The sequence below is a fragment of the Erpetoichthys calabaricus genome, chromosome 8, assembly GCF_900747795.2.
Source record: "Erpetoichthys calabaricus chromosome 8, fErpCal1.3, whole genome shotgun sequence".
Taxonomy (NCBI): Eukaryota; Metazoa; Chordata; class Cladistia; order Polypteriformes; family Polypteridae; genus Erpetoichthys; species Erpetoichthys calabaricus.
Window position 1 is genome coordinate 175,935,625 of NC_041401.2, and position 72,089 is coordinate 176,007,713.

Below are 72,089 nucleotides of genomic sequence, written 5' to 3' on the forward strand. Positions count from 1 at the left end.
ATAAACGTTACTCACACACGTCAATCGATGCCCTTTTCACAATACTTGATATGAAAGCTATTCAGCCACAGCAAGCCTATTTGTGCTCCGTTTTTTAACTCCTTTGTAAGGTACTGTTAAAAAGCACATATTTAATGTAGTCTACTAACACATGTCATTGCATTCTATTTTCACTGTTATTTTTTAATTCATTGTTATAAAAATATTTAATAGGCAAAAATGAAATAAATGACTCTTGGATGAAGAAAAAAAATGAAATGCTCCAACTTTCATACCAGTTAAGTTTGTCCCTGAATGCACCTGAATGTTATGTCATGGGTACATTTGTTGAATGTGTGTTGTGCATGCCTTGTGTCCTCACATTGGTCAGCTTTAAAAGACAGAGATGTAGATCATTTACTGTCACCCTTTTTGTTATTTCAAAGAAAAAGACTCATAAGCACAAGAAGGTTAGCTTCTTGAATAGCTTTGCTTAATTAGTTTTAAGGTTTTCTTTTGATCTCTTGCCTGCCGGCTTAAAGACTTAAGATTCTAACTTACCCCAATGGTTCAGTTCGCTTTAGTTAATCTAACGTTTGCTGACCCAGCCTGCCTGACTTCTCTCATAGATTCTTGTTTTAAAGTCTCTCACAACCCATAAATATTAAAAAATTGCTCTATATATTTGTGCAGCACAACACAGAAGAGCATAAAATCACTTTGCCCCATTAAAGCTCACATTAAGAAAGCTGCCTTCAAGTCTTGGTTCTTTAAGGAAAATACAGGGTCCAATAGGAACCTCTAGCTAAACTTCATATTCATTCTAGGCCTTGGATTGGCTTTTGCTGGAGAAAGGATATTTAAAACTACTTTAAGTCAAAGCTGAGTGAGATGCACCCAGCACAGGCAGAAGAGTTGAGGTGATGGCTCACTTGAGGAAGATAAAAGGAGAGAGGATAGAGCATTTCATTTTGGTATTTGGGATGTACGGAATTTAATAAGCCACCCCACCCAACAGTAAAGTGTGGTGAAGCTTTGCAGACTAAGTGAGGCAGCCAAGGTTTTCTTTCTGTTTTTTTATTTTTGTTACTTTGATCTTTCCCATTTGTGTGAGTCTCTCCTCTAAGCAAGTGAAAGAAAAGGTCATATATGTTATAAATGTGTGTTTGTGAATATTTTAGAGCAATACAGCTAGATTGAATACCTGTGAATTCTGAAAACAGCCATCTCATTGTGAGGTATGACCTCAGTCTGAGGTCAGGGGCCAGCCAAGGTCAATGAGCCTGTGAGGAAAGGAGCAGATCTGGGCCACTAGAGACTCAGGCCACATTGAAGTGACCGGGTTAAGCCAGTGCCTGTGATGGACAGGCTGTCACCTCCGCTCTCAAGTCAAACAAAACCTAGCATTCGATTAGTGGTTGCGGGTCCTCTCTTCATTGCTTCAAGTGGAAAGCCCAGATGGAAAAAGCAGCAGCGTGGCTAATCACACTAATTGCAGGCAACACAGATGCTTGGATTGTTGAGAGCACTGGAAGTATTTAAAATAAAGACTGACTGTGGGAGTGCAGTGGTAAACACAAGATCTTACCATAGTATGCTTGGTGAGTTGCTTGGCACTATATGAGGGTGTGACATCCTCATACAGACATTAGGTGCTTCTTGGACCTCTTTTTTGATTTCAGTTGTTAGAGGTTGCTGTGAGGACAGTTCTATGGGGTGTCTGGTACAGGGTAGTATCTTAGAGTGTGTTTTCTGGTCTATCTATACAGTACATTTAAATTTTTAACTGTCTTACACAAAATTACCCCCGGATTTGGGGGTAATGCATTACAAAGTAACACATTACTTTAATCTAATTACATTTCCTAGTAATAAACTAATGCATTGTGTTACAGTTTAAATTCAGTTACTGACTTAATTATTTTCATTACTTTCATTACATATGTGTTTTAAGTAAGTAAGCAGTATTTAAACACCCCTCCTTTAACCGCCACCTTATCGTGGTGGAGGGGTTTGCGTGTCCCAATGATCCTAGGAGCTCTGTTGTCCGGGGCTTTATGCCCCTGGTAGGGCCACCCAAGGCAAACTGGTCCTAGGTGAGGGATGAGACAAAGAGCGGTTCAAACCTTCTATGATGAATGAAAACTTTGGACGCCGTTTTCCCTTGCCCGGACGCGGGTCACCGGGGCCCCACTCTGGAGCCAGGCCTGGAGGTGGGGCTCGATGGCGAGCGCCTGGTGGCCGGGCCTGCACCCATGGGGCTCGGCCGGGCACAGCCCGAAGAGGCAACGTGGGTCCCCCTTCCCATTGGCTCACCACCTATGGGAGGGGCCAAGGAGGTCGGGTGCAGTGTGAGTTGGGTGGTGGCCGAAGGCGGGGACCTTGGCGGTCCGATCCTCGGCTACAGAAGCTGGCTCTTGGGACGTGGAATGTCACCTCTCTGAAGGGGAAGGAGCCTGAGCTAGTGCGCGAAGTTGAGAGGTTCCGGCTAGATATAGTCGGACTCACCTCGACGCACAGCTTGGACTCTGGAACCAATCTACTTGAGAGGGGCTGGACTCTGTACCACTCTGGAGTTGCCCCCGGTGAGAGGCGCCGAGCGGGTGTGGGTATACTTATTGCCCCCCGACTTGGAGCCGTACATTGGGGTTTACCCCGGTGGACGAGAGGGTAGCCTCCCTTCGCCTTCGGGTGGGGGGACGGGTCCTAACTGTTGTTTGTGCGTATGCACCGAACAGCAGTTCGGAGTACCCACCCTTTTTGGAGTCCCTGGAGGGGGTGCTAGAGGGCATACCTTCTGGGGACTCCCTCGTTCTGCTGGGAGACTTCAATGCTCACGTGGGCAATGACAGTGAGACCTGGAAGGACGTGATTGGGAGGAATGGCCCCCCCGATCTGAACCCGAGCGGTGTTTTGTTATTGGACTTCTGTGCTCGTCACGGATTGTCCATAACGAACACCATGTTCAAGCATAGGGGTGTTCATATGTGCACTTGGCACCAGGACACCCTAGGCCTCAGTTCGATGATCGACTTTGTGGTCGTGTCGTCGGACTTGTGGCCACATGTCTTGGACACTCGGGTGAAGAGAGGGGCGGAGCTGTCAACTGATCACCACCTGGTGGTGAGTTGGCTTCGATGGTGAGGGAGGATGCCGGTCAGGCGTGGTAGGCCCAAACGTGTTGTGAGGGTCTGCTGGGAACGTCTGGCAGAGCCCCCTGTCAGAAGTAGCTTCAACTACCACCTCCGGCAGAACTTCGACCATGTCCCGAGGGAGGTGGGGGACATTGAGTCCGAATGGGCCATGTTCCGTGCCTCTATTGTTGAGGCGGCTGACCGGAGCTGTGGCCGTAAGGTGGTCGGTGCCTGTCGTGGCGGCAATCCCCGAACCCGTTGGTGGACACCGGTGGTGAAGGATGCCGTCAAGCTGAAGAAGGAGTCCTACAGGACCCTTTTGTCCTGTGGGACCCTGGAGGCAGCTGATAGGTACCGGCAGGCCAAGCGGAATGCGGCTTTGGTGGTTGCTGAGGCAAAAACTCGGGCGTGGGAGGAGTTTGGGGAGGCCATGGAGAACGACTTTCGGACGGCTTCGAGGAGATTCTGGTCCACCATCCGGCGTCTCAGGAAGGGGAAGCAGTGCAGTGTCAACACTGTATATGGTGGGGATGGTGCGCTGCTGACCTCGACTCGGGACGTTGTGGGTCGGTGGGGGGAGTACTTCGAAGACCTCCTCAATCCCATTAACATGCCTTCCAATGAGGAAGCAGAGCCTGGGGACTCAGAGGTGGGCTCCCCCATCTCTGGGACTGAGGTCACCGAGGTGGTCAAAAAACTCCTTGGTGGCAGGGCCCCGGGGGTGGATGAGATACGCCCGGAGTTCCTCAAGGCTCTGGATGTTGTAGGACTGTCTTGGTTGACACGCCTCTGCAACATCGCATGGACATCAGGGACAGTGCCTCTGGATTGGCAGACCGGGGTGGTGATCCCCCTCTTTAAGAAGGGGGATCGGAGGGTGTGTTCCAACTACAGAGGGATCACACTCCTCAGCCTCCCTGGAAAAGTCTATTCAGGGGTCCTGGAGAGGAGGGTCCGTCGGATAGTCGAGCCTCGGATTCAGGAGGAACAGTGTGGTTTTCGTCCTGGTCGCGGAACAGTGGACCAGCTCTATACCCTTAGCAGGGTCCTGGAGGGTGCATGGGAGTTTGCCCAACCAGTCTACATGTGTTTTGTGGACTTGGAAAAGGCATTCGACCGTGTCCCTCGGGGAATCCTGTGGGGGGTACTCCGAGAGTATGGGGTACCGGCCCCCCTGATAAGGGCTGTTTGGTCCCTGTACGATCGGTGCCAGAGCTTGGTCCGCATTGCCGGCAGTAAGTCAACCCGTTTCCAGTGAGAGTTGGACTCCGCCAGGGCTGCCCTTTGTCACCGATTCTGTTCATAACTTTTATGGACAGAATTTCTAGGCGCAGCCAGGGCGTTGAGGGGGTCTGGTTTGGTGGGCTCAGGATTGGGTCACTGCTTTTTGCAGATGATGTTGTCCTGTTTGCTTCATCAGGCCGTGATCTTCAGCTCTCTCTGGATCGGTTCGCAGCTGAGTGTGAAGCGGCTGGGATGAGAATCAGCACCTCCAAATCCGAGACCATGGTCCTCAGCCGGAAAAGGGTGGAGTGCCCTCTCAGGGTTGGTAGCGAGATCCTGCCTCAAGTGGAGGAGTTCAAGTATCTCGGGATCTTGTTCACGAGTGAGGGAAGAATGGAGCGTGAGATCGACAGGCGGATCGGTGCGGCATCCGCAGTAATGCGGGCGCTGCATCGGTCTGTCATGGTGAAAAAGGAGCTGAGCCGCAAGGCGAAGCTCTCAATTTACCAGTCAATCTATGTTCCTACCCTCACCTATGGTCATGAACTATGGGTAGTGACCGAAAGAACGAGATCGCGAATACAAGCGGCTGAAATGAGTTTCCTCCGCAGGGTGTCTGGGCTTTCCCTTAAAGATAGGGTGAGAAGCTCAGTCATCCGGGAGGGGCTCAGAGTAGAGCCGCTGCTCCTCCGCATCGAGAGGAGTCAGATGAGGTGGCTTGGGCATCTGATCAGGATGCCTCCTGGACGCCTCCCTGGTGAGGTGTTCCGGGCACGTCCAACCGGGAGGAGGCCCCAGGGAAGACCCAGGACACGTTGGAGGGACTATGTCTCTCGACTGGCCTGGGAACGCCTTGGGATTCTCCCGGAAGAGCTAGAAGAAGTGGCCGGGGAGAGGGAAGTCTGGGCATCTCTGCTCAAGCTGCTGCCCCCGCGACCCGACCTCGGATAAGCGGGAGACAATGGATGGATGGATGGATGGATGGATGGATGGAGTATTTAAACATTGTAAATGTCTTAAAGGGCAGGCATTTCATTTCACAAAATGTTTGAGAAGGCGATTGTGGTTATCCAATCTGTGTCTTTTGCCTGATGTGCACTGCACATGCACACTATTTTCATGCAAGTATAGACTACAAAGATCTTTACACCACTGTCAGACATGTGTTATATTTTTAATGTATTTTATTTCTGAGGCAATGATAGACTAGCCATCTAGCTCTGTGAAGAGGATTACTTATGTTCTGCCTTGTGTATCATATTTACCTCACTTTTTGATACCCATTGCATGCACAACCTACCTGGAAGGTGGTCTCTCTCTAAATTGCTCTTCCCGAGATTTCTTCCATTATTTTTTTCCTACATGGTTTTTCTGGGAGGTTTTTCTTGTCTTTTTAGATAGTCAAGGCTGAGGGAATGGTCAAAAGAGGGGCTTGTTAAAGTCCATTGAGGCACCATTGATTTTCGTTTACACAGGAAATAAATTGTTTCTGTTTTATGTCTAGACTGTACAGAAAATGACTTTGTCTTTATTAAGAAATGGAATTTTTGAGCTTTACTTTGAAACACAAAAAATGTTCAGTTTTACAACCAATCATTAACAGTGAACTTGTTCTAGGTTAACAAAGACGAAGTGAAGTGAATCGCCTTTAGGCAACTCTTTTGTGCCTCTTTTTGCTCTAATTTTTTATAAAAAGTTATGTTGCTTTGCTTTAAACTAGAGGACTGATGGCTTTCCCCTTCCTTCTGGAGCATTTTGTGAGTATTTTGGGACATTTCAAAGTATATTTTTGAAGTTTAACAACAAAGAGCATCTTAGTCTGGTGTAGGCCCAAGCCAGCCTCTCAAGTGGAAGCTAGGTTGCCTTTTGGTGCACCTACTTTAGGCAGGCAGTTGGGATTCAAGTGTGCTTCCCTGCCTATTTCTGAAGGCCTCACATCTCTTAAGCTATTTTGGGCAAGTGAACCATAGCATACTTAACCTGCCCATGCTCCATCTTGAGAAATGCGAAGTATATTGTAGAAAAAATTGAACTCTATTCATAAAGCACCTTCTTCACCATAGAAAAAAATATTTAAATAGTTTAAAAAATATTTAACTGTTTGTGGTCTTCCAAAGATCACACAGGTTTTCTCCAGGTACTATGGTTTCCTGTCAGATTCAAAATACATGCTAATTATGATGATTAAACTGGCTTATTGTAATTAAGGTTGCACTGTGATTGACTCACTAACCATCTAGTGTTGATTCCTGCATTATGTCATGCTATCAGTATACTGTATGTTACTGCTCCTCACCAATATGTAGGGGATGAAGCAGGTTTAAAAAATCACAATTAATGAATATGGTGATATAGTATGTGAGACTACTATCTCACAGTTCTTCTGACCTGGATTCAACTTCATTCTTGTCAATAATTTTGTACAATTTACCTGTTAGTCTCAAGCTTTAATGAATTTTCTACAGGTACTCTGATTTTTACTCACATCCCAAAAACATGAATGTTTGGTTAGCTAGAGACTCTAAATTGACCCTGTGTTAAGGAATGCACACTGTGATAAACTGTAGTTCTGTTTGGGGTTGGCTCACATCTTTCATCCAGTGTTGCTAGGATATCTATAGCTAATACTATGGAATCTGGATGTATGGATGTTTTAATGTGTTTTTAGTTCATACGAAAAATCACGCAAAAATTTCAAAAGTGCTAATATGTCTCCCTCCATGTAGTGATTGAGCAAATACTCCTTTAGGAGTTGTATTTTGATTGATGTTTCAAAAAAACAATGTATTTGCTTTGAACCTTACCCTCCTACCCCACAGACTATCAATAATAAATAGTATACATTTTGCCTTAAATTTCAGTGATTAACTAAAAAGCAAACAATGCAAATGAAACAAGAAGAACAAAGTTATGAAGATATACATCATGATCAGGGTGTTTAAAAAGATAATAGATTATCAAGTAGTGACCAAATTTTAAGACAAGATGGGAATCTGAAAATCAAATGAGGTGAGATGACTAATTATATAACCAAACACAAGACATTTTGTGGTGACATGACATTCTCAATGAAGTGTACTGTTTATAACGGCTATTACTTGAAATACTGTTCTGTGTGAGCCATGACATGTTCCATTACGCTGTCAGTTAACCAAGTACTGTATTTCTATTGACTGAGCAATGCTATAAACAATAATTTCTTTGCATCGTTTTCAACTGTGTTATTAAATGTTGATACTGGAATGGTATAATTCTCTTGTTAAATGTTATGATACTGAAGACATACCACTTCTTCTTCTTCTTTTGGCTACTCCCGTTAGGGGTTGCCACAGTGGATTATCTTCTTCCATATCTTTCTGTCCTCTGCATCTTGCTATGTTGCACCCATCACCTGCATGTCCTCTCTCACCACATCCATAAACCTTCTCTTAGGCCTTCCTCTTCTCCTCTTGCCTGGCAGCTCTATCCTTAGCATCCTCCTCCCAACATACTCAGCAACTCTCCTCTGCACTTGTCCAAACCAACGCAATCTCGCCTCTCTGACTTTGTCTCCCAACTGTCCAACCTGAGCTGACCCTCTAATGTTCTCATTTCTAATCTTATCCATCCTTGTCACACCCAATGCAAATTTTAGCATCTTTAACTCTGCTACCTCCAGCTCTGTCTCCTGCTTTCTGGTCAGTGCCACCGTCTCCAACCCATATAGTATTTAAACCTGGTTAATCCAATTCAGGCTTACTGGAGGATGGAGCCTATACATGTGTAAAGGCAATACTGGGTGCAATTCAGACCCATATGCACACACACTTCCATACTAACACAAGACCAATCTGAAATAGCCAATCAACCTAACATTTTTTATATGGTGATTAGATTCCATACAGATAATAAGATGGCTAGAAATTGACCCCAGGTCACAGAACTTGCACAAATGCTCTAACCAATAGGATGTAATTAGTGAATCAATTCCCCATGTATATATTTCCAACCCTGCTCAATTCAATTTAGGGTTGTTTGAGTTCTTTCTCTGAAGATTTCCTACATAGCAGAGTGGGCTATGTGAAGGCTACCATCAACCACTCCATGGATGCTAACACAATGGCTGAGCACTTCCATTGCTGGAGGTTCAAAGCAAACCTTTCACAAAATAACTGTCACCTCATTACATCTTGATAACAGGAGTATTAAATGTACAGATAACAGCAGTCCTAAATGCAAATCTGACCATATGAGTCAACACTGTGTGACATGACCCCACACTGACTAGCTCTACACGATATACCACATGCTAACCTTCAATGACCATTTCTGAAAGTTAGCTTCTATGGAAAATACAAGAGTCAACCTGATCCACAGACTGGAAAGCATAATCTGAGGAGCTCCAGTATCTGTGCTATGAACCTCCTCCAAGGCTCTTATGTATTCTGTAGCTGAGTACTGTGCACTGATGTGGGACAAAAGTAGTCCCAATTAACTTGAAGATGCCCAACTCAACACAACAATTTAGTAACATTATTGCAAATCTCAAGTTAACCCCCAACATCCTTGCTGCCCATGCTGTTGTACATTGCCTTTCCAACCATCATTTGTGATGTCGCAGCCCTTCTTGAAAGCCAAAGAATTAAAGAAAACAAAAATCCACCCCATCTACCAGAACGTCAGCAGTGTTCTTCATAAATGTTTGAAGTCAAAAATGCCCTTTTGTTTCCAGGTGGACATCCTCAGGTAATGCAATATTCACCTTGAAGAACCTTGGAAAATCAATTGGACTTCAAAAAAAGTCATGAAAAAACACCTTGTGAAGAACCAAAGCAGCAGGATCCTGAGAAGTTCAGGAACATCCCTTAACAGCATCTGTAAAAACCATGAATGATATGTATACCTGACGCACAAACATAAAATGTAAAATTCTCCAGCCTGTGACTGTGGCTCTCCAAAACAAACCACAGAACACTTAACAACTCAATAGCCTATTTACAAATATAAAGGACATATAACAGAGATACACACTGCTACCCCAGTCATGATTTGTGAAGCTACAGTTGCTGCTCTTTTCCTTGCCATATGAAAGAATTAATGTAGTTTGGGGTTGGGAATATCACTGTAACAGTGTACACATGGCAGGAACAAATTGTAGACTTCTCTTTGTACTCTATATACCATCTTCATGAGCATCTCCTAAAGGAAAATGCCCTACTATAAATGAATTAAATGAAGTGTATCTGGGGACTGTAGATCAAAAGGTGGTTCAATTTTTTTCCATTTTGTTTTTGTGTTACATTAATGTTACTGTGGGACAATTCACATTCACATTCCCATTTCCATTCCATTTCCCAATGTCCCATTCTCCTTCTCTGTTTACCTGGAAAATGTGGAGTCCGATGAAGACTACAACATGGAGTGTGACATCTAACCCAAGTTCTGTATGCAGGATGACTGAAAAATGATTCAGTATAATGTCACCCAAAAGAGTCCCCACTAGATCACATATTTTACACCTGTACCAATGCACACACACATCAAATTATCTGCTTTTTAAGAGATACTGGATCTTCTGGTATTTTTTGCAGAAGGCATGAATAAAGACTCTGTATGAATCGCCACAGAGAAGGTCCAGAAGACCATAAATAATAACAAAAATCTATACTTTTTAAAGAATGAAATACTTATGGTATCACTCTTTGATTAGCATTGCTTCATCACAACTCAGTAACCCTAGGCTGAAACCCAGTTCTCACACATAGGTACATTTTAATCATGGGTTTTGCATCAGGTGCTCTAGTTTTGTCCCACATCCCAAATATGCATACTTAAAATTGACTAAGAGCTAGAAGTTTCACAGAGATGTATGAATGTGGATGGGTGTACAGTATGTATGTATGTGAATGTACCTTGGTGCCAGTGTTACCAGGACAGGCTCCAACCCCTACAGCGATGAATAAGAAAACAAATGACAACACATGGGGAGCAACTTGACCTGGTCACTGTCTGTGTTTCATCTGCATGTTCTCCTTGTCTTTACTGGTTTGTATTTCAGATTCCTTCCACAATCTGATTATTTGGCTAACTGGCAACTCTAAACTGGCCTGGTGTGAGTTATTATGTATGTGCGTGTGAATCTTTCCTGTGGAAGACTGGCACACCATCCAGAGCTGGATCCTTTCTTGCCTCCAAACCTGATGGGGAAAGCTACAACTCACACAGCCAATAATTGGACAATGCATGCACAGACAATGAATGGATAGGAAATGAATGAATGGCTTCTAATTTATATCTCCCACAACTTGGAGTAAAATGGTTAGAAAATATGAAGATCTGTATTTATCTTATTTATATACAGTATATTTCCCTGCATTTCTTATTAATTGATTTATCGATTGGTACAATTTCTTATGGATGTATTATCATTGAATTTCTTATTGATTAGCAGAGTAAGTATAAATGCAGGATATTTACAAAGAATATATTCTAAAAAAGCCTCTTTAAAAATTCCCTATATATATTCTTAGGAAAACATACTTGGTCTCAGCACAGACTAGTTTTAAAGAAGCCTTGATCTATCCATTTATCCATTGATTTCCTTAACCCAGTCCAATGCAGGTCACTCTCATGGTCACACCCACCCTTATTCAGGCCAGTTTATAGTGGCCAATTAACCTAACATGTATATCCCTGGGATGTTGGAGAGAAACCAGAGTACAACCGATGGAGACATGAAGAGGACATACACATACTCCACAATGACTAGGATTTTAACCTAGAATTCTAGATCTGTAAAGCAGAAATGCTTATTACTACAACACCTTGATGCCCAATCTTATCAGTGTGGTCAAATTTAAGAAGAGCACATCATACTGTATGTACACTTTTGATTGAGCCAACTGCAGTTGTTGCACACATTTTCCAGAAATAGTTCCTGCTTTGTATCTTAAAGTGTTGGATTTTCCAATTCTGAACACTACATTGGATTCCCAGTGTTCCCCTAGGAGTCATTCTTGCCTTAATACATACAGCAGCATGTGAAGCTGGTGGTATGTTCTGGCAGCTGAGGCAAGGGGGGGCCCTGCAGAAATCCCTTAGACTTCCTTTGCAGCGCTCGCGTGGGAAACCAGCAGCCCTACAAGCAGACTGCCAGTTAGCATGCTGTCTTTACTAATCCCGTTTTATTTCAAGGAATGCCGCCTTGGAGTCTTCTGCTCCCTTTCTCACATACGACCATACAACTGGAGAACAGTGTCTGGCAATGCGCACCTTTGCCAGTAGTCACGCATTAACCCCCCACCCCCTCCACCCCCCACACGTTAGCAAGCTCTATCTTAACACAGAGTCTGAAATCAAAGGAAATAGTGCTGGTTAACCGAGCGTCTAAAACAAGAATTGAAGTGTGTGTGTGGGATTTCAAAAAAAAAAAGAGCCAGGGACAGGAGGAGGGAGGCCTGTTTCTCTCTAATCTATTCTCCTCCTGTCAGCTTGAGTATCGTAAGCTAAGGCATGAAAGATGACCTTGACAAGTCATCACAGCTCACTTCCACTTGCCAGGAATTAAAAAAGCACCTTCTTTCAGTGTGTACACAAGAAACAGGGGCTGACACACCGACCTCCGCCTTGGCTGGCGACCAGCAGCAGGATGGCTTTGGCAGCCTGGACCGTGAGAAACAAGGGGGCGACACCCAAATGTCATCACAGCTGCAAAAGTGCTGAGCATAAAGGCCTAATTACAGAAATATGTACCCTGAGGCCTTTCCACAATGAAAACAGAGCAGCATTTACAGGACCATACCAAACTTGCGCCGTAAGTCGCCTGGCGTTATGTTGTGTGGGATTTACTACAGGACAGAAACCCGGAATTCCTCAGCTGTCTAAAGACATCACTGACAAAAAATATGTGCATAGGGCACTGTCTCTGAGAATGGAACACCAGGCCTTCTGCTGAAAGCTGGAGCTCCTTTAATAGTACATTACAAGGCAACTACGAATACTTTATATAGTCCCATTCACATTCACAATTATTTTTTAAAACTGATTTGAAAACCCTTTTTCAGATTAATTGTTCTATATACTGCATATAGGTTAATTACTTTGGAATTCAGTTGAATGGATTTGCCCATTTTATGTACCTTTTCGTACATTAAATGGCTTGTGCTTTTAATTATCTTTTAAAGCTGCTTTTAAAATGTATTTCCACACAAGCATTGCAATATACTGTGTATGGGCTGACTTATTTATAATTAATTAGAATTTAATTACACTGATATTATATAGTACCTTTCATATAGTCTGGTCATAAAAGCTACATTTAAAGCTACTTTGAAAAGAGCTTTTTGATACGGCTAACCATAAAAGATGCCACATACAACATACTATATACAGGCCTTTATCATCCTCAACTTGATAAGCAGGTCAGAAAATAGATGAAGTGATGTGTAAATATCAGTTCATTTGGAATTCACTTCCAGGGAGTTTTTCATACCTTTATGCGGTGCCTTTCTCATATACATTTTGAAGGACTTGTTTTTCTAAAAATATTTTAAATCTGTGTTGAAAACTGACATAGTTCATCATGAAAGCTTCTATATAAAATGTAAACTAAATATAGGCTATTAGATTCATTCTTGCTTTTTACTGTTTACTGCTATTCAAGGTGTTATACAAAACAAAAATCGATTGACATATTTATAAATATCATTACATCAATTACAAAGTACTATATAAAATGTAAAGAAGTTGGCTGATTTAATATTTGTTATTGTTTTTATATCACTATATATTATACCAGTGCTAGGGCACCTTGTTTTATATTATTGCTACTATAACTATTTTGTGATATGGCTTATTATATAATAACATAAACTTAGCTATTAGCTATTCTTTATTACTGATTTTCAAAGTTGTAAAATATATGACCAACTATAATGGGATCTATTCAAAGTAAGACTGCTTTTTAAAGTGCTTTTTGATAAGGTTGCCTTTTTAAGGCATTATGCGTAAAACACTTTTCTGATTCATCTATGAACTTAATTAAAATTTGACGCACAATGCAAAGTGCTCTGTACATTGTAGTACACAGACACTGTACGTTGACTAGTTATTGCTCATTACATTATAGTTGCTTCTTAAAACTGCTGTCTGTTTTGGTTTGCTAGACAATGTTTTATGTTGTACAAGAGTTGATTTGTCTTTGCTTATTCTCTATGGCTACTTTCAAGAACTCTTCTATATATGGTACATTATGCAAAATGCTATACAGGTAATAAACAGGTAGTAAGACAATATGAGTTATTGTTTTTTTATTCTTTGATGGCTTATTATGAAATGTACAGTATAGAATATAACACAAAGACTATTGCTTATTTCATTGGACATTACATTTAAAGTTGCATAGACTGATTTAAGGTGATTCTCTTAAAAGTTTTATGTGAAATATTAACTGGTTTACTGATATCATCCATCATAATAAGATCACCATTAAGATATAGACAGAAGCCAGAGCATCCAAGGAAAAACCTACATGAATGCAGGACCGAGATGAAAATTCTTTACAGTTAGTGACTGTGCTGTAATTTGGACTCTGATCCCTGGTGATGAGAGGCAAGAGCAGCACTAACCACTGTACCACCAAAACTGATCTTGATAGTTCAGTACTTCAACACAGTTATTGTCATATAAAGCACACTACAGAAAAGGGCAGATTGTATTACTTACCCTAGTAAATTGCAGAAATATGAAAACATTTGTAATGTACAAAAAATGTTACTTAATGGTCTACACACCCAAATGTTAATTGTGCTGCTGTATTTTGACTTTGGTGAACTAAAGTAAATAATGTATCAATTCTTTAATTTCTGAACTAAGAAAACAATTAAACCATCCATGTAATCTGTCTTTGAATTGTTTTCACAACAGTATGAATTAATCTTGACTGTTATTTTGACCATAAGTGAGCTACTAAGCCCAACAGTGCTACAAATGAAGAAATAATGAAAACATGTAGCCTTCCTTCTTAATTTGAAAGTGCAAAAAAAAAAAAAACTTAGCTAAATAAATTCATGTAAAGAATACTGTGTAGTAAGACAGCCCTGAAAAAATTCTGAGCTAGCAGCCCAGCTGTCCTGACCCCTACAGGCCAGAAGTGGACCTGCCATATTAAAGATTGTTTCTGGAGGCCAAAAATAATAATTCTTCAGTCAGATACGTATTTTTCATTAGCTACATATTGTACTATTTTAATTGCTGTGACCAAAACACAAAGCCCCACCTCTGTGAAAACTGATTACACCATATGTATCGAGTAACACTTAAACCTATTGTGTGTGAGAAAAGGGCTGTGCTTGTGTGTATGGGTTACTTCTTAAAGAGTGTTTAATCAATGTTATTTTTAAGTCGGATTTGGAAACTTGTTTTCCATCATCAACAGAGCTCTGGTTAAAATTGAAAAACTGTAAAAAAAAGAAATAAGTATAAACATAAATGGGAAGAAATGCTGTAGAAAAAGTAATTAATTTTCTTATCCCTTATCCAGTTTAGAGTCAATTCAAAGCAGCATAAAGTGCAAGGTTGGAGCCAATCCTGGATGGAAATCCACCCCGTCATCCTTACTCACTCATAACTTGACAATTTTAAGGCAACAATCAATCTAACCTGTACATTTTTAGGAAGTGGAAGCAAACTAAAGTACCCAGTTAAAATCTATTTGGGCACAAGGAGAGCATGCAAACTGCCCTCCCCACACACACTCACGCAGTGCAGGAGCTGGGGATTGAACATGGCTCCCTGGACCTTTGAGGCACCAGTGTCACAACTGTGTCACTGAATAACACAACCATTCATTCATTTACTAATCCCTTTGTCCAATTTAGTATCAAAGGGAAGCGCCAGAAGGCAGAATGCAACCCTGTACAGTGCATCAGTATAAAACAAAGTAATGACAATATTCATCCATCCATCCGTTTAATGTGAATGCTGCGTAACTCTAAATTAGTCATACGGGAATGGAACTTATTTTTACAATACACTATTTCAGATTAACTCTAAATGCTCATTAATAATACATGTAATTGTTATTCTGATTATTACCAGTAGCATCAATTCAGCCATTTTTCTACTTTTTTCTCTTTAAATAGGAATTACATTATTATTCAAAATGTAATAAATTATATTTATCTCTAGAGCCAGTCTGTAAACATGTGAATATTATTTGCTGAAACAATAATAAAAAGTGTATGTTCTTTGATTAAATAATTATTCAACACCAAGTGCAAGCACACACACACACACACACACACACACACATAAACATGGCAATTCACATTCACACAAGGCAGACTGTCCGGAGGGTTGGCCATGTGTTAGTACAGTAGCTGGTGATGCATACTTGCCATATGCAATGCTCCATTACTGATTTCAAGGGTGACTTGCACCCCGTGACACCCTGGCTTGTGCAGCTGACTGGCTTATGCATTATTTAAGATCACAACCGTTAAGTGGTGTGAACAACACAAGACAAAACATGCTCCCTTAAGCACAGAATCATTCAGAGCCTTGTCCTCTCTAACATCGGGTGTAATTAACCTAACACAACATGACAGGAACCATCCTTGATCCAAGGCACTCAGTTTGGGCTTTTCTTTTTTAACCATGGAACAATACCATTGTAAATTTAGGCATTGACTTGCAATGCCCACCTGGAAGAGCAGGAGGGAGGGAGGATGGGGCTCAAAGGATTTTAGAACTTTCCTGATGGTCAGGCACAGGGGACCTCTGTGTCCATCTCATTAGAGACCATCATTTAATAGCTGAGCAGCTGGTAATCAGCTCATTAAAGCTGTGTCTAATACCTATTAGCCTTGAATCCTTCAGGGGAGGTGGGCAAGATTTTCCATTTTTTTACCTTCACAGGCACTCATTTACTTAATTATTCTGGTTAACTGCTTCAGTGCAATAATTGGACAAATGTTACTCTTTTACTTGTCTCAAAATATTAAACATGTGATGTGAACCCAGTCTGATGCTTTTAGAGAATGTTGTTTATCATATATTTTAAAGCACCATTCACTGTGATTATTGCTACAAACATCTCTGATACCAAATATCCATCCATCCATCCATCCATTTTCCAACCCGCTGAATCTGAACACAGGGTCACGGGGGTCTGCTGATACCAAATAGTCAATCTTTAATTTATATACAGTAGCATCACGCAGAGTGGAAAGTGTGGAGATGTTGTGGTTAGCACTCCTGTTACAGAGATTCCTTCCTTCCTGCCTGCTTGCCATCTCTGGGGAGCCTGCACATTCTCTTCATGTCTACATTGTTTTTTTTCTGCAGGTACTTCAGGTTTACTCAGGCATTCCAAAGATGTCCATATTGGTGTAATTGGAAATTCTAAATTGGACCCCGTTGAATGCAGGAATTCACCCTGTGATGAACTGGAGTTCCATCCAGGATTGGTTGTTGCCTGGTTACGGTCCAGTGGTCTCATTCACAAAACTTTGTGTTGACTCTAATGTGAAAATATGTGCACGCCACAGGAAAATGTGTATGGCAAAAAACAATATCACATTAATAAAACCTGGCATACTGATATTTTTATGCAATTTACCTTTTATAAATTACAATCACTTTGTAAAAGTGTTTTACATGAACGTGCCTTGAACACTGCCCTGAAACATCCATATATAGAGCATGCTATTTAACCTTATAAATATGCAATCACGATGCAACAGAACCTCATTTGCTGGTACAGCACTCTCCCACTTGACGCATTGAGACACCGCCACCTACATTCATGTTTATCTGAATAATCTGAGAATGCAAGATAATGCTCAGCATTATAGCATCTCTCCTCTGCATTCTGGGGGTCAGAGAAAGGCATAAGGTGCTGGCGTCTGAGCAGGTAACCACTATTATCTGACACATGCAATGACATGATTGCTGTTACAATGAATAGTAAAGGCCATATAAAAAACTGAGGGTTTAGCCAGTTACCTAACCAATAAACCAAGCACCATATACATCATCACGTCTGTCACGTCACATTATAGTAACAGTTTGATGATACATATTACTATGAATTTAGCTGGTTTTACCCATTTGATGAAGAGTGTTGTTATTTTCCAGTTTCTCCAAAATGTTGCATATGCATAGGTCAGAGCCACTGTAAATATACGCATGTTCCCCGTCACCTTTTCTTTTATAAATCCCAACGTTTGTGTGGGAAGTTGCACATGCATGTTTCAAGCCTCTTTTTCTTGTACGCAAGCTTCACAAATGAAGCCCTAGTCCCATCGGAACACTGAAGTAGAGCAAGCAGATTTAAGATTGTTATGCTAGGTTATGTTTTTACCATTCAGACTGAGATCTATCATAATTTTATATAGGAATCAATCATTATTTTATGAAGTGATATTCAGAGTGGGAATTTTCCCAAAGAATTTTACAGAGCAATCAGTTGTGGTTGAGTAAAGGAACTAATTGCAAGTCATCACTGGAAAATGGTCATCCCCATTTAATTCTAACAAAAGTATTATATTTAAGTCAAACAAAAATGAGGGCTGTTATGTGCACCAACAGGAAGGCATCAAAAGAGGGCTGCTATCAGGCTAGGTGATTGAAAGGTAGTCAGGAAGAAAGTTCTTCTTGTGTTTGGTTCAGTGCAAGACTGAACATCTCCTCCAGGCAGCAGCAGAATTTATAGCTTCTGGACTGGAAGGGGCGGAGTCAGTTGTCCTCACTGGGCGCTTTCTTTGTGCTGCTGTGGGAACAAGATGTTTAGAACGTTAGTGTCAGTGCCCCCTCTCGACCTGGAGTGGTATTACATACCTCTGATGAACCCAGGCAGTGGTCCACATGCATGAAAGTCTGACAGAGTTAATCTTCATTTTATATAACACTTTTTTATGAATTAGAATTCAAATCTTTTTCTGATTGACATCAGCATGTTATCCCCAGTTCTTTAATGATTTTTGCATTCGGTGGGCAGGCATTTCAAATGTGACCTGGTATGAGTAAGTGTGTGTGTTTTGTGTGCGTATGTATATAGTGTACTATGTTGCCAAGATCAAATCCTGCTACCTGCAGATCTGTAGTGAATAAAGAAGGATGAATGGATTGTTCATTACTACTAATATCAATATATGCAAACCAAAAAAACTATACAGTATATTTTCTGTATTAGATTCACCAAATAACCTAAGATTTAGTTTCCTGGGAAACAGGTGTACATGTGGCAAAAACATTCCAACATAAAATTGCTCAAGAGAGACTCAGCAATTCAATACCCTGAAGTCCCTGAAGCTGTAAAGGAGCAGCTCAAACCACTCTGCTATTAAGAAGCACAATTTTGCAGCCTTTATTTTAAACAGCACCATTTATAATGAATACTAATGTAAAGCACTCTTACAATGACGAGATATCCTTTGTATTAAATAGTGACTTTTAGAGTATGAACTTTTGTCACTTCATACCGCACCATTCACAGTGAGCACTATTATAATGAGCTGTAGAAAACAATCTGTGAAGCCTTATCTGATCCTGATTTTTTCAGACTTTAAATTATCAGAAAGCAGTGCATTGAGCAATAATTTAATTGCTACTTTCATTAGCATCTCTTTAAGGGGGAGAGTCATCACAAAGTGCTTTGAGGGCAATCAGTTAGTTCTAATTTAATCTAGTGTCTCGTATCAGCAAGCACTATCCCATAATTCCGTGCAATGAAAACTGTTTTAATTTATTAGTTGACTTGCAGAGGCTGAATTAAAATAAGGTATTTTACTGAACAATACATCATTCTTTATTTCATAAACTTCTATTTATTGCTTATAGACATATCAGTCTATATTTATTTTACAAAATCCCTTTCTGAGTGGCACTGAGTTTCAGTGATTAGTGCTGTAAACTGTTGTACTGTGGAAGGTGCTATATAATTGAATTAGGTTGAAATTTATGATTGTTATATTTTAGTCTATCACAGTGGATTGTGTTGCTGCATCACACATTAAATATCCTGGGTGTGAACCCAGGCCAGGTTACTGTTTGTGTAGACCTTGTACATTTTCCACCATTCTGCTTTTTTATTTTTCTCATAATTTTAAATGGGACTAGTATGAGTGAGTGCAAATGGTGACTGACTGATGTCAAATCAGGTATTGATTCTTGCCCTGCAACTAATATTGTATGAATAGGAGCTCCTTATAGAATATTCAGTCAATTATATTTGATATAGTACCTTTCATAGCAAGCCTTCCTCAGCTCCCCTTACAGAGCAATCACTGCTAATCTTATATTGTATATTTTGTATTATCACAAAGCAAATTCCAAACAGTGAACTCTTATTTTGCATTTAGTGCTTTTAAAAGCAAGTACTATGAGGTTCAACCCTGCCTCATTCTCTGTATGAAGTATAGATAAAAAACAGGACTTTTTTCTCTCGTCAGAGCTGACTGAAAAATGACCTTGATTGAGCCTTGTCTCTTCCTTGGCACACCTTAGCTCTTTAATTGACAGAGGCAGCCCTGCACGGTATGCCAGCAGGGCGCCATTTGGGCCTGAAGGGGCATCCCTCCCACAGTGGCCGCCAGCAAGGCTCGTGTGTCAGCAGCCGTCACAATTTAACTGTAACCCCCCCCCCCCCCCCCCCCACCTTCCCACACCTTAGCCAATGTCAGGCGGATATGATTGTCTGTCTTTAAAAAAAAAAACCTGTTATCCAGGAGGTGAGCTCCACACGTTCGTTCCCACAGCCCTTTTCACAAACAGGCTTGTAGTACACACCTCTAGGGCTCGGTTAACTAGCCTGACCTCTGACTATATGCTTCCTCAAGTGACTACAAAGGGAGCCGGAGGAGTGCCAGGGTGCTGAAATAAGTGTGTGCACTGGATGATTAATTGACTAATTATTTTCTTTTCAAGCCAAAGGCACACACCTTCCATCATGCTGTCTGTCCAAGCTGTGTCACAGTCTGATGATGATAATGATGATGATGATGATAATGAAGGAAGGTTCAGTATGCCTTAAAATACATTAAAATATGCTTCTTTGGTAAAGTTAAGCACAATTCCTTATCTGTGTCCTCTCTGGTCAGCAGAATATATGAAATTGAGTCGTAGAGTGATGCAGTTACATGTTAAATTGTAGCTAATAATGTACATAATGTAGAATTATATATTTATATATCCTTTCTAGACCTTTGTAGTGTCCTTTTATTTACATTTTTCAATTATATAATTGCAAGAATTGTCGCTGTATTTATTTTGGTGTTTATTTTGAAAGGCAGTCTAAAAATATAGCATGATCTGTATCCCCTTGAGACTAAACTTTGGGCCCCCACCTCTGCCTCAGTAAATAAGCCTCAATTGACCTTCCAGTGCTGCCAACGCAGATACAAAGAAACAACTTGCTCTGTGCGCGTCTATTTGGATAAAGGTGGCAGTTAAAAATAAGTGAAAATAAGATCAATTTTTAGGAGTTTTGGTTCAATCCCTGGGTAATTATAATAGTTATCCTAATTATTATAAACTATGTTGCTTTCACCCAGTTTTCATACACTCATCAACACCATCATTTTAGAATCTCATATTTTAACCATCCACTCTAATAAATTCCATTCAGGCTCTTGCAAAAAGCATTATATAAAGCTTAAAGTCATACCTGCTTAATAACAATAATTATACATAGACCACTCAAATTTCAAATTATATTATATTTAGATTTCCCCTCATTGCAAATTGTGATAGGGTATCTACTCCATCTCAGGCATTCACCAAAACATTATAGAAAGAGGGTTTCCTCTTTAAACCATTTAATCCAATTCAGGGTCAATGAGAGCATTGGTTTCCATAGGGAAGCCAGCCATAGACAGGTCACCACTCCAACACAGGGCACAATTACACACATTATGCTTACTCATCCCTGGTCAACTTTAAACTTAATAAGGTCATACCCCTCACTTAATAATAAGACCATAGCTGTCCTTATTATGATAAATTCCCACTCACTTTCACCAATACCATTATGCAACATTTAAAGATATCATAAGTTAACTATCAATCTAAATTATAATATATTAATATTTACCTTCACTAATAACATTATAGTATATGTAGCTTAAAATCACACCCTTTTTAATAAGACCACAGCCATTCCAAATTACAGCATGTTCACAACTCCTTTCAAAAGGTTATGTTTACATTAACCTTCATTCTAAATGCTCTTAGGGTAATCATCCACTCTAGATACCACCCCTCAGGCACCCTCAAATCATTATAGATAAAAGGAAATTGCATTTTCTGAAATTTAAAATCACACATTTTTGTTTTTAATGATAAGCCTATTCCTATCCCAAATTGGAAAATATTCACACCTACCTTAATTTCATACTTTTATTGGGGAATAATACACTCTCGCCACCTCCTCTCAGGCACTCACTGAATCTTTAAGAAATGAAGAGATAGCATAATATAAAGTGGCGACCATTCCTCAATATTGAGACAAGGCACATTTCAAATTCTAATATGCTCACACTCCCAACCCCATTCAACAATTATAATACATTCATAGTGACCTTCATTCTAAACAGCTATTGGGGGATCATCCACCCTGATCACCTCCTTTCAGGCACTCACCAAACATAAAAAAAAGAAAACAGCATTATATAAAGTTTAAGTTTACATCCTGAAGTTACAAACAACAATAAGTACATGTCCATAGTTATAGGAGCATATGTATATACAGTATAGTATTATTTATATATGTATATGAGGCATATCTGTTTTTTGGCTTGCTGTTATTATTATTATTATTATTACAATGATTTGTCTGCTTATTAATCTAATAATAATCTAATCTAATACTGACAGTGTGCCCCTTCTAATCTTATATAACAGCTCCAGCTTATTCAAAACTCAGCTGCAAGAGTCCTTACTCGAACCAGCAGCAGCGAGCACATAACACCCATCCTGCTCCGTCTTCACTGGCTCCCTGTGTCTTACAGAATCGAATATAAAATCCTACTAATAACCTACAAAGCCTTAAATAATCTTGCGCCAAACTACATCAGTGACCTTCTCCATCGCTATGTGCCTGCCCGCCCACTAAGGTCCTCTGATTCTGGCAATTTTGTTGTATCCCACACTAATCTACACTCCATGGGTGACAGGGCCTTCAACTGTATAGCGCCCAGACTCTGGAATGACCTACCGAAATTAATCAGGTCAGCTGACTCCATGAATTGTTTTAAAAAACAACTCAAAACTCATCTGTTCAGGAAGGCTTTTAGCTGTACTTGACTTTACTACCCTTCTCTCAGTTTACCTCTATGTCAAGATGCTAATGTAACCTGTATGTGTGTGTGCTAGACCATCAATTATGTTGTCTGTTTCTTTTTCAGAATTCACTGTCTTAATCTTCTTTATTTATTTATCTGGTTTGTACAATGCTATATATTGTATATACTGTATACTGCCACTCTTTATTATATTCTGTAAGTGCCTTGAGCATGGGAAAGGTGCTATATAAATAAAATGTATTATTATTACAGTAGGTGGCACAGTTAGACAATGGTTAGTCCTGCTGCCTCAGCATTCACATTATTGAATTTAGGTACTGCCTGTGTGGAGTTTGGTTTTGGGTACTCTAAATTTGATACATGTCTTTTCAGACAGGGGTGCAAATTTATTTGATGAGTTTAAATTGGCCCCATGTATGTGAGCATGCCTTGTGATGGACTAACACCCTGTTTGAGGCTGGATTTTACCTTACCCCCTATACTGGGCATGCCCATGATTCTGATTTGCATTAAGTGATTAAGTGATTGTATTAAGAAAAAATTCTGTTTCATTGGTCTCCTAAATTGCAATATAATTACTCAGTTGTAACAAAACAATCAAACAAACACTCCTGTAAAGATCACACCACAATATGTAAAACACAACCCAATTAAAAACAGTCAACATGCACTGGATCATAATCAACATTTAAAAATCTTACCCCTACCCAGTTCTGAGAGCTATGGGAGCAAAAGACTCATTATAAAGAAGTTCCTCATATAAATTAAATACCAGAAGAAAAACCATACAGAATGGAGACCTACCACACCAGTTTTGGGACAAGATTAATAAAAACTTTCTTTCCATACAGTAAAAACAGATTTTTTTTTACTAGTTTCAGATAAGACCTTACTTTTTCATTGTGTCATGGAAGGTACACTAGGATTCTTACAGTGAAGCAAGACCGGTTAACTCACTGCCAATTGAGTGTATGAAAACACAGTGAGTTTTTGCTTATCCTTTCTACCATTAGAGAATTAACAATAATTGTAAATCTTATACGTAATCAAATAGCCACCCTCAAAACGGATTTTATTATGCATTGATCTTAAGTTTATGACCTAATGAGGCTAGATGATATCATTCACAGTTACAGTCCAGTCCATAATATATTTTGGATCTTTTAAATCTGGAAAGATGTATATGATGCACAGTTCTAAGATGAATTATAGGATATTTTGCACAGACTGATGAAAAATGTACTGTATCTTATGAGTAACTGATTTCCATTCCTTCCCTGATACATTAATAGAAAGGTCCCTTTTTCAGCATTGCCTAACTTTATCTAAAGTCAAACAAAAAATGAAACAATATTGATCACTCAGTATACTAAAAGTTTAAAGTGTAATGTACTATATAACTGCATATGAAGTAATTTACCAATACTATTTACTATTACACAAGGTTTTTGGTACTGGGAGCATAACTGAAAAAGTGCCATGGAAACAATGGCAAAGATTACATCAGGTAAGTTGATGTGTATTTTCTATTAAATACAATGAAATTATATTTTTAATACATACTTGTTTATCTTAGTGCCATAGAGTGCTGACACGGTGCATGCTGGTTAGACATACAAATAAGGATTTCACTATACTCTGTACACAACATATTTTCCTGATTAATATCTAAAATATATTCCACCCTAGATGTTAATGGGAGATTAGTTTAACATATTTATAATGTACTTGATCAAATGTGAACACATTGTCAATAGGGTGATTTCCGAAAGTCCAGATATCTAATTACTTCCACGAAACAAACACTCTGTACGTTAAAGACATGATGCACTGGAGATATTTCTTACACTAGTTACACATTATAAGCTAGTGCTGCACAACTGTATTTCTAGTAAATTAACAATTGTTATTGATGACTGGAACTCAACGCAAGGCATAAAGAATGGAACTTGAGCAAAATGGCTAACCAAGCGGGTGCTTTTCTATTACATTCTTCTTCCTTCTGTTGCCTCCAATTATGAATATTCATAGCCCAAGAGTAAAGCTGGAAGTTATACTACCCATACTACTCTCAACCTTAAGAGCTGTGCAGGCATTTTTGCCTTCCAAAGAAAACAAACATATAATTGAGTTGTGTCATTTATGTTTTATTACTTTTTTTGTGATTTTTTTATAATTTGATTATCTTTGCAGTGTGTCAAACTGGTCTACTGAGAAACATGCTTTAAGAAAATAAAACAAAATGAAAATACTCAATATGCATAGTGAAATATTAAATGAAGGTGTTTTGCTACCTGGTGCGCTGTGAAATATGCCATATATTTATCTCAATAGGACATCTCCCTTATGTAGAGTATCTCATTAACCTATAGTATTAAATGAAATGTTCTTAATCTAGATCTATAATACATATGGGTTTCAGAGTCCCATTTGTAGATGAGGAGATGTGAAGTTTTAGATTAGATTTCCATGATTAATACCACTAAATCAATCACTGTAAGCACAATTTTTATGTCAGTAACAAAAATGAGAAAAGGGTGTATACCGAAAAACAGAAGCCCCAATACAAACATGCTACTCATCTTACACAACCTCTAAAGGTCTGGCAATCATTTACATTCTTTTGTGCTGCTTTGAATGTTTCTGCTTACAGTGAATAATTATCTACAATTAAAAACAATAAAAAGAAAACTGAGAACTTGCCATAAACTATAACCTTTCTCTTTTCTGCCCAGATAATTTAGGAAAGGTGCCACATGAAAAAGGTACTGGCACTGAGATTAAGAAAAAGTGAAGGAAAAAGCATGTTGGGCATTCACAGAAATCAGCAAACAGTTGTCTAAATGTACTCACGCCCTTCCTGTTAAAAGAGGACCAAAGAGGTGACAAAGATGTGAACACTGGCAGGTGATGTCCCATCACTTTGACGCTGTCAAAAAGACTTACGGCTGCTTGTGATCATCGCGAACGCTCATTACATCAGTCATTTGCATTACAAAAAGAAAAAGAATGTCTGGCTTGTTTCAATCTAGTTTTCAGGATTCTGTCAGTTTCAACACCTAGAATTACAAAGCAGTTCATATGTCATCATATAAAGAATGAAAATGACACTCATCTTCATTCCAGACATTACAGCAAGGTGAAAGCGTGTTTCTTCTTTTTATTGTCAGGCATTTTGTTTTTAGGTATGCTGAAAATTGCAGTTAGTATCACTCTACAGTATGTTAATAATAAATAGCTAAGCCACATTGTCCAACTCATCCATAAAATTACAGGACTTTTCAGGCAACTTCCAGTTGCAGACTTCATTTACATAATCATAGGGAGACGGATGCAATCGCAATGTATTCCAATTAATGGCTGTTGTGTAGTCTGACATACCCAGCAATTCAATCCAACTAGTCTGCAACCTGTTCCAACAAAATCAAACAGGTTTAAGTTTGTCTTAAGTCAAAGGGGATATGTGTGTATAAATGAGAGCTCATCCAGAAGTGCAAAGCATATAATGCAGCGACGGGGAGTAAGGAATTTGGGTGTTTTCCACCTAACAAACCAAAGAGAGGCACGTCTGTTTGGTGTCACGTGTTTTCAGTACCATGACAAAATGGAAAAAAAAGGGCAAGGATTGCAGCTGAACTCACCATTCTTGTAAAGCCTTCACATGGGCACTGACTCTGTTAGGCAGCACGTCATTGGCTCTCATATGGAATGTGAAACTGTGCTGAAAAGTTTTTACACAGTCCTATGATTTCTAGACATGTAATATGACAGGTTTAGGCAACAAGATCAGCAACTCAATCGTTAAGTTTGACATTCCCTCCAAAAAGACATTGTGTAATGCGACATCGGCTTTAGATATCAGATAAATAAGAAGCAGGTTATTAATGGAGGATGGGTGAATTTTCAGTTTCAGTACTGCAGTTCAATTGGTAAATGAAAGAAAAATCTGCAATCCAGACTCTTGATTATAAGGAAAAAAATATAACTGGATCGATCATTGCCTAATATACTACCTTGAAATATTTACTATGCATTACAAGGCAATTGTCATTGCTTTCTTCTAAATATAAGCAGAAATTACACATTATCAAAAAGACTTGGAAGTGTCAGTAGACTCACTGCCTTCGATAACTAAAATAGTTCCAGAATTATTAAACCAGATATAAAGAAGATATTGAACTACACAAAAGTGAAAAAATACATTAAAATTCATTTCACCCTGAAAAGGGGAAAAAGAAAGTTAGAAACAGAGCATTTCAGCTGAAGGCCTTCACTGGATTTTATATAACTAGTTATGTGGAATACAAATGAGTGGTTAAGCCTGTATTGTATAACACACTTGTGAAGCTACGTCTGGAATACACCAGACAATTCTGGCCTCAATAAAAAAGGGCAGACAGGAAATACAGGACTGCAGGGTATGAGCTATTAAGAAAGACAGAAGGAGTTTTACCTTTACAGCTCCTAAAACTGTGACTAAGTGGTGTACAGATGGATGGAAATATTCTGACATAAAAAGGGAATAAATTATAAAGGCAGTATGAAAGATAATAATCACAACAGTGCAGTGATTAACTTTATTGTCTAACAACTCCAAAAGATCAAGTTAAAATCCCAGTCTGCACATTCTTTGCATATCTGAAATGGAGCTGTTCCTAATACTCTGGTTCTCTTTCAAGATTTAAAAGATACAAGACTGATAGATGACTCTTACATGGCCACATATGAGTGTGGAACTGTGGGTACAGTGTGATAGAATAGCACTCCGTATGGGGCTTTGACTCTTCTTATCTTTCAATGTTTTGTTCTGTACCACAGGCCATAAAATGTCCACAAAATCTATTTATCCACTTTTTGAAAATATGCTTTATCCATTACAGACATAATTAATTACATCTATATAGCACTTTCCTACCCCACTCAAAGCACTTTACATAAACAGTGGGGAACCACTTCAACCACCACCAATGTGCAGCATCCACCTGGATGAGGTGACGACAGCCATTTATGCACCAGTACTCTCATTACGCATTAGCTGTTAGGAGTTGAACAGGTGAGACAGACAGTTAACCAGTAAGCAGCAGTGGATGATTAGGGAGTGGAATGACCAGGCTGTGGTGGGATGTTTAGCCAGGACATCGGGAAACACCTTACTCTTTTCAAAGATGCCTAAAGATCTTTCAAGCCATAGAGAGTCAGAACATGAGTTTTGCATCTCATCTGAAGGATGAAGGATGAAGGATGGTGCTGTAAAAATCATTCATTCATTACATTTATATAGCGCTTTTCTCAGTACTCAAAGTGCTATCCTCACAGGTGGCGCAGTGGTAGCGCTGCTGCTTTGCAGTAAGGAGACTGTGGAAGATTGTGGGTTAGCTTCCCGGTTCCTCCCTGTGTGGATAGCACTTTGAGTACTGAGAAAAGCGCTATATAAATGTAATGAATGAATGATTTTTACAGCACGGTGTCCACATCACTGCACTGGAGCATTGGGATCCACACACCGATTACAGGGTAAGCGCCCCCTGATGGCCTAACCAACAACTCTTCCAGCACCAACCCAAGCCTTATATGCTCTCCTCTCAACTAACACATATGTGTGTGTGAATATGTACTGTTTGCAATGACCTCAGTAGATAGACTTTTGAAGTTTATTACTTTTAAGTCATGCCTCCACACACCTCTTTCTGGGTTTATTATTACCGACCTTCATATATATCAACAAGGTCACAGGATGATAAAGCCTCTTCTAGTAGCTTTGGGCGCAAGGTAGGAACTGGGATTCTTCACAAGACACTGTTACACCTTCTCAAATTGTGCTCACTCATATTTAACCATTTATTTATTGTCAAATAACCTATAATGTATTTTTTGGGAAGAGAAGGTGGGTGCTCCAGTTGTCCACAAGACCTACTGTGTGAAATTCTTGGGACAAAGCCTGGAAACAATGAGTAATGACTTGAGAACATTTATGTTAGGTAGAGGGGCTGGGTGGTCTTTTGGCCTTGAAACCCTTGTTTTCTTTTTTTCATCCATCTTAACTGGAGTATTTTTTTCTGTCCTCACAGCCATCTGACATTATTGTACTCATCTTTAGAAACCTAGAATACGACATTATAGAGGACTCCGTTTTGCACTAATTATATATCTACGTTATCTAAGATCATATTGGTTTATTTTTATTACTTATTCATTATTATTCTTACCTAATTGAATTTGCGTTTCTTTTCTTGTAGCTATTTCTTTGACATTCTGTAAAGCACTTTGAGCTAAACTGTGTCTATGAAAATGAGCTATAGACATACATGTTGTTGTTTGTAAATATAACAAACTACAAACTACAACCTAGCTAGTAATTTACCTCTGGATCTACAGACAGTAGTTCTAACCTCTGTGCCACCATACCACTTCATGAATAAATGAATATTAGATTAGATTAACTTTACTAACCCCAAGGAGAAATTTAGATACATACAGCAGCAGAAACATAAAAAACAAGGATACAGACTCATTGAAAAAATAATACAATCAATCAATAAAAAAATGTATATTATGTAGAAATAGCAAAATGAATTTAAAGAGTATCAGCATTTAGTGCTTCGGGAGGAAGCATTCATTTGCCTGATTGCAGTGGGAAAAAAAGACCCCGATGAGCTTCTTAGCACACCGTAGTGGAATGAGCCTGGGGCTAAAAGAAAGTGCCCCCTTGAGGGGAAGAAGGTTTTTTTTTTATGATGGTATCCATTTTTGCCACCATCCCCTTGTCCATGACAGCTTCAAGTGTGTCCAGCCCTGTGATGGAGCAGGCTTTCCTTATACTGTAGGTTTGTTCAGGCATTGTGCATCTTTTGAGCTCATATCTACCCATTTTCTCTAGAATGAATAAACGACTAGTCGTTTTAGAAGTGCAGAAAGGCGCGTATTTACCTTATGAACTAACCGTTTTAAAAGTGCAATTGAGTTTACCTTTCTGAAGGTCCTCCTTCTACGCCTCACACGCATACGTGTTTGGGTATTGGACCTCTGATGAAAATACACACTATTTCAGTTAATGAACGCATTAGGTTTTACGATACGATAACACGTCTGGCGACAAATCGAATCCCATAAATAAAGAGTTTGAAAACAAGTAGCTGACGGACTGTGGGAGACGTGGGCTCCCGCTAACAGTCACAACTGTACAGCGGGTCAGGGCGCGGGCGCGCTACTTCAGACGCGCGCACGTCGTCTTCCTTTCCACCTCCCACAGCCCGCCCTTTCTCTTTCCTCCCTTTCACCGCTGAAGCCTGACAATAGTGACACGCGCTGGGGCACACGCTGTCAAGCTTCTAGCGCGCGGGCGGCTTGTCGCGTGTCGCCTCGCTTGCTATTCTCTCGCGCTCTCTCTCTCACTCGCTGTCTGAGCAGCTGCTCAAGAGTCGACGTGGACTCCGGGAACCAGCGCTGGGAGAGCCGACAGATTCTCGTTAGTCTGGAACTGGGAAGACAAAGAAGTCGGCAGGCAACGAAAGCTCCATCGCGCACTTCAGCTTTCTTCTAACCTGTATTGCGTATCATCATGCAGGCTATTCTGGTTAGATTTTCCCACTTTAGGTGTATTATATTTGTGTTTGTGGGTGGATGGTGACAGATGGATTTGTCAGTGTGTCTTTTAAAAGGGAAAAAAGGACGGAAGTTAATTTATAAGCTGACAGTTGAAAAGAAAACAAGCCAAATGAAAGCCCAGTAGTTGAAATAAACGCAGGGTTTAATTCTCTGAGTGTTTACGTGCGTCTACGTTAGTGTATATGCGATATAAAAACCCCATCAGTTTCATAAATCTCCGTTTTTTCGTCGAGGTTGCTAGACATCTAAGTCCCGTTTTAGGAGGAAGCACTTAATGAACTTGTGTATCAGCCAGGACTTTACAGCAAGGTGTAGGTGAGAGTGAATGCACGCGGAAACATTGAAAATCTGAGCCAGAGCACCAGTAATAAGGTGCTTCTGAGATTTTATGTATGTTCAATATTTTAAAGATAAAGTTTCCCCCCTCTCACGGCCCTAAACCATATCTTTCTATGTATATCCACTTTTCATTCTTCCTACGACTACACTACCCGTCAAAAGTCTGGACACACCCAGAAATTTTAATGTTTTTAATAAAAATTGATAATTTTTTTCATTAAAATTGTTTTAACTGCACAGTTTTATTCACCAGTGGTCAAACATAGCACTAGTATTTCCTGTTGGGATATCTCTGTGGTACTTCCCATACTTGTTAAAAAAAAGTAAGTCATATCTTCTTCTTATGTAATACTCTACTGTGGCTGTTCGTTTGTCTGTCCAGAATTTTAAATCACCTGTAGCTGGCAAACCGTTTGACCTATTGACCTGAAATTTGGTACACACATACTATATGACCTCTACTATCCGCTTTCGGGGTGATGATTGACCTCCAAGGTTATTCCTGTTTTTATTTTATTTTACTGTAGAATCAACTTTCGGCAGCAGGGCGGCCGTGCTGGGCGCGGTTCTCATTCCCTACCACCTTCATCGTCACTTCCCCTACCTCCTCATATCTTAAATCATTTCTTGATGAGAGTGCCAGTGTAAGTGAAAAATTAAAGAAAACGTACTAAGTAATTGCAACAAAAACACTGACTTAATCAGTTTGAACGTGAAAAGATGCCAACGAAAGAAGAGAAGAAGCGGGTCGCTAGGGTGGAGAAAGGAAGAGCTGCTCAGGAAGCAGCAAGAGCATCAACCTCTGAGCAAACGAATGCTAAACGTACAGAGAAAGAGGATGAAAACTAGGAATGCTCAAGTCAAGTGTATTCGCAGTTTCACCGCTGCTGGTTACAGTATATTTGAAAATTTATATGTGTTTCCAAATTCAAGAGTTTATGTAGCTATACACCCCTCCGTTTTCTGATCTTCATAATCCTCTTCACAGCTGCAGATTGCCAGAGGTTCCACTAAGCAGCAGCAGACAGAACTCAGGTCTGTACAGGGTCAGAGTATATATTTTGTGTGCAATAGAGTAGCATAATAGCCTAGCAAAGAAACATACAAAGATATTTCATGGGCCAAAACACCAAAAGTTTTAAAATATGGGGTATGAAGTTCAATAAGTGCCTACAAAATTACTTGGTAAAGTCAGCCAAGTTTAGGTAAAGAAAATGTTTACAACCACATTTGCTATAGAAAGATTACTGTATAGAACATCACTGAATAAAATCTCCAACTTTAAATAGAACTCCGGTTGAAAAGTTTCAGAATATAACCATTATCTGAGAAAGTAAATTCCATGTTTTAATAATTGCATATAATCTGTGATAGCATTGCCCAAAAGCTGCTTGACACAATGCCCCACAAACATTTCTTAAAACTATACCAATTGTTATTATTACTATGCTGTATCTATTTTGTTAATCATTTTTTAACCTAGAGTACCTGTTAATAGAATGGCAAGGAGATCAACTTGTTCATCTTTATTTTACGACTGTAAGTGGCCAATTTTGTGTATGCACTGCCATTTATAAAGTTTAGTTTGAATATTTAATTATCAGATAGCACAATCTAGTACAGGAAGCTGGACCATAAAATCAAAAGCATGCAGCATAACAATCTCAGCCCCAGTTCAATCGCTATGCTCTTGTTAGTCAGATACAATGCTGTATTTGCTTGTTAAAGCAGTACTGCATCACAGCTATAAAGTAATAACTATAAAGTGAAATAAAGACTACCTGAATTGGTATTGTAAGGCAGGCAGTACAGAACTTTAAGTTTATTTCTAAATTCATCAGTGAATAAATATGTGCAAGCAGGTTCCTTTTCCTTTGCACGGCGCTGCTTTCACAATATGTCCACAATATGCTCCCTGGACAGAAATTCAGGTCCACTTTCATATGCAATTTAATGAAAGCAGCTACCTTAACCAGCTGAGGCAAAAGAAAGCTCAAGTCTTCGCAAGTGACTAACCTGGCACTGATTGCATGGAAGTCTCTTTTTTGTAGCAGACTCATTTCAATTGAACTGTGTTACACGTGTATACAGTACATGCTGCATAATTGGCTAGCATCTCTATTAAATATTTTTTCTCCAATTTCCAGCTGTTGTACAGTGTATTTTTACAGTTTTTTCATGTTGTAGCATGAACTGTTACCTTACTTTATTATCATTTTAAAAATGACTTTTGTGTCTTCTTTTTCTCAAACAGAAATTATTCAGCATTTCCATTCTCAACTACTGTAAGAACTAAAGGGTCCTTTCAGCACTGCAAAGCAGCTTGCGGCTTTTCTCACGTGCCTCTTTTGTCATACCTCTCCTAGGTGTTCTGAAAGTTCTGAATCCTTTCAGACTTGAGTGGCTACATCTCTGTAGATTTCATATTCTGCACAAAGCTCAACTTCAGATTAGCTACCTGCTTGTTGAACTCCTACTGCATGGGTGGACCTTCAGATCTTAAAGGCCAGGTCAGCTGGTTGTTTTCTTTGTAACGTTAAACACTTAATTAGCTTAATTGATATAATTATTCATTCATTTTGACAGGCAATATTTATTCATGTTGTTTCAACAAAAAACAATTGTCTGAAGGCTTATCTTCTAGAAAATAGTGGGGGTTGTTAAACATATTCTCAGACTAGTTTAGAGTAATGCAAAGCAATTAACATTAAATCTTTGATTAAAAGTATGCATATACCTAAGCTATGGATAGCTTATGGTTGCTGATTCATTCTTCACCACATAGTTATACAGTATCTCAAAGCACTCAGTTGTACAAATATGGAAACAATTGCACAGTTTACTTCTTATTTCATTTTAGATGAAAGCATCATTTACATTTACTTATATAAACAAATTATACTTATATATTATGTATCTGCTCCATTCTGTGGTACTTATGAAACTTAAGACTGGACCCCTTTTGCATGATTGCAGTTTCACACTCTTTGCAAGGATGGGCTAAGCAGGGTAGATTCTCAGTTCACAACAACACAGCACAATTAGCAGTAACTCTTCAAAATGAGAGCTCTTCCTTAGGCATCCAGGGTTCAATAGAATTCATTGACATCATGCTTGGTATCAGTGTAAGAGGTTTCTGGAGCTGCTTTCACATACAACCTGAATTATCTTAAAAGAGAGAAACATAGCAAGATGAGTCCTGTTTGTGAGTGCAATGAAAAGGACCAACCAAAATATGATGTATCATCTCTTAAAGGTTTTATTTGTCATGAGAGGTGTGTGGAGGTCCACAATCCTCTGGTTCTTTGCCACTATGTTTCTAGTCATAATGTTTTTGTAAAGTTAAACTTTCTGGAGGCTTTGGTTCTGTGTGAAAATGTGAATTGTGGAGCAAGTACGCAGAACTTGCATCATAATAATAATAATAGAAGTATTTGGCTGGTCTGGTGAGTGGCCATCTGTTATACTGATCAGTTTACCAGGAGAACTAGCTAAAGTGTTTGACCCATGGCTGCAGCTAGTCTCCCTGCATCCCTGAAATTCTATGCCCATTCGGAGGGCTCCTCACCTTACTGATTCTAGCTGTCTATTCTATGTAACAGGTCACTGGACTGTAACAGTCTCATGGGATTACTGTGTGCTGCCTATGCTAGAAAGCAGGTCATTTTAAAACTAAAACCCTAAATTAATTGGGTTTAAGAATGGAAAATGACAATATATTCTGTACAGGAGGGTGATGTCATGATGACATCATAATGTAACTATTATCAACTTAAATTTGCTGCATTTATATTACTTTACACATTAACCAGAAAGATAAGTTCAAGACTTGAATAGATGTCAGTGTCACATCAAGCCTTTTTTTCCAACATACTCTGCTTTGAGTGTCACTGAACCGATATCAAATATTAGGGTAAAGGAGAAAACAAGATAATTACTCTACAGTCAGTGTCTAGCAGGTTAACTGGTGTCTGCAATTCAATATAAGCAGTTAATCTGCTGGTTTTCAAGTACTGTAGTTGACTAGCTAATCTGTGGAAACTGTCTTGGCAAATCCAAGCATTGTGTGAATAAATATGTCTTATTCACATGTAAATTCTGCTGAAAATAAAATGCATATTTAATAGGAGATTTTTGATTTAATAGTTTTTTTTTTGTTTTTTCAGGCAAGGATTGAAAAATTTATGATCATTCTGCATTTTGCTGTTTTGGGTGGTACTAATAGCTTTGAATGTCCTAAATGCTTCCAAGTCGATTAATAACATTGTTGAGTTAATTTTCTGACATGATCTGAACAAAGTAACATCAAGTTTTCTTTAATGATAACAGTTGTTCTGCTACAGCAAACCTAAGGGCAATTGTTATCAGATGATACTCACTCATAAAATTCATTTATTTATGGCCATGCAGTCTTGGATTTTCTAACCTGCTTATCCAGTTCAGAATTGTAACAGCACTGCATGCAGGGTAGAAGTGAACCCTGAACAGGTTCCAGTGCATCACAGAGCACTTTCACACACACACACTTACTCTTACAAGGCCAATTTAGAGTAGCCAGTTCACCTCTAACATGCAGTTCATTTCTCATTGTAAGAACAAAATACACACAAATCTGTGGAGAATGTGCAAACTCAATGTAGACATAATCTTTCATATAGTATTCTAGCCCAGGACTACAGAGCAGTGAGGTGGCAGCACTGAACATTTTGCCAACCCCCTTTTTATAATTATTTTGATAAATTAGTTGTTATTTTTAATATACTATAAGTGTATTATGGTACTCTACAATGTACAAACATCCCATCCAGATTTGACTACTGCTTTGCGTCCATTTGTCTAGCACAGGCCCTTCTATCGCTCTAATGAGTAGTGTGGGTGGAGGTTCCATACATTTTCTGAATACAGTGTTTCAATGTTGTTGGGATCTAGAGCCTGTTCAAGCGTCTAGGGGTGCACAGCTTGCCCACATTCACCGAAGGACCACTCTACACTTGATGGCTTTTGGAACATAAATGTCTTTGGAAATGAAAATGCCTGAAAGAAGTGCAGGAGGACATGGTGAGATTGTGTATGTTCTGCACAGATGGTACAAGTAGTAGTAGTAGTAGCAGTAATATTGTCACATATGCAGAGTGCAGTGTGGAAAGTGACAGGGCTGGAATTTGAACCCAGGTTCCAAGAGTTGTAAAACAGCAGCACTGCCAACCCTAACACCGTCACCATCACCCCCTATATACATTGACACACACACGCTTTAGGTATATATATATGGCTTCTTCACACATAGAATACAAGTGTGAATTGAATTGAATATAGTGACATATATTTCATTTACTGTACGGAGATGCCTTCAAAAAGCTCAGAGAAGATAGCAGTAAAGTCTTTTGTTCAGCTCAAATGCATCTCAGACATTTTTGCCATTTTGTGCATTTTATGTATATATTTTCCACATGTATGGAACGCGTTAGGGACAGTGCTGGGCCCTTTAAAGGTGTGTTATTTGTTCAAGGCTGTCCAAACATTTACAGAGGGCTGGCAGCCGTGGAATGTGTTGGGAGAGCCAGGCAGCATGTCCCAGGCGTGGGAAAGCTCTGCTCTCCTCAACCTTTTGAAGGCTTGCTGCCCCTCAGGCGGAGAGTCAATAAAGCCAGTGCCAGAGATTTGTGAGGCTGATAATGACAGCTTCAGTCAGCATGCAGACAGTATCTGGGCAGGGAGGGGTGGCGAGATAAAGATATGCTTGCTCTCCCTCCCAGTACTTGCTCTGCGTGCGGCTGAGACAGAGGCCTGCGTGCCTGACAAGCTGCAAACCCTCTTAAAAGGAGGCTGTTCTCATCTTATACAGGCTCTCATTGTCTGTTTGGCAAAGAAAAACTATGTGCTAATTTTTACTATTATAACACACTGTTATTAAGGCAGCCAAAGTGTTGAAATTTGCTATGTATTTCCATTGCAGAGTCCAAGTCTACGTCAGGTCCAGTGTAGGTTAAGGAGCATACAGCCTATATTGAAGAAACATAAAAATTGGCTGACGTTTGAGTATGCCAAGGGAGTAGTAATTGTGAAATAGGCTTATAGTCAGTTTCTGAGGTTATAAGGTAGATAGGAAAAGTAATTTGTGATATGAATAAATACCATTACTGTTCTCTCTAATTATAAAAAAGCAGAAGCTAGGTAGCGTAGTGTAGTGGATGAGGAACCCACAAGTTTGTTGGTTGAAACACCTGCCTCCAACCCACTGTCTCATTCTAAGTGAGCTACTGTGGCTCTAAGCTAGGTACATGCACAACTAGAAAATTTGTGGACTTCCTTATTATCTGTATGCGAAAATTACAACAGCAATATGTTTGTGTTACATGCATCATGTTAATTGGAGATGCTGCATAATTTTTTAATTGAACTTGTGAAAATATTAAACTCACCAATACGAAACACTGTACAACAGTTTTATGGCATAAGGTATTCAGGTCTAAAAAGAGCATAGTAATGCCTCATCGTTCAGGGACCTGGGTTCAGTTCGAGTTCTGAGTCCTATTTATTAATCTTAAAGGGAAAATGCAGTTTTTCAGCATTACATACTATATATATATATATTAACAGCAGCAAGATAACCATAAAAACTGTGTAGAATATGCTTAAGTTTTAATAATCAATTAAAAAATGTTTATTATAAAATATTATGTTAATTTGCATTACATATGCTCTATTATTATTGAATTATGTAATGTATTAATTATGTTAATTTCATTTGTGCAGTGGTTAACACTGCTGCCTCATGGATTTAGTATCCAGGATGTAAATATCTAGTCTGGTTCATGGTCTGTGTGGTGTTTGTGTGCATTGGTTTTCCTCCCAAATCCAAAAACCAGTGGGTAAGGTTAATTGGTGATTCCAAATTGACCTCAGTATAGCTGTTTGCTTGAGTGGGACCTGCAATAGACTAGTATCCTCTCCAGATCTTTATCCTGCTTCATGCTGAATGTCGCCAAGATAGGCTGTGGCCCTCCACTATCCTAAATTAACTAAGCAGGGTTGAAAATATTATGTTATATTAATTTAAAATTAACATTGTTCAAGAATATATTAATTTAAATTTAACATATCAAAATGTGAATTGGTAGCGCTGCTGCCTCGCAGTTGGGAGATCTGGGGACCTGGGTCCGCTTCCCAGGTCCTCCCTGCGTGGAGTTTGCATGTTCTCCCTGTGTCTGCGTGGGTTTCCTCTGGGTACTCCGGTTTCCTCCCACAGTCCAAAGACATGCAGGTTAGGTGGATTGGCGATTCTAAATTGGCCCTGGTGTGTGTTTGGTGTGTTTGCGTGTGTCCTGCGGTGGGTTGGCACCCTGCCCGGGATTGGTTCCCTGCCTTGTGCCCTGTGTTGGCTGGGATTGGCTCCAGCAGACCCCCGTGACCCTGTGTTCGGATTCAGCGGGTTGGAAAATGGATGGATGGATGGTGTGTTTGTGTGTGTCCTGCGGTGGGTTGGCACCCTGCCCAGGATTGGTTCCTGCCTTGTGCCCTGTGTTGGCTGGGATTGGCTCCAGCAGATCCCCGTGACCCTGTGTTTGGATTCAGCGGGTTGGAAAATGGATGGATGGATGGAAAATGTGAATTTTACCTAGTATCTGCTCCAGTAAGTGATAACCTAGTGTCCCATCCGGGGTTGGTTCTTGCCTTACACTTAATGTTGCTCTGATAGAATTGAGTCTTTGGCCACCCCATAATTAGATTAAGTAGGTTTAAAAAATTAATGCTTACTTGTGTAATGCTTCTTCATTAAAGAGGTCTGCATTACAGATCCTCACAATTCCATCACTTGCTTTCCTTTGTTCACTGCCAAAACCGGATTTGTGTGTCTTACAATAAAAACAGTATGAAAAACCTGCGTGCATCTAATAATTGTATCTTATGTTTAGAACAGTTTTCACTGAAATGGTTAAAGAAAGGGAGGACAAAGGAGAGAATTGTGATGTTGAGAAGTAAAAAAAAAAAAAACTATGTGACCCTAATTGTGGTGCACCTGTGTGTTTATCCTAAGGCTTTCAGACACCTGCCTGGATTTTCATGTCATCATTGTAATCGAGTCTCTGACCAATCCTCACCTGTGAGAAAGGCAAGCAAACATTGTGGGAAAACTCCTCCCCTTGGCTTGGTGCCAGTCTTTATCTTTAACCTAGGGCCTAGCCCGACCAGTGCAGTTAATGAATAAAAAAAAAAAAAAAAAAACAACAACAACAAGCGCCCAGGCTGGTTCCAGGAGTCAAGTACGCAGACCTTTTTTTCACAAATTTATGGCATGCCACTTATCTCCAGCTCATCAGATTTGTTTTTACAAAATCCTTTTGCCTGACTGTGGGAACATATCTTTTTCAGCTCACCTGTTTAACCTGACTAAGCTTTTTTTTTTTTTTTGAAGTTTCGGTATAATTAACCCTTTGATTGATACTAGGATATGTGTACTTACCTTTCAAGAGCTGCAACAAACTTTCAATAAAGCTCCAGTCCTGCCAGTCATAGGGCACATTAAGAATCACCTGTTGTTAAAACATTTATTTATTTTTCAGTCCCACTTAGTTTATGTTATGGTTGTGGGTAGCCAGAGCTTTGCAAGTAGGATAGAGAAAAATCCTGGACTGGGTACTAGTCCATTGCAATGCCTATTCTTGCCCACTATCGTGTGGGGGGGTATTTGGAATCACCAGTCAGCCTGACACACATGATATTGGTAGGTGTGAGGAAAACCATAGTTTCCAGTGGGAAAATTCACTCAAACGTAAGATAGATATACAAACCACATACAGATTGCACCTGCACTGGCATTCCTCCAATTCTGCAGGTTTTAAAGGCTACCCACCATGCCATCTTTTTCAAACATGTAAAATGTTAAAAATTTAAAAGAAGCAATATAAGATATACAAAAGATTCAGATTAGAGTACGATTTATGACACAACTCCAGTGTAACTAAAACACACAAAATGCTTCCTTTCAAACAGAATTGAGCAGCAGGACAAAATGATTTTCAGTTTTTGTTTAAAATAAGACAAATGCATAATTGTCTTAATCCTTAGCTAAAATGCATATCCAATCCTGAAGTCTTAGCTTGCAATCTGTGTAAAACATGAATTTTAGTCAGTATTATTTAAACTGGCAAATTGTCTGTTATAGGAGAGTAAATTATTCATTGCATTATGTGAGATGACCTGGCTTGTCAATCATGTAAGGCACAATGATGAGTCCTGTCTGAGGTGTTTTGCTTCCTTCTACCTACTCATTTTTCAGATCTGCTAACTTCAATACAGTGTTATGAGTGGGGTGCAGCAGCAGCATTGGGCACAAAGTAGGAACAAGACTACTGACTTTCATAATGTTTTGGGGTAAATCCACATGGACAAAAAAAGAAAATGTGCAGGGTCTTCATAGAGAGTCACCAAGGCAGCTAAAATAGCAGCTGAGAGCAACACAAACCAAAAGGACAGGTGCCTCCTCATCAAAACCCAGATTAATAAAATTAAGCCCATACGATTAAACTTTTATTTTGGGAATGAATCACCTTTATCAGAGCTCGACCCTATTCTAGTAGTATCAGGTGCACAGCACAAATCAGCCCCATATGGGATGTCAATCTATTGTAGGGCTCAGAATATCTCAGTTGCAAAAGGCATAAGGCACAAACTGTCTCTTAATGAGGTGCCAGTCTATTGGAGGTGTAATACAATAAGTTTGACTCAGACACATCAAAAGCAGTTGAGGAAATTGCCACGTATGATGTCTGTCGAACTTGATGAAAGTTGAATTAGAACGGATCAAAAAACCAAAGCATTTGACAACATACAGTACTGAGATGGAAATATTTATACAGAAAATGGCGACAGGATGTGATATGGCAGGAAATGACATGAAAACTGTAGGCCAGAAGTGATGTCATCGTGGCATAACCGGAAGTGGCGTCATTGAGCAGGAGCCAGAAGTGATGTCATCTTTTGAAGCCAGAAACAGGATTGATGTGGAGTGGCCATTTTGAGAATCTGGAAGTGGTGGAGGTAAGTGTGTCCAATTATTATTTGTCTTCTTTGGGTCTGATAAAAGAGAGAGATGTTAGTGCTCGAAATCAGTCCTTCATCTCGTGGTAGATCACTCACCTTTGGGCTTGTTGGCTGTCTCCTAAGTACACATGTGTAACAGAGTGCATGCCCACACACACCCATGTTCAGTCATAAAGAACCAGTTTAGAGTCACCAATCAGCCTACCCATCATGTCTTTGAGATGTGGGAGGCAAACAAGAACATTTGTAGAAAACCAGTTTACATCTGCGGTGGGCTGGCGCCCTGCCTGGGATTTGTTTCCTGCCTTGCGCCCTGTGTTGTCTGGGATTGGCTCCAGCAGACCCCCGTGACCCTGTAGTTAGGATATAGCGGGTTGGATAATGGATGGATGGAGTTTACATCTCTCTATTATAAAAGGAAATCCTGAGACGAGACTTTCTCAGAGATAATTTCAACTCCTGCAAGAGATTTCAGGTCCAGTGAGACTAGACTTTTTGCCAAGAGATTTTGACAAGTCCCTTCCTCCTCGCAAACATTTACAACTGTCCACTCACTTTTCATTCATGTGAATGCTATTGTCAGAAACAGTTCCTGTGCTCTCAGCTCCAAGTGGGGTCAGAAATAAAAGACGAGTAGAAGACAAAGTAGAACATCGTAAAGAGGTTCGAAAACATTGGCACAATACACATGCAGAGCAGGTTAGAGATTATGAAAGTACTAAAATTTGAAAGTCTCAAAAAACTGGTAGTAAAGATTGCATTAGCACTAACAAACGGAAATTATTACTCAGTGAAATAACGGAGCAGCGAAAAGAGATCTAATATATGGACATGGGTGATATGACAAAAGTATGTAGATATTGTTCGGCCTTAAACTTTAAGTCGGAGACTTGTAGATCATCTAATTCATGTTGCCATCAGGGAAAAGTTGTGTTTCTTCCCAATGAAGAGGCGTGTCCGCAAGAATTAAAAGATTTGTTGCTTGGTGAAAGTGAAATCCACATACACAAGCGGCAGAGATGCAAAGTGGATGGCGAGCAGGGGGCAGAGCCCCCTAGTTTTGTGTAACACACACCTGTTTGGAGTATCCATGGGGAGAATATATAAACTCCACATGGTTTCACTGAGCTAATAATGAAACCCAAGTTCCAAGAGCAGCATGTCAGCACTGTATGATAAGTTGAAAGATTGTTAAATTAGGCTGTTGCAAATATTCAGCTAAGAGTCTTGTTTAATATGTCAGAGTACAAAAACATTGTATTGACTTTCTAAAATTGAAATGTATTGTCATTTTATTAACCACAAAACATACAGTTTTTCACTGAAATATTTTTCTTTTCTATTTGTTAAATGCATTTTATGTCAAATAAAAGGCACATTTTAATTATAAAATATACTTTTCACGTTTATACGGTAAAAGAACAAGCAGCTACTGTAAAAACAGAATTTTGTTAGATGAATTGTAAATCTATTACTGTAACGGATAATTTTTGAGAAATATTTGGTATAATCAGAAGACATCGAATGTATTGCAAATTAGACGTTAAAACTTCCATCAGAAGTTGTATGAAGTTTTAAGACCATGCGAAATATGAAACTCATTGTGTTTGTGCTATAATTAATACAACATGTACTCTGAGACCAAAAAAGAATCACTTAACTTAAGAAAGTATATATTCACTCAGTCTTCCATCCATTACTCTCTGTACTCTGTGTTAGGGATCTGGAGTCTGTATTTGCAGCATGAGATGCAGAGATCCAGTTCTTTACTCCCTCGTCCATCAATTTTCTGAAATTATTTAATTTACTGAGAACCAGAGCTTATCCCAGCAGCGCTGGCTATGAGGAAGGAACTGATCATGGTCTGGGCAATGGTCCATCACAGCACACACTCACGCACAGTCACTTTCATAGAGCTGACGTGGATCAGCTAGTTAACCTAACCTGCATGTCTTTGGGATGTAGGAGGTAAATCTGAGACAGGAAAGAATCCTACACATGCAGTGCATGGGGATAACATTCAAACTTCATACAAAGTGAAACCTCTGTCACTTTACTTATTAAATACCCGCCACCCTTTTCTAAGCCATGTCCCTCTTCTCATGAGTGAATATTTTTCACCCATGTCAGTTTGGCACCATTTTTTTCTCCTATATATTCTTGATCTGTATGTTATATATGATTGAATCTCATGTTTATCTAGCTTATTGTGTTAAAATGAAATTTAGACAATGCTTTTACTGTCAGAGAAAAAGTCATCAGATAGTGCTGTTATGGACAGTTGTTCCCCTCTGAGCAGCACTTGGGATTTTCATCCTGCACCTGTCTGCCTAGCATTTCCTAACAACTGCAAGCTGCTGTTTTTTATTTATATATTTATTTGTTAATTTCAAGTACTTCTGCTGACCCCTACAGCATGTAAAAATTATAAACAGCTGCTGTGCTTCCTTTTGAACTCTTTTTCAACCTCTCACTTCAGACATGAGGAAATGTAAATAAACTGAAGTGACAGCCTGAGGCCTCAGAAGAAAGGAGGCTGTTGTAATGTAACCCGTTTTTCTCAAGGTGTCTTTTGGTTTGATTTCTTTTTAGAGAGTGGGTGGCTTTTGTCAATTTCCTAAGTGTGCATCTGTATGCATGTTTTTTTGTTTGGTTTAAATGAACAGAATGTTCCACATATACCTTGAATAACATATGAAGAGGAATGTGATATGTATATTTTTATTTTTACTACAAACAAGCTACTTTTATGCCAGCTTCTCCAGTTACTTATGTCCTCCTTTGACATGTCTTGACCACCTCAGGAGCTTGTCCCTCTCAGGTTTAGACCCAGGTGCACTACACTATTATTTCCACGGCACACCTGAGAAGTTCTCACAACATACCAGCACAGTGGTTGAAAAACATTGTTGTAGGTTAATTTACAGTGCATCCGGAAAGTATTCACAGCGCATCACTTTTTTCCACATTATGTTATGTTACAGGCTTATTCCAAAATGGATTAAATTCATTTTTTTTCCTCAGAATTCTACACACAACACCCCATAATGTCAATGTGAAAAAAGTTTACTTGAGGTTTTTGCAAATTTATTAAAAATAAAAAAACTGAGAAATCCCATGTATATAAGTATTCACAGCCTTTGCTCAGTACTTTGTCGATACACCTTTGGCAGCAATTCCAGCCTCAAGTCTTGTTGAATATGATGCCACAAGCTTGGCACACCTATCCTTGGCCAGTTTCGCCCATTCCTCTTTGCAGCACCTCTCAAGCTCCATCAGGTTGGATGGGAAGTGTCGGTGCACAGCCATTTTAAGATCTCTCCAGAGATGTTCAATCGGATTCAAGTCTGGGCTCTGGCTGGGCCACTCAAGGACATTCACAGAGTTGTCCTGAAGCCACTCCTTTGATATCTTGGCTGTGTGCTTAGGATCGTTGTCCTGCTGAAAGATGAACCGTCGCCCCAGTCTGAGGTCAAGAGCGCTCTGGAGCAGGTTTTCATGCAGGATGTCTCTGTACATTGCTGCAGTCATCTTTCCCTTTATCCTGACTAGTCTCCCAGTTCCTGCCGCTGAAAAACATCCACACAGCATGATGCTGCCACCACCATGCTTCACTGTAGGGATGGTATTGGCCTGGTGATGAGCGGTGCCTGGTTTCCTCCAAACATGACTCCTGGCATTCACACCAAAGAGTTCAATCATTTTCTTTCTCATGGTCTGAGAGTCCTTCAGGTGCCTTTTGGCAAACTCCAGGCAGGCTGCCATGTGCCTTTTACTAAGGAGTGGCTTCCTTCTGGCCACTCTACCATAAAGGCCTAATTGGTGGATTGCTGCAGAGATGGTTGTCCTTCTGGAAGGTTCTCCTCTCTCCACAGAGGACCTCTGGAGCTCTGTCAGAGTGACCATCGGGTTCTTGGTCACCTCCCTGACTAAGGCCCTTCTCCCCAGATCGCTCAGTTTAGATGGCCAGCCAGCTCTAGGAAGAGTCCTGGTGGTTTCAAACTTCTTCCACTTACGGATGATGGAGGCCACTGTGCTCATTGGGACCTTCAAAGCAGCAGAAATGTTTCTGTAACCTTCCCCAGATTTGTGCCTTGAGACAATCCTGTCTCGGAGGTCTACAGACAATTCCTTTGACTTCATGCTTGGTTTGTGCTCTGACATGAACTGTCAACTGTGGGACCTTGTATAGACAGCTGTGTGCCTTTCTAAATCATGTCCAGTCAACTGAATTTACCACAGGTGGACTCCAATTAAGCTGCAGAAACATCTCAAGGATGATCAGGGGAAACAGGATGCACCTGAGCTCAATTTCGAGCTTCACGGCAAAGGCTGTGAATACTTATGTACATGTGCTTTCTCAAGTTTTTTATTTTTAATAAATTTGCAAAAATCTCAAGTAAACTTTTTTCACGTTGTCATTATGGGGTGTTGTGTGTAGAATTCTGAGAAAAAAAATGAATGTAATCAATTTTGGAATAAGGCTGTAACATAACAAAATGTGGAAAAAGTGATGCGCTGTGAATACTTTCCAGATGCACTGTATACACATAGTCATGCAAAATACATTATAATTTTTGCTTTCCACAATATGGAGGAAAGTGCAATTTTGCAGTGTGCAACTGTACTTGTATGGCTCAAGAAAACTGAACTTTGGGAAGAAACCAGAAGAAATGGACACTATGCAAGTTGAGACTGACTACAGGATGAATGGAATACAGTTCTGTTTAGCTGCCAGTCAGAAGTGCCAATTACTGCTCCCTAAACTGTCAGTCTTGTGCTATAATTACAAATCCATACATTTTATAATGTTGTTGTCCGGTCCAGAATCCCAAAACACTCACTGATACTGGTACCAAATTATAGTTGCTGATATTGCAGACATACTGTACATCTTAAAATGCTGTGTATGACATAAGAACCCTAATACCCAGCAGAAAATTGACATAGACACGAGGAGAAAGTGCAATTCCCACACAGATGGTGACCAAACCAGAATTCAGGCACAGTCTCCTGGAGTTGTGAGGTGGCAGCACTAAACAATGTGATATCATGCTGTCTGCCATAGAAAAATGCAGTACAACATAAAAGACAGTAATTGGGCCTAGCATAAAAAGTGCAATATAATCTAGAAACAAATAAACACGCACGCATTTGAATGAAGCAAGCATTCTGTAAAACATAAAACTGCATTTTGGAACACCTCATAATGATTAGAAAGTGTCGCTTTATTAAACTGTATCGTTTCATCCACCCTGTATTTAAATGAGCATGTTCAGAAAATGAATGAATGATGTATACAATCAATTTCAAAATATGAATATAAATGGAAAAGACTATATTAAAAAACAATAAAAATGACATCTAAAAAACTGCTGTGGTATAAACCATTTAAATTGCAGTAAATGGTACAGTGTCTCAAGGAACTGAACAGCTGGAAGCTTTATGATCCTGTAGTATTGAGCCAAAACCTTTAGAAGACAAGACATGGATATACAGCTGACTTGAGGTTTCCTAGAAACAGACAGTTTTTGGCTTATTATTTTATATGTAGAAACTGTGATTGTTGACTTATTTTGTCTGGTTACAAATAATTGCAATATGTTTGTATTAAATGTTTAAATTATAAATAATAAAACTAATTAAAAGAGAAAAATTTAAGTTTTGCATAGGTATATAATTTTTTAATTGTTATACATTATCACAGGTATTTTGTCACAATGTGTGTAGTATTGTTAAAGCATTAAAATTAAACTTCAATCCATTCATGTATCCATTTTCTAAAATTACTTTTGTACATTTCAGGATCATAGCAAAATGAGACTGTTTCAGCAAAATTGAATACATGGTGTCAACGAGCCCAGCACAGGATACCAGTCAGTCACAGCAGAATTAAACATGCACATTTAAACAGAAAAACATTAGTAAGTATACAGATAAATATTTTTATATACCACCTTACTTTAATTCACTTTATACCTAGCCACTTGATAATCATAGTACAGTTGTTTCCCTATCTTTACAGAGTGATCACAAGCTGGTAAGTCACTTATTGGGGTTAAATCATGAGTCAGTGGTATGGACTGAGCCAGCGGTCATGCTGTTTTAACTTAGCTCTTAAGCTGCCTTGCTTGAAAGGTTCATCTCATACAACAACTTTCCTTAGTGAACACTACCACAGGATGTATTATAAGGGTATTGCTACATTTGAAATCCTGGTAGTTTAGGCCATTGCCTAAGGATCAACACAGTGAGTCAGTGTTATGGAATAAAGTGTCAGTCTTGTGGTTTACAGATAAGCATCTTACTGCTTGAAAGCTTAAATTATGTGCAATGCCATTACATACAATAATGGCATGTTAAGCAGTTCACTCAAGGTCACACTGGGGGTCCATGTTTGGGAGTGAATTGTTATTCTTCTGGTATACACTGTAGCAATGTAGGCCAAACTATATCTTGTTCTTCTTCTTTCAGCTACTCCCGTTAGTGGTTGCCACAGCAAATCATCTTCTTCCATATCTTTCTGTCCTCTGCATCTTGCTGTGTTACACCCATCACCTGCATCTCCTCTCTCACCACATCTATAAACCTTCTCTTAGGCCTTCCTCTTTTTCTCTTGCCTGGCAGCTCTATGCTTGGCATCCTTCTCCCAATATACTCAGTATCTCTCCTCTGCACATGTCCAAACCAACGCAATCTCGCCTCTCTGACTTTGTCTCCCAACAGGCCAACTTGAGCTGACCCTCTAATGTACTCATGTCTAATCCTGTCCATCCTCGTCACCCCCAGTGTAAATCTTAGCATTTTTAACTCTGCTACCTCCAGCTCTATCTCCTGCTTTCTGGCCAGTGCCACCGTCTCCAATCCATATAACATAGCTGGTCTCACTACTGTCCTGTAGACCTTCCCTTTCACTCTTGCTGATACCCGTCTGTCACAAATTACTCCTGACACTCTTCTCCACCCATTCCACCCTGCCTGCACTCTCTTTTTCACCTCTCTTCCACAATCCCCATTACTCTGTACTGTTGACCCCAAGTATTTAAACTCATCCACCTTCTCCAACTCTACTCCCTGCATCCTCACCATTCCACTGATCTCCCTCTCATTTACACACATGTATTCTGTCTACAGCACCTTTATATAGTGATGCATGTCAGCCATAATGTGATTATTTTCTCATTTAAATCATTGTAATCCTGAGAGACTAAGTGGATTTTTTAGTTTTGTAGATTAAAGCAGCAGTTCTATGGTTTAAAGTCCAATAGGCCACACTTTCAATCTATTCTCTTAATCTTAAACTCTGTTTTGTGAGAAAAAAACCTTCACGTGGGTGAGTAATGCATAGTCAGGCCCTTGGTGACAAGTGTATGTTTCTTCAGGAGGTAATAAAAGATTATGCTAATTCAACCCTAATCTTAACCACCATTCAAATAACAACATCTGTAACAGTCAGTCAGTCATTTTCCAACCCGCTATATCCTAACTACAGGGTCACAGGGGTCTGCTGGAGCCAATCCCAGCCAGCACAGGGCCCAAGGCAGGGTGCCAGCCCACCGCCGGGTACACACACACACCAGGGAGGTATTGCAGGGAGGACCCAGGAAGCGAACCCAGGTCTCCTGACTGAGAGGCACCAGCGCTACCACTGCGCCACCATGCCGCCCACATCTGTAACAGAAAGATTTAAATATTAAAACATAAAACTATGTGTTTTATTCATTGGGCTTTTATAAGCAGCCTTTTATACTTTTAACACAGTGTCATCTGCCCAAACATATCAGGTGTCTCAGAGAAGGAAAGCAGTTCTCCAGCTGTCTCAAAAATCTCAGAGTGATGCGAATTTGGTCCTACTCTTAAGAGTAGGAGTTAACGTATTTTATTAATTTTCATAATATAGGAAATTGTTCCTAACTTCACAAGGATTTAGTAGAGCTTATGAGCAGCTCTAACTCACTAGAGGCTGGCAGAAGATGACTTCCAGGCAGATATTGGCATGCACATTCCAGAAAAGATTAAATGTTTTGGACAACTTTGAACTCATAAAAAGGTATCATTTTGACAAAATTGAGTAATGTTTACAACAAATCTTGTGTGTCATGTGATCACTCCATTTACACGGACATGCCATGCGCCAACAGTTACACAATGAAAGTGTTGGTAACATGTTTTTGATCACATGGAAAATGAAGCTTTGCGATGATCTGAGCATGTCGCAACAAAACATTTCTCAAACATGGCACCAATACACAGATGTATACATTTCCCCGTTCACCACTCCACATGAGGTAATTTTAAAACGAGCTGCATTGATGCAAATCTGCACACTCATAAAGATCATATGTGAATAACAAGCTGTCTCAGAGCATCAACACACAGATGGTCATGGATGCAAACCATACTATAGCACCCAGCATATTACCCTCTTGATAGGGCTGGATGGTTGACTGACAGCAAAATTCCACACAGATACTCAGACCTCTGCCTTTCGCAAACCACTGGAACATTTGTGTTTCACTGTACAAGCCCAAGGAATGTTCAAGAAAATAGGCAGATACTTCAGGGGCATTGGTTAATTAGAGTCTTGCAGAAGGTAAGGGGGGATCATGGACAGAGGCATGGCATGTGACTCTGGAAGATAATTGGAAACACTGGAGGAGTGAACATGACTTCAGAAACAGGGCCAGAATAGCCATGGCTAGTTTCAGTAACTGTTACTTTACAAGGCATTTCCCGTGACCATAAGGGCAGCAAGGTGATTCTACTGAAAGGAAGACCATGGATCGTTAATTGTTAAATAAATGTGCCCATTATTGGGCATTCCTCTTATTTGTTGTGTGTGTCTCAGTCTTTCCATCTCAGTGCTTGTTACAGTGTTATACTTGATGTTTCTGCAAAGTAATAACAATTCTGTGCGTCTTAGCACAATATCCTACCTTATTATGTTTTACTTCATCTTCTCCTACTACTTTGAATAAATTATTATTTGTATCTTTTTGTTGAAGCCTTAGTATTAGTATCTGAAAACTACAAAGTATCATTATGATTTCCAAGGAAACTACAAAACGCCTTCATATGTGCCATTTTGTGGCTCGGGGTGCTGTAAAATCGTGACATCATTCATTCTCAAATGTGAACTCCTACTACTCATTGGGAGTGAGAGTAGGATGCTTTTTAACTATTTTTCATGTCCTACTCTGTAGTAGGACACTTTCTTATCCTAGTCAAACAATAGGTGCAATTCTTAGGATTAATTCTGAGATGCTTGATAAAAAAGGCAGTCCTCTATAGAGTAATGATGACAACAGCCAGAGCAAAAAAATTTAACTTTCTGCACTGTGACTTAATGGAAAAATTGTAAATTACTTTTTAAAATGTACATCAGTTTTCAATGCAGCTCCTTAATACTCACTCATACAAAATTTGTACACAACTGTTTTTGGCAGCATATCAGTGAACCAAATGGTCTTTTTGACATCCTTTCATATATGTATGAACTCGATGGCCACTCTACTTTGTACACTTTCCTAGTTGGCCTCCTTTTACCTACACAATAGTATAAATTCTATGAGTCATGGCACAGGGTTATGGATGTTTTCCTTAAGTAATTTTGTCCATGCTAACTTGAAATCATTAGGCATTTTGTACATATGTTTTTAGCCAAACATTCAGGCCACAACCCTTCTGTTCCACGTTATTCCAACAGTGCATGTTGAGGCTTTCTGAAGATGTTCGTTAGGTATCAACAGACCAAATATATGCAAAGAAATCATCCTTTCACACCATTACACTACCATTACTAATCTGTACTGTTGACACAGAGCACGGTGGATCCATGGATTGCTATTGTTTACACTACATTCTGACCCTACCATCTTTAGGTTGAATCAGGTGATATTTTTACATTTTTCAATCAACCAGTTTAGATTTGGTGATCAATTGTTTACAGTAGCCTTGTATCCATGTTTTTAGCTGACAGGAATGGAAACCTGCATGGTTTTCCACTGCCTAAGAACATCTGCTGCAAGGTCCATCACAATGTGTCAGAGAGGCACTTTTACATGTTACACTTCTAAAGAACTGGTCTCTTCTGACATCACTCCTTAAAAAGGTGTATTTGCCCACAGAACTTCTGCTTGCTGAATATCTTTTTGTTTCTCACACTATCCTCTAAAATTCCTAGAGACTGTAGTGAAAGGAAATCCCAGGTAGTCAAGTGTTTATGAGATTTTGAGACCACCATGTCTGGAACCAGCAGATATACCGCAGTCAAAAATTAAATGTTTTGGCCATTGTAATGTTTGATCAAACAACTCAAACTCTTAATAATGTTGGCATGCTGTATAGATCGAGTTGCAGCCACGTGATTGGCTACTGAGACGAGCAAGCCATTTGAATTAACAAGCAGGTGGACCAAATAAAGTGGACACCGACTATATATATGAATTGGCTCTAAATAAATGACCATGCTGCATTTTTCTTGATCACAAGCGGAGGCAGGTAGTGTCTTGTGCAGTTTCCTACAACTGAACATTAGATTTTTTGTCACAGGTAGGAGCCCTGGCACTTAACAGTAGCAAGTAGCAGCTCTGGTATTTGCACTGAAAATGTTTTATTTTCAAAAGCAACTCTTGGCTTACTTAAACAGAAAACTTCTGACGCCTTCCTTTGGGTAGAATTCACAGAATCTATTCCCCAATATACTATTTGAAGTACCTGTTCAAACATTAACATTAAATGAACCGTTTAAAATGTAAAAAGAACTAGGAAGGCACAGCTATTGTAAACCTATGCCACTTGCTCTAATTATACATCTCTGTTAAGAAAATGATTTTATTGAGTGAAAAGTTGTGCCAAGAAAATTTTTTACCATTGCAAGTCAACGCAGAAATCAAGCCACATTCCATCTAAGATTAACAAAATAACTGATGTCAACTACATTTCTATTGAAAAAGCCAGATAGGCCTTTTTGTGCTTACTCAGATTTTCTGTCTGTGCTTTTGTAAAGTTTAGTATGCTAAGACAATTTGTGAAAAGGTTTGGTTATATTGAGAATGTGATGAGTGAATGTTTCTTTAATTTCAAAATGGAATGAAAAAGACAACAAAATGGAAAAGGTTAATAGAGCAAGGATCTGTAGTAACATGGTGAAAGTGTGGTGTTTGCATTTAGGAGAACATATGGCATAGGATGTACATCTTCCTAGGATATAATCCTGTTTATTTGACAAGTCAAAACAAACAATGTTCTGTCTTTTGAGGATCATTAAAAAGCCAGATGAGGAAACAAGAGTTTTAATACATGATGCCTTCCCATACATTCTCAAAACCACTTATTCCTGTTTTGGATCATGGAGGGCTAGAAGCAATCCTGGCAAAACTGGATGCAATGAAACAATCCAGAATAAAGTAATAGTAAATTCTAGAACACACACACACACCATTAGGGCCAAATTAGAGTTGCATATTCATTTAATATTCAGGTCTTTTGGAATGTGCGGAGGAATACCAAAGTAACCAAAGGAGATATGAAGAGGATGTGCAAATTTCACACAGATAATATCAAGTGTAAGTACCAGCGAGGAAGGACAGGGATCCTGGCCGGGATGGAGGGTGATGTCTTCTCCAAATGGAAGGCCATAGAGGAAGGAGGGCAGGAGTTGAGACTTGACCCAGGCAGAACACCTTACAATTCCGGCATGGAGCGAAGTATGATGAATGGACTGGGTGAACATGAGTGCTGGGAGTAGTTCATTCCCCCACATGGCAGGTGCCAGTGTTCCTCCAGGCTGAACCCAGCTGAGACACCTACAGGGTGTCATGGGAACTGGAGTCTAGAATCTAGAGTCTGGGTGCTGCCAGAGGGTGCTGCTGGAGGAAGATTACCCCAATGTACACTTGACCTGTAAGTGCTCCAGATGACCAGTGCCGGGATACCCAAATACAGTGTAAAAGAAGCCCACAGCCTCACTTCAAGGAGTCAGAGTCGGGAGGCAGGGGTGATAGTTATAGGGGGACAGAAGAAGGAAGAGTTAGACTTGTGTGTTTTGGCTGGTGCTTATTTTATTAAAAGTGTTGGTTGCAAATGAAAACCTTTATTTGAACCTGGAATTGTGTTGGGTGATTGTGTCTGTGGTTTGGGGCTCAATGATGCCTCCTTGTAGTTACACCAGATAAAGAAAGTTTCATATTTGAGGCAGCAGTGTTAACTATTTTTTAAAAGTGTTTTACAAATAAGTAACATTGTTATACAATCAAGCGAGTGTAAGAGTTTAAACAAATAGACAATTATTCTTTTTTTTTTCTGCTGTACCACTGCCTTTTTTTAGTTCCTATTATCCCTGCGTTCATCTTCACTAATGGATTATTTGCAGTGTACTAAATTATGTGTAATTATCTAGCTGATTCTTTTAATATATACAAAGTGGCATATGAAATATGGAAAAGTAATGAAGTTTTAAATCACATTAAACTGCATTGCATGATGATCAACAAAAATATAGAAGAAAACTTGCATTAAATTTAAAGGTATAGCTAAGGTATGAGTGTACAAGCCTACAAAAAATATTGTTTAGGACAAAATAGGTTAAACAAAAGGAATCTGATAACATTAATCTTTAAAATAAAGCATTAGGATGCATAGGACATTACCACAATGAATGCCACACCAAGGTTGTGTACAAATATATTACAGTTGTTTCCATATTTGTACTTTGTGGATGCTGGCCGGTTAACAAACATTGTTGGGGTTACACACTGAGACAATGGTGGGGACACAGCTGACAACTTTGTGCTTTTAAAGGGTGCCTTGTTTAGTGATTGTCATCCCCGCTACCTTATAGATACTGTACTTTCATTATATTTTAAAATTACTGACTCATGTATAACCCTGGGGATAAAACCAGTGTTGAATGCTGACATTCTAAGAGAAGTAAGCTACTTGAGAGAGCATTGAAATGAGAAAAAATCCACAGTAAGGGAGCTAGCAAGCACAATGTAGCAGTTCAATATTTTACCATGGAAGAACTGGTAGGTTATATGATACCCTCATTGTCATATATTGAGACAGAGGTTTAGAGTGATCTAGGAATGTTGTCCTTTTAATTAGTAGACACTATCAAAAACTGCTTTACATAAATATCACATTTATTTTCTTATTTTATATTGGTATAATGCAGGTTAAGGTTGTTGTTGTTATTGCTGTTGTTGTTAAGTGACACCCTCAGCATTACGTAATGAGACAGAAGTTGGGACAGAACTAGCAGACTTTTACTTTTACAGATCACCTTCCCTATTGAACTGGCTGCTTTATTGATTAAATACATTTTTCTGTTTTTCTACTCTGCAGCCTCTAGCATACTAAGTGATTCAATCAGTGTCACACTGTAGTGGGTATTTAATAGGTAGCTTTACAGAATGCAATACAACTTTTTAGTTACTGGACTACATTTCCTACCCATATTTGTTTAAAATGTTATCATAAAAACATTATTACTTCTCATCAATAAGCTAAATACATACTTTCATTTGTGATCATTCTTATTTTACTTTGGACAATGGTGTTGTAAAGTGTATTTATTGTAGCATACTACAACATACGATTCACAGACATAGCAGAGCCTATCCCAGCAGTACTGGGTGCAAGTCACAGCCACACTTTAACAGAGCCAAATAAGAATTGCCAGTAACCTTAATACACACATCTTTGGGATGTGGAAGGATGACCAAAGCACCTCAAGAACAACTCATAAAGACACAGAGAGAGTTTGCATGTCATAACTGTACTGATCTTTCAACAAAGGTCACATCATAAAGGTTACAAGAGCCATAGCAAGGCAAGGGTGCTTGGGGCAAAAACAGAAACAGCAGTTTCAACAGAACCAAAGGACAAAAAGATTGACTAATAAATCAAAAGGAACAGAAAGATTCAGAGTCAGGAAGAATGCTGTTCAAAAACAAAAGTCTAAGGTACTGGCAGAGAAAGTAACAAAAGAAAAGGTCATTCATTTATAAAAATAAATAAACATAGACAATCCTGAGTTGCAGCTTGTCCTAAAATTAGCTGACTGGCAAAACAATGTGGCCATTCCCTGTGACATCATATGTACTCACCAGAGACACACACCCTAGTGATGAATGGTATCATAGCAGCCAAAAATCCATAATGACATGACAGTGACATTATCATTGTGCAACACTTAAATAACGAAAAATAATTAATAAATGTCACAAGATCAAAACATGATCAGCTCCAACTAAATAGTGACAGTGCAAATTTCAACAAAGTCAGTGACCATGCAAAAAATTCAACCCTAGGACACTTAATCTGTGAGTCAGCAGTGCTAACCATTATTCCACCATACTGCCCTTAATGTTAACAAGAATAGCATGTTTTAATTTGGACATGCAAATTAAAATGAAGGAGGTTTACCATAGCAGAAAACTAAGTGTCGATCCAACATTACTTCCTGTGAGATTGCAGCTTCCTGTAATCTGCAATGGAAGCCAGAGAGAACATAGGGTATTTTCTTCAACACATTATGATTGTTTTTATTTATTTGGTGATAAAATTAATTACACAAAGTATATAGGTTAAGCTCAGATATCACCAGGGCTAAAGTCCTGATTTTGTGGTTTAATGGTTGTGGATTGTGGTTCAATTGAAGCCTTTCATTAAGGTATCACTTTTCTTGATTTCCTTGCAGTGGTGTTTCTGGGATATCACATCCTTTGATGAGTATTTGAAAATGTGGAAGGCTAACTAAATGCCAAAATAATCTAAAACTTTACTTTTACTGATTTTTCATTTGGAACTAAGCCTATAGCCACTTTCTGTTACTGTTGCATAGTGTGGGGGAGGAACGACCTCCTCAGTCTGTCAGTGGACAGTAGGGCACAGGGGACCCTAAGAAAATCAGCTACCCCGACCCCCATCTCATGTACACATGCAGCCCACTGCTTATTATAAAACTCCCAATGTGCACATTGAATAAAGATCAGTGAAATCCAACATGAAATAAAAAATGGCACGTTATAGTTCAGTTTCCAATTAAATACAGAATACATGTATACATTTGTGTAGAACTACAATATATATCCTTGATTAAATATTCAATTTTTTAAAAAGTTAAGTTTTACAGAGTTTCAGAAATCAATTTAAAAATAATGTAAACAAGATGCATAGTGTGTGACAAAATGCAAATATGTCTTTCAGTGTTTTCATCTTGTTTCTTTTCAGCATCAGCATCAACAACTTTGTGAAATACATGAACCCCTGCTGTGTTTTGACATTAAAAATACAGAGTCACTTGCATTTTCAGGCCTAGATGCCTATATACCTCCACCCCTCTGCAGCATTGTAAAGGAAAGGAAGCAAGGCTAATTGATGGGTCAACGTGGGGTTTGAGTCATAGACTGTGAAGAACACCTCGAGGGGAGAGTAAAATGCCTGGAAATGAGGTAAAGTGATTGATAAACACAAAGGAAAAAAGGGGGGGCTGGAATCCTGATGAATTAACTTAACGTGGCACCTGAGTGTGAAAGCTGTTTCACTATTATTATTCTGTAATTTCTTTTAAAGCATCATCAGGCAGTACATGTAACCTTCACATGCCCTCACATAACAGAAGCTAATGCGAATCTCTTCTTTTAAAACTTTCAGAAATTACTATATTTGCACATGTGGTAGCATTCTGCTTCATAGTAATTCCACTTGAAATAATCTGAAAATTGCATTAGTTGCCAGGTTATATCTAAAAAATGGATATGTCATGCTTAAAGCCACCATTATTCCTCTTTGTAATATATTCCTTTGATTATGTAGGTTGACTCTAAACAGGAATAAATGAATTTAAAAAAATCGATGGATGGATACATAAAAGTAGTATATGTTCATGCTTCAGAGTTTCAATCCCAGTAATTTCATTGTCTTTGTGGCAATTGTTCTCCCCTTGTGTGTTTTGAGTATTTTTTCTGGTCAACTAGTTTCCTTCTCACGTCCCACAGATGTGTAAGCTACAGTATATCTGACCCAGTGTGGGTATGTGACTTAGTGTACTCTGAGACTGCTGCATCACCTAAGATGTCCTCCAGCCTTACTCCAAATGTCACCAGGATAGGCTCCTGTGCCTCTCATAAAGGATTGTACTGATGGAATAAATGTGTGCTATAGAGTTTTTTACTTAAATTGACTGAGCTCTTTAATCACCGTAGAATCTGTAGAGATTAAACATGGTCATGAATGAAATGATGTGTATAAAAATTTCAAATACATGAATTGTAAAAATTGGCCAGTATTTTGTCATACCATATATTTAATGTTAATCTGAACCAGGCCATATATAACATATTCTTGGCTTTATTGTCCATATTTTTTCATGTCTTTGCTCAGAAAATTGTTTTCTGTTTACAGCTTTACAAGTAACGGAATGCCAAGCAGATGTGACAAAGTATTAGGTGGCAGTTAATTATTCTTATTTACAGGGAATACATTTGCCATACAGTGAGCTCCCATCACACAGAGATTTGCAGTCAGCTAAAGACAAAATGTTCACCAGCCTTCTACAGTCCTGTCTTTGGCTTTTTCTTGCTATAGAAAAATACCTTTGTAAAGCGACCGTGGGAATGTAAAGTCGACAATAGGTCAAAGAAAATGTGAGTATTTTGGTTTAGTATTTACTGTTTAAAGGGTAGATTATGTTACTTACGCTTGACAATAATGTATAAATATCTCAGCATGTGAAGTGAATAATGTGGCATCTCACAGGTAGCAGTGAGTGACTGATCCTTGCCTAGACCAAGAGTGAATCATCTCATGGGACTGGCCTACAATATAATAAAGTGACTCACACATTTTGTATAAAAGAGAAGTGTGAGAATTCTGCCCTTGATAAAGCCCTGATTCCTAGGCCAAGCAAAATGAATAATTACACTGCACTACTCAGCTTGAATTGAATCAAACCCTGTGTTTCTCAAAATGTAAAGATTACCTAAATTAAATGCTCATTTAAAATAAATTAATAATATACCTTTTATGTACAGACAGCCAGTAACACAGTGCACAGATTCACAGTTTTAATTAAAATGTTTTAATCTAATAAATCTAAGTTGAATTTTTTGGATGTTTAAAAATGAAATCTGCACAGAAAAAAAGTTATCCTTCATTAGTTTCCTAAACACACTTTTTCCATCATATGGTTGAAGGTGTCCTTAGCCTATCATGTCAGCATGAGATGCAGGGCCAGAACCAAACCAGAATGAGGGCTAGTCTGTTGCAGGGAACACTCATCCATACATGCACTCACACATTCTTTTATACATTTTTTTAAGTCTAGTTTATTAAGACAGTACCAGGTGAAGGCAGAAACACTTCCTGGCTCAGCCGTCATTGTTCTATTAGAAAAATTATTATGACATAACATTTTCTAACCCCTTCTCATCAATTTAAAGTCTAAGTGAGCCAGAGTATGTCCTGGAAACATTGGGTACATTTGTGTATAGCAAAGAAAAAATATCATAGTTGTTGTTGTTTATTTATTTAAATTAACAAATAAAATCCACTTTCCCATTAATATTCTAATTTGTACAGGGTGGCCACAGAAAAGTAGCCCGCCTTTGGTGATAGTATGACAAGATGAACGAGCAAGTGGATTGCTTTAATTCACTTACTCACAAGTTACAACAGATGCTGAAAGTTGTCCCCGTTAACGTGTATACACCTTTGGGCACGTCGGAGCATGTTGGCTGATACTGGTTGCATCTCTTTAACAGTGATGCTGCAGATAGTGTTCGTGATGTTTTCCTTGAGTTTGTCCAGGGTATGTGGATTGTTGGCGTACACTTTCTGCTTTAAATTTCCCCACAGATAAAAATCGAATGTGGACAAGTCTGGGGAACGTGGCGGCCATAACCCCTTGTAAACAGTTCATGAACCCGTGCCAGTGAGTAGCGTGAGGTGTTGCATGCTGCTTCATCTTGTTGGAAAAAGCAGTACATTTCTTCTTCTGGTGTTAGTTGATCATAAAATTGTTCAAAGATGTTCAGGTAAACAGCGGTATTCACAGTTGATTCAAAGAAAATTGAGCCCACTATTCATGTCCTGCCACCGCTCAACAAATGCCAATTTTCTGGTTGTGAAGTGGCTAAGGCCTCCTCCAAAGAGCACTGGTATTAGAGGCGGGCTACTTTTCCGTGGCCCACCCTGTATGTCTACTACAGAAATATGGGGGTATACTGTATTTATATCTGAATTTACTTATTTGACTGACACATTTATCCAACGTGAGATACAATTTGTGAGATACACTGGGTTACATTTCTTTTGTTTATCAAATGGGAGCACAAGCAGGTGAACTGACATACTCTTGGTCAAATAGTGTCAGCAGGATTTGAACCCACAACCTAAGTCCAAATCCTTATGTACTATGCCACACTGCCTGTACTCATTTTTAAGGCTGTTAGATTTAGCACGCTCACTAATACATTTTAAATGCTTTTTGTCTTAATATATGTTATACTGCGCCTTTCTCTAGTGAACACCATCCCAAGATGTTTTCCAACTACATGAGTTTGTTACAACTGCTCACATCCATTTTGTACAAGTTAAGCAAATAAGTTAAGTGACTTTGTAGGTCAGCAGAGCTTTGCGTAATGTTTCTTTTTACAGCAAAACATTTTGATAACCCAGCCTAAGCAATAAATAAAACAAACAACCTGAATTTTGAGTGCCATTTTTCTATAACAAACACCATCCCAAAGCACTTAACAAGTACAGATTCCTATCACTATGTGCTTTACATGTACTCTATTTTTTTCTTTTACATAGGAGCACAGACAGGTGAAGTGACTTCCTCAGGTTCATAAAATGAATTGGAGGAGGCCTTTAAACCGTGAGCCGTATATCTTAAAGGCCAATTACTTATCCAGATTACTTACACACTGTTCCATACTGCTCGGTGTTGTTAATTGCCAAGTTACCCTACAGTAGGTATGTGAATGGGACAGAAAGCCAATTATTTCAATATACTATATATTCCCACTCTGTAAAAATCAACTAATTTGTCTGAGTCTACTTTTCTTCTGTGTCTTCTATCTCTATATTTTGATCGATCATTATTATTTTCACTGTAGTCAGAAAACACTGCATTCTGCCTCAGAATGAGAGAGACCACTTGTAAATTTTCAAGGTAACCTCCTGATGCTCCTAGACACCGTCATTGCTCTTTTAAGTCTTGCTTCAAATTCTTTAAGTGTCATATCATTTCCAAATCTGTTTAATCCAGACGAGGGTCGCAGGAGCACTGAAGCAAATTCCAGCTAATATAGGATGCCAGTCCATCGCAAGGTGAACAAACATACATACACTAAAGCCAATTTAGTGTCACCAATTCAAATAATCTGCATGTCTTTGGACTGTGGGAGGAAACCCACACAGACATGGGGAAAACATGCTAACTCCATGCAGGAAGGACCCAGCTCACAACATATTGGTCTCCTTACAGCGAGGCAGCAGTGCTATAACTGTGCCATTGTGCTGCCCTCCTTAAGTGTGATATCAGCATTGCAGTAGACAACCTCAAAATAAGAAATCTAATGTATGAAATTGGATGTGTTTCTGTTTTTGTCCAGTATGCAAATTAACACAGTTGACCAATATTTGCCAACTTTTTTGCAGATTTTACAATTGTACAGGGGAAGACCATAGGTTATGATTAATTTCAAAGTTTTTCCCTCCTTGGAAATTATATTTAGTGACCTGCACTTCATTTCACCCTGGGCAGCACCAGGCTCACATTCTAGTAAATATTAAAACACATAAGACCCTTCATCACTTTGTATCTTTTTTACAGTTTATTGTCATTCTGTCTTCTAATCATTTTGAAATTAAAGACCAGGGCTTTTTGCCAAATGTTATCATATTTCAGTCTTCATCAGTGGGTACCAGCCAGCAAGAAAGCCTACTGTTTGAATACAGGCATGCAGCAGAAGTGAACAATGTTTAATATATCTGCTCTAGGTTTCAATGAGCTGAACCTTCTGTTGCTATGTATTCAAAGTAGTTTTGGAACTGACCTGGAATAATTTTGCTGATTCATTGATTGTTTAGGTTAATTCTTAATAACCTACTGTATGTGTAGTAATTTAAAGAGATGGTGGGTGTGGAGGTTAAGAGTAAGCTACTGACTGATAACTTTAAATTTGAAATTTTTAATTTTAGTGAATCTGAAACAATGCAACGGTGAACAAAACAGATAATTCCAACCAACACAAATAAAATAGCTTCTGACACCTTTTTATGTTTATAATTGTGACTTATTATTAGTCAAATGCCATCTAAATATTGCATTTTGTATATACCGGTACTATAAAGATAAAGAACACGATTCCCCAGACCAGCACAGCCCAGTGCAAAGATGAAGCCATAACATACTCCAAGCCACTTTATCCAGTTCAGAGGTTTGAGGGACTGGAGCCTTCCTTACCAGCATCAGGCACAAGGTAAGAACACATCCTAGACCAGGCATCAATCCATCACAGCGTCGATATGGAATAATTAATTATCCCAACTTGTGTGTCTTGTGGGAAGCAAAGCTGAAATTCCCCAAATCTTATGCATATACAGGGAAAGTTTGCAGACTCAATAAGGACAATGACTAGATCTGAGATTTGAACCTAGGATGCTAACATATGTACTATTGTTATATCCTTATAATAAAGCAAAACCTTGACAAATGACCTGTTTCCATTATATTTAAATAAACTGTTTTGTCAGCATTTTAGGAGAGTTACTTATACTTTTTTCCCACCACATCCTCTAGATGTTAAAAGATTCCCCATCCCATTCCAAATATCAATGTAATTCCTTCATTGACAATGTATTAGTCAGAGAATGTTCCACAATGTCTTCTTTAATTTATGTATCATTTGAAAGATTAGTAATATAAATTATTTATGTAGTCTAAATGTTTCAAGCTCCCTGAATGCTAACATTCCAAAAATGTTAATAATACTATTATTTAAACTTAAAGAATCGGAAAGAAATTGAAAATTTGTCCATCTACTTTCTGATCCAGTTTTTGCATTGTAGGTTCATAGGAAGTCAAGACTAGCCCAGCTTTCTTGGGCACTATAAATTTACCACTCCTTGATGGAATGCCTGTCCATGGAACTCTCTGTCAAATCCAGAAAAAACCCAAACATACAATACGCAAGTGTTATACAGACAGTGCCTTGGGTATGGGCCCATATTATTAGATAGATAGATAGATAGATAGATAGATAGATAGATAGATAGATAGATAGATAGATAGATAGATAGATAGATAGATAGATAGATAGATAGATAGATAGATAGATAGATAGATAGATAGATAGATACTTTATTAATCCCAAGGGGAAATTCACAAAGAATTTATTACAGCTTGAGGCAGCAGTGACAATCATTTTGAGTCTGAAATTATCTATTAGGTGAAGGTATGGAGAAGACTGCTGTACTTAAGAATTGATTCCAAAAAATATTTATGGCTTACATATTTTAATTTTAATTTACATGCCAGGAATATGTAAAAAAGTTTATATTTGCCTGATTTTCTAATTCATCTGAGGAACAAAAAGTGAATATGTGTGTTCAAGGACATGGAAAATTTTTAAATAGAATTTAAAATTACTTTAATCATCAGGCCACACAGATTTCTGTCAAGGACAGAGTGCAAGGACAAGGGAGCAGCTTTCTCCTGGGCGCATAATGCACCTGTGGCTCAATCAGAGCATGAGTCACACACATATTCAAGTGTTCAGATCTTTTTGTTAACTCCTAAAGCATGCAGCCTCTCATAACTCTTTTATTAGAGCATAAGCCCATTGTAGCCAACTCCAACCAGACAAGTGGCATTGAGGAAACTGTCCTTAAATTGCTGCATAACCAGTAAAACCGGGAAGTGTTGTCTACAGCTGTATGTATTCAAGCCGTGCACATTATTATCAATGTACTACTGCCCTGCATGGAGTGTGCATCATAGTCTTGCGCTCTAAAGCAATCCAAAGACCACCAACTGGGTTGAAATTGCACATCATTGGACAGACTCAGGCAAACACTGTTTGCAAGCTTTGTTTTGTTGATTCTTCGACCTTCAGATGTATGATGTGGCAAAGAAAGTACAGACAAAGACAAAACTGTTTTAGTATGCTTCCGCACAGGTCTTGAGCTTTTGTCTTCATGCTCCATTCACCACAGAGGTGCTTTGTTTGGAAGTAATGAGAGCTCTGCTCTCTGGTTCTGCTGTGATAAGCCTGTTTTTTGATGCTTCCTCTCCTGATGGTACCAAGGTTAGGGTAGGCCAAGGGAGGCAACTTCCTTTTATATTCTTAATACCTAATTTGGCAGCTTTATAACTGTGATTGGCTGCAGAGAAAAGTAAAGTGCACTTCCTCCTGGACACTCATAAGCAGCACAGTCTGTTGCTTCCTGTGATTGCACAGGATCAAGTGGCTGTTGCCTTTGCTTTATAGCACAGTGAATGTGGGTTTGAGGTCCAGCCCAGCCACTATCTGTCTCAACCTGTCAGTGTGGGCTTTGTCCAGGTGCTCTGACTTCCTCCTAAATCTGAAAGATGTGCTGACTTGCAACTGGACTTATTTGAGTGAGTGTGAACATGCCTTGTGATGTCTAATGTCCCATTCTTACTCCAATCAGGTTTTAATGGGTTTGAAAATAGATGAAGATGTTATAGCTGCAAGAACCAATCCTAGGTGGGGCATTCACCATTGCAAGATCCTCCTGTGCATACTAGTTTGGAATCACCATCCAACCTAACATGCACATCTGTGACGGTATGGGATCAAAGTACTGGGAGAAAATGCAATCCCTACACTTACATTGTCCAGGTGTAGGATTTGAACCCAAGACACTCAGTTAAAAAGTAACAGTATTAACAGCTGTCATCCTCTTACAATTGAATTATTATTAAAAATGTATATGGAATGGTATCAGTGATTGTAATAAAACAAATATATATAATATAACATCCTCAATTCTGTTTAATGTTGGTCTCAGAGGACTAAAGACTACACCAGCAAAACCCACCATATTAAATAAACGTTTATGTTGGCATTTTACCCTGGGTCATTTCCTTATTAACTTAGAAATTCAAACAAATATATTTATAAACTGTTGATGTTTTTCTTGTATTTTTCTGTTTTTTGTACTATCAACTACTAACATTGCACATGCTGTATACACATTAAGGGAAGTGATTATGTAACATTCATTTATATGAAACTAAACACAATGATCTCAGGTTAGTGATGGTGTTCCTTTTCTTTTCTTCTCTTTTCTTTTCCTTCATTGTTTATTAACCCTATTTTGATTACATCTTGCCTGAAGAAGGGGCCTGAGTTGCCTTGAAAGCTTGCATATTGTAATCTTTTTAGTTAGCCAATACAAGGTGTCGTTTTGCTTGACTTTTCACTACTTAACCCTATTTTGCATCCATTTGGTTCATTAAATAGCTGCACTCTTTTGCAAGTATCCTAGCACTTCTGTTTTCCTTTTCCTTTTTACCTTTAATACTATGCTAGCATGAGTCATAGTACTGTAGGTCAACACTGCTGTAGGGTTTTTGATTTATTTTTAATATACATATTTTAAATATTTCAGCTGAATTCTCAGTTTTAAATGGCTTTAATTGAATAACAAATGAATGAAAAAACTGTTCATACCTGTAGTGGTCCACACTTTAATTTTTGACAAGCAGCAATAGTTTGACATTTATCCAATTTCCAAATGTCAGCTTTGGCTCAATTTTGGCTCAAGCTTTAAATTCTTGAATTATCGCTTTAGTACCAATAATAGCTACTCTAGATTTTATATTATATCTAGAGTATTTTTGAACACATGTTGCATTTGTAAAAATTCACAGATTGGCATACCTTTATAACTTCATAAATACAGCATTTGAACAACTGAATATTACTCATTGAGCAAAATGTGTGCTTTATGGTGATAGGTAGTTTCTTATATTTTATCTAGTTTGCTTATTATTGTTCTTAACTGGGGTGGCCCGGTGGTAGCGCTGCTGCCTCAGTCAGGAGTCCTGGGTTTGCTTCCCGGGTCCTCCCTGCATGGAGTTTGCATGTTCTCCCCATGTCTGCGAGGGTTTCTTCCCACAGTCCAAAGACATACAGGTTAGGTGTATTGGCAATCCAAATCTAAATTGTCCCTAGTGTGTGCTTGGTGTGTGTGTGTGTGTGTGTGTGAGTGTGTCCTGCTTTGGGTTGGTTCTCTGCCCAGAGTTTGTTCCTGCCTTGCGCCCTGTGCTGGCTGGGATTGGCTCCAACAGACCCCTGTGACCCTGTGTTAGCATATAACGGGTTGGCAAATGACTGACTGACTGTTCTTAACTGGTATTTCAGAAGCTGCAACATGGGTGTTATTTGCTCCTGTTTGACATTTTACTTTAAAGAATCATTACTGTGATTAAACAAGGAAGATCAAATGTTTTTTGAGGATTAATTTTGTGGTACAAATTATGGTTCAAAGAGAAATATTCTGAGTGCTGTACTTGTTCTATAGAGAGAAAACAGATCACTGTATTTGTAACTGACGAAGTTGCTTGTAATCCTGAGTGTATTTGAATGTCTTAAGGTAAAGATTATTTGGTTGTTCCTATATTATGTTCAGTGCTTTGATAGGCTATTCTCCACCTTTTTGTTGTAAATTTGATTAAGCAGGACTGAGAATGTACAGTATGTATAGAATATTATATCTTATAACCTGTTCTTGTATTTTACTTTTATTTAAAACAAATTTATATAATTAGATTTGTTTCCAACTGGCATTTCATTCAGGGTTGATTCATGCCTTGTTTATAATTCTGCTAGTACAGGATTTCACAGGTTTTATAATGAAGAGAATCATGTGTAAATGTTTTGGTCTTTGCATTTCTTTTTTATTTAAAAAAATGTAAATTTCACTGAAACTATCCACACTGTGGAATGACTTACTAATTTAAAAGCAAACAACCTCATAATTCATTTATCTATCCATCCATTTCCTAACCTTCTTATTCAGGGCAGGTTTGAAGGGAAGCTGGAGCCTATTCATATTTTACATAGCTTAAAGATGTCACTGCTTAGGAATGTTCATCAGTAAAGAAACTGAGACGTCTTTGAAGGTCTTGTTCTTAAATTAAAAACAGCTCCCTCTCAATAATTAAAAAAAACCTTAAAGTGACCACTTGTCTGCTGACTTACACTAAAATGCTATAAACAGCTGCAAGACCAGTCTAGCCAGCTTTGACCTTGCTTAAACAGGTCACGCTAGCAGACCTGGCAACTGCTGGAATATCTTGTCTAAATGGTTCACCTTAATACCATATTATCAATGGTTAATGCCCAGGTGTGTCTTTATCTTCGGGTGTGACGGCCAACACAGAGCACAGACTAAGAGCCCTAGAGTCTCATTCCCACGCTCCAAAGCCTGGAAGACCTCTTAATTACTGGTTGGTGAACTGGACTTTTAATTGATTGGGGTCTCCAAAGTTATACTGCACGGCCTCATGTAGCTGCTGTTTCAATCAATAATTGGAATTGGAATTGGAATCCAATCACTCTAAGCACAGTCTTTTAGTTTCCTCTTTCATTGTCTCAATTCTGAAACATAGTTTTTGTTGATTTACCAAAGAATTTAAGATGTTGGACTGTGTGCTTTATACACACATAATTTATTTCTAAATCATATTCTTAATAAATCATTTTTCCTTAATTCGATTGGCAACCCATGACTCTGAATTATTTTGTTATTATATTTATGTATTTCTCTCCATGCAAATTATTAACTGTTTATTAAACTATCTTAGAACTACTATCAAATAGTAAACAAAGAGCTGACCCTAACAAAGTCAGTTTAGCAAAGATTAAATTATGGAGTTGATTAACACCAGTATTGCCACCAGTGTTCAACACCTGGTCTGAATACTGTATGTATGGACTGCACATCCTCTTTCTATGGTTTTCTCTGTGGACATGCAATATGTATTGTCCAATATCCTAAAAACATGCAGGTCACCTTAATTGTGAACCTGAAGACAGAGGAAAGAATAACTGGCTTGAATGATTACATGTATATATAAGTAGTTGCATTGAACTGAGGTCCAGTCTGGGATTGATTCTCCTGCCAGGACATGCTCTAGCTCTCCGTGACCCATAACTAGAAAAAGCAAGTTAAGAAAATGGATGGATAGATGGAAGTGTGAAATCATATTTATATCAAAGAAAGCAAATGTTAGAAGTCATCCACTACCTTTCTATACTCTTCACCATCCCCATTTCAATGCAGGCTACAATGAAGGAATCATTTGAGAATATTTGTATATTGCATAAAATTGAATTGTACCTCTGTTATACAGTATGATAGGTCATAGCTATGTCAGGCCCTGTTTCAGCTCGGAGAGGAAGTGGGAAGATGTCTATAGGTGCTTAAAGTAGGGTGCAACAAATAATAGCTAAACCCAGTTTGATTTTTGTGCACAGTCACTAAAAGTCATGTGCCTTTTACTCAACAATCGTGAAATGGGACACCTCTCCTCTTTTTTGTACTTTTTTTTTCATTTTGGGGCTATGATTCAGATTGCTGCAGCCTTGATATCAGTGCAGTTTGTTCTTGTTACAGGAATCTTCACTCAGACAACAAAAATAGCCTTTATTGTAATACATTTATATAAATTACAAACCATAAAAGTCACTTGTCTCAATTACAGATGTTTGTTTTTCTATGAAACAGCAAAGTTAGTCCCCTGAATTTTACACCTAACATCCCTTTATCAGTCACATGATATATATTCTGTCCAAAAGCACTGCTCTTCACTTCAAAAAAATTGTTTTGCCTGGTTTGCCTCCAGTCACACTGAATTGATCCATTCATAGACCTTTCTAATTTATTTATTCTGAATTGCAGATTTCATTTCTGCTGTTTTCATACTAGTACATATGTCTCTGTCTTTTCAGCTTTAAGCATATGGAAAAATTCATAGCAAATGTAAAGTACATTTTCAATTCAAAGAAGCTCTTTGTGCATTCATTCATTTTCTCAGCCCGTTTATTCCAGTATAGGGTCAAAAAGGCAAGAGTGTGTCCTGGATGCATTGGGCATTAAGGCAGAAACAAACCTTGGATTAGAAACCAGTTCATTTTAGGGTGTACTCCTCCATATTGCATACACCCACCAAGGTTATATTCAAATTATTATTTTTGTAGAGTGGATTCTACAGAAGTGATTTTGCTCAAAATGAATATGCTTCTTAGCAGTTAGCAATTCTAATAATTCTAATTGTACCAAACTTCATTTGGATTGAATAGTAGTGGTAGTATTATGTAGTATTAAGGGAGATGTGTAGAGCTGTAGTAACTAAAGGGGGATAAAATTGATGAGCCACAGCATGAAGTTATGGGAAAGAGTAGTGGAAGCTAGGTTAAGAAAGGAGGTGATGATTAGTGAGCAGCAGTATGGTTTCATGCCAGGAAAGAGCACCACAGATGCAATGTTTGCTCTGAGGGTGTTGATGGAGAAGTATAGAGAAGCCCAGATGGAGTTACATTGCGTCTTTGTGGATCTGGAGAAAGCATATGACAGGTTGCCTCAAGAGGAACTGTGGTATTGTATGAGGAAGTCGGGAGTGGCAGAGAAGTATGTAAGAGTGATAAAGGATATATACGAGGGAAGTGTGACAGTGGTAAAAACTGCAGCAGGAGTGATGGATGCATTCAACGTGGAGGTGGGATTACATCAGGAATTGGCTGTGAGCCCTTTCTTATTTGCAATGGTGATGGACAGGTTGACAGACAAGATTAGACATGAGTCCTCATGGAGTATGATGTTTGCTGATGACATTGTGATCTGTAGCGATAGTAGGGAGCAGGTTGAGGAGACACTGGAGAGGTGGAGATATGCTCTAGAGAGGAGAGGAATGAAGGTCAGTAAGAACAAGACAGAATACATGTGTGTGAATAAGAGGGATGTCAGTGGAATGGTGAGGATGCAGGGAGTAGAGTTAGTGAAGGTGGATGAGTTTAAATACTTGGGATCAACAATTCAGAGTAACAGAGATTGTGGAAGAGGGTGGAACGGGTGGAGAATAGTGTCAAGACTGATTTGTGACAGACAGGTATCAGCAAGAGTGAAAAGGAAGGTCTACAGGACAGTAGTGAGACCAACTATGTTATATGGGTAGAGATGGTGGCACTGACCAGCAGGAGACAGAGCTGGAGGTGGCAGAGTTAAAGATGTTAAGATTTGCACTGGGTGTGACGAGGATGGACAGGATTAGAAATGAGGACATTAGAGGGTCAGCTCAAGTTGGACGGTTGGGAGACAAAGTCAGAGAGGCGAGATTGCGTTGGTTTGGACATGGGCAGAAGAGAGATGCTGAGCATATTGGGAAAAGAATGTTAAGGATAGACCTGCCAGGGAAGAGAAAAAGAGGAAAGCCTAAGAGAAGGTTTATGGATGTGGTGAGAGACTACATGCAGGTGGTAGGTGTAACAGAGCAAGATGCAGAGGACAGAAATATATGGAAGAACATGATCCACTGTGGCAACCCCTAACAGGAGCAGCCGAAAGAAGAAGAAGAAGTAGTGGTAGTATTATGTGCAGAATATAGTGAAATTCTTATCGTGTATGTCAGACCACCATGCAACTAATCTCTGCTCACTGATATATCATGATAAGCAAGAATGTACTAAAATACATGATCTCCTTATACTTAACAGAAAACATAAATCAGCTTACCTTATAATTCTTTTAATGGGGAGTGTAATGGTTGCTGCCACAAGAATTTAACATCTTTTCAATTATTTAGAGATTTTCAAGGGTTTAGCTGAAAAGGCCTACAAGCAGTCGGAGAATAAAAATGTTCTAAAAATATTCATTTTCTACTTTAATTGCAAGGTGCCTTATTTACAAGGTAGCATTATAAATAAAATTTGCTTTGAGAATTTTTTGAGAAATATTAATTCATTGTACAGTAATTAGTGAAGTATTGTGATAAAGTCATTGAAATAAAAAATATCTAATACACATATTTAGTCATTTTTGAGTAATCACATCCTGACACATAGAGAGAATGACGTCATTGTAAAAATAAGCAAAATTGTAGTCAGGGATATCTATAACATGCAAATCTATTAAAAACTTTAAATCTGTTAAAAGTCAAAATTTAGTCTTAGTCACAATACTTGCCCCACTATGTATGACTGGTATATGAAGGGAAAGAGTAAGTAGAAATAATAGAGGAAAGAAAACCAAAAGTGGACTGAGCATGTCAAAATAAATAGAAACAAAGTTACAGAAAGTCACAGTATGCCTGGTTAAGGGTTGGATAATTTTAATTTAAATGCAATTGCTACAAATAGAGTCTTGGCTCTGCTGAATTTAAATATATTCATAAAAGCTGTCAGACGGGCAGATCTACACAAAGCACTTCACAAAAGGGACACTCTAAAATTTTTTGCAAGATAAGCATTGTAAATAATTATATCATCTGGAAGATCTATTTTATTTGTTTTGTCAGTGAGTAGCAAGATTTCGGAAGCAAGTTTGAAAATGAGCACAAAATAAATGTACAATAGCCACATACAGGATAAGCTATACTGTTGTTAATATGCTGCAAATCAATGTTACATTGCAAAGAAGCATTATTATAAATGTGATGGTAACTGAATTCCCATAAATTTCAAGATCCAATAGAATAATGCAAAGAAATCTCTACTTCCCAATGACTACCATTTAATTTCTATCAATTTGATATTATCTTACAAACACTAAAAAGTGATCTGGCTCATGAATACTGACTTTACCTGTCATTTGATTTGAAGAGTTAATCTTCAGGGCCTGTGGCCAGGTGGTCCTCACAGAGGTGCTAATTGGGTGGTGATCAGTAAACCACTTAAATGTTTGCACTAAATGTGAGAGGCTGCACACGTTCATGTGTCATTGTTTGTGTTTAGGCTAACACAACAGTATAGGGGCAAAACGATGTGGCCAAAATGTGCACATTGTCATTAGCATGTGAAAACCACCACAAAGGAGAATGGCCCATTATCACTTCCTGATGTGGCACACAGTCCTACAATAACACATCCACACTTACTCAGCACTTTGTTACAATTTGTGTGAAATATGCATATCCTGCATCATACTTGTTTCTCACTGAAGTGTTTGGACCTTCAGGAAATGTATTACTGGCCCAAGGGTGTTCTGGATATAAACTATTGTTTTAAGGAACAAGGTGAAGATCCAGTAATAAATGACTAGCAAACCTGGCAAGAGTTGGCCCAATAAGAAATCAAGGTTGCCGTTACCTTTCCATTTCTTTTATCAAAGTGGATGTTGAAACACATTTGTAAAAAATACTGTATCGTATCTGTGTAAGATACAACTTCTGAGGGAATTGTGTCCCATTTAAGACTGTACAGATAATTAAGTGCTGTTGTGGATTCATGTGTACATTTGGTTTATTGGTAATACATAAATAATAATAGTAATAATAATAATAATAATAATAATAGAATAGAATAATGCATTTTTTATATATATATATATATATATATATATATATATATATATATATATATATATATGTAGGTAACCACCCATACAATCAGATTGTGATTCAGACTACGAATGCCGTGAATGTAATTACCCCGATCTACATGCTGTCAAATGAACGAACCACACACCGTGGCGCAACGTTAGGGGCTTCGCCTCTAGCGCTGACGTCTGAGGTTCAATTCCCGTAAGGGAGTGCAGTGAGCGTGTACGCCTGATGAGCCCAGAATTAGGGCGAAACACGTGTCGCGTACTCTTTGCATTATTTGACAGTAAACTATTTCAACCATATATATATATATATATATATATATATATATATATATATATATATACAGTGCCTCCGGAAAGTATTCACAACGCATCACTTTTTCCATATTTTGTTATGTTACAGCCTTATTCCAAAATGGATTAAATTAATTTTTTTCCTCAGAATTCTACACACAACACCCCATAATGACAATGTGAAAAAAGTTTACTTGAGATTTTTGCAAATTTATTAAAAATAATAAAATTGAGAAAGCACATGTACATAAGTATTCACAGCCTTTGCCATGAAGCTCAAAATTGAGCTCAGGTGCATCCTGTTTCCCCTGATTATCCTTGAGATGTTTCTGCAGCTTAACTGGAGTCCACCTGTGGTAAATTCAGTTGATTGGACATGATTTGGAAAGGCACACACCTGTCTATATAAGGTCCCATAGTTGACAGTTCATGTCAGAGCACAAACCAAGCATGAAGTCAAAGGAATTGTCTGTAGACCTCCGAGACAGGATTGTCTCGAGGCACAAATCTGGGGAAGGTTACAGAAAAATTTCTGCTGCTTTGAAGGTCCCAATGAGCGCAGTGGCCTCCATCATCCGTAAGTGGAAGAAGTTCGAAACCA

The 72,089-nt window shown here is 38.8% G+C and overlaps 2 long non-coding RNA genes across 3 annotated transcripts; one reads left to right on the forward strand and one right to left on the reverse strand.

The window, feature by feature from the left end:
* Positions 1-15,657: 15,657 nt before the first annotated feature.
* Positions 15,658-26,036, reverse strand: LOC114656791 (uncharacterized). The gene is made up of 3 exons (XR_003717092.2): positions 25,472-26,036; positions 21,699-21,764; positions 15,658-18,087 (listed from the first exon to the last, which is right to left on the reverse strand). It is a non-coding gene; the product is annotated as an uncharacterized LOC114656791 (long non-coding RNA).
* A 3,873-nt stretch (positions 26,037-29,909) lies between these two features.
* Positions 29,910-57,253, forward strand: LOC114656306 (uncharacterized). Of its 2 annotated transcripts, XR_003717011.2 has the most exons (4): positions 29,910-30,191; positions 32,929-33,072; positions 55,844-56,064; positions 57,088-57,253. It is a non-coding gene; the product is annotated as an uncharacterized LOC114656306 (long non-coding RNA). The 2 variants fall into 2 exon arrangements; XR_003717010.2 differs by lacking the exons at positions 29,910-30,191; positions 32,929-33,072 and adding an exon at positions 39,727-40,603.
* Positions 57,254-72,089: the final 14,836 nt, after the last annotated feature.